This window comes from Triturus cristatus, chromosome 2_2 (assembly GCF_964204655.1).
Source record: "Triturus cristatus chromosome 2_2, aTriCri1.1, whole genome shotgun sequence".
Classification (NCBI taxonomy): Eukaryota; Metazoa; Chordata; class Amphibia; order Caudata; family Salamandridae; genus Triturus; species Triturus cristatus.
Genome location: NC_140582.1, coordinates 35105550 through 35177638, shown reverse-complemented (window position 1 = coordinate 35177638; position 72089 = coordinate 35105550).

Sequence of the window (72089 nt, the reverse complement as noted above, 5' to 3'; positions counted from 1 at the left end):
TAAACGTACAAAGGTATGCTGTTCCTATAGAGGCTGTCAAAGATTGTAGAAAAGTATAAGTCAGGAGGAGGTTCCTCCTTCAGGAAAGAGACCCTCACACATCCGGCAGACTAGCTGTCATATATCATCAGCAGGTGGCCCAGATGTCAGGTATCATCATCAGGTCTGCTCCGAATCGGGGCGGCGCTGCAATCCCCCATCGGCGACCTCAGAGGCGCCTTTTAGTGGAGATCTTTATTCCATTCATTGCCGGTTGGTGAGTGCAAGTGGGGGCCCTATTGTGATGTGCGTGTGAGACTAAGTGTGTTAAAAATAAGTAGTGGAGATCCTAAATAACAAATTTTAATAAGGAAGGTCCCACTCTTAATTAAAAACAATAACATGCGTAATCTTCCAGTGAGGGTGTCTGAATTACGCTCTAGTGAATAGTGGTCAACATGTTTCTTGCATCGGTCAAGTTGGCCGCAATTCTTCAGGACCAGAAAGTTCACACACTTATTGGTAGTGGTAGCAACTAATACTTACCACTATTACAGCACCATAATAAGTAGTTACTTTGAAATATAGAATTGTTACGCCCTGGTATACCGGGCCTCTGGTGTCAGCGAAAAGGCGCTGGAAAGACACTGAATAGTGCAGTGTTGGCAGTCAGCGATTCCGAATGCCTAGATCCTAATCTCCGTCCGCGCCAGCTCGGTGGACAGGTCGAATCCAGCTCCTGGTCATCCTCGACCTTTCCTGGTCCTCGTGGCTGAAGAGTCAAGCTTCACCTTCTTCACCTGAAATCACCCGACATCGGTGGGCATCCGCCTATTGCCTTCCTGGTCACTGGCAAGTGATCCAGACTCTGTCCCCTCTGCTTTCAGGTTCTTCTCGACTTTGATCCAGGCTTGGATCTCTTTGGACACTTCGCATCTTCCCGGCAGCAGCACTTCTTTGCCAGCTCCCATTGAAATCGGCGCGACCCGACACCATTTGACACCTATGCACCCGACTTCCCTGGGTGAGGTAACATAAGTACTCCGGTGCTCCTGTGGGTGTTGGCCCTAGAACTTCCTAAGTCCCAAAGGGTTTGGTCCTGACTCGTTTCTAAGTGTCCCTAATCTTTAAAAATCTAACCGAGACTTTCCCATAGAAGCTAACGGCAGCTCGCGGCTGTGTTCTCACACTGCACACAGCCCCCATGGGTCCCCTGTGTCACTACCTTGGGTGGTTTCTTAGGGTCCCAGTGATTCTACAGGCTCTAGGCCTTGTGTCTAGTTAAGTCGTGGTTCTTATACCACTATTTTAGTATATGGTTTGGCCCGCCCCTAGGGCCTGACGTGTATTTGTGCTACTGTGAGATTTGAAGTGTAACTTATGTGTTTTGACCTCTCGTCTCATAAAGAGACTAGGAGGGTGTGTTTAGAAATACATACATATATTTTATATATATACCTGGTGTGGTTGTCTTTCATTTAGGCACTCAAGAGTTTATAGACTGGTAAAACAAGCTGCTTTACATTCCTCCAAGACTTATCCTGAAGGCTGCTCTCCATAGCTACCACTAGGATAGCTTTCAATAAAGGTTGTCTTTAACCTATAACCAATAAGGGGTTGTTTGGACTGGTACAGGGTGCCCACTATAACTAGTGGACAGCATATACCAGGCCAACTTCTCACATTGGTGTGCAGCGTGTGGGATTCCAGCTTGCTATTGTTTTACCAGATAATCTCAATTGAGTGACTAACTTAAAACCACTAAGGGCACCCTAGGTACATATAATACAATCTTTAGAATACAGTAAGTTCTACTGAACTTAGAGTTGTGTGTTAAGGGCTTAGCACATCCTTTCTACAACTCAAGAGAGTTTAGTAGGCCACACTAGAGTAGGTAGTGCAATACACCACACCTCACTAGTAATGTCTTCAAGGCCAGGAACCAGGGGGTCCCTGCCAGAAGCCAATGGGCTTCTAGTTTCCAAGTATGATAACCTCCCATTCATGGAACTGAGAGCATTATGCAATGCTAGGAAACTGAGGACAGGCAAAAGCCCAACCATCCAGCATCTCATAGAGGTACTCAGGCTGGATGATCTCAGAAGACCTATAGGGTCTGAAGGGGTGGGCAGAGTGGGTGGGACAGCACATGAGGAAGGGCCTAGGGGTGAAATTCCCCATGACCTGACTTCTAATGCTGACCAGGAAGATGACAATGATCTTGACCTGGAAAATCCAGCTCCCCTGGAAGATGAGGGGAAGGGTCACACTGGCCCCCTCTTTGTCCCTCCTGGAAGAGTTGGTGGTGGGTCTAGAAGGTCTACATCTCCCTCAGTGGAGTCTAACCATTCTGGTTCATCTATAGGGACCTCTGTTTCTTCTCATAGGAGGGAAACCTCTCAGGAGAGGAGGGAGAGACTGCTTAAGTATGAGGAAGCTCAGCTCGAAATCAGAAGAAAGCAGGTAGCCCTAGATAAAGAGGCCCTAGAGCTCTACAGAGCTAGAAAAAAGTTGGGACTAGAGTCTGATGGTGGCAGCAACATCCCTAGAGATAGGGAGAGGTCTCATGATGATAGAAACCTGAATAAGATTGTCCCTCCCTACCAGAGTGGGGATGACATCCACAAATGGATAACTGCACTGGAAAGGGCCTGTAAAGTTCAAAGGGTCCCCCAGAAGCAGTGGGCAGCAATATTATGGCTCTCCTTTGCAGACAAAGGTAGAGATAAGATCCTCACTGATAGAGAGGAGGAGGCAGATGATTATAGCAGTCTGAAAAGTGCATTAATTGAAGGGTTTGGCCTAACCACTGAACAATACAGGTTAAACTTCAGGGATACCCAAAAGGCACAACATCAAGACTGGGTAGACTTGATAGATTGTGCTACTAAGGCTCTGGAGGGTTGGTTACTTGGCAGCAAAGTGCATGACTTTCAAGGATTGTACAATTTGATTATGAGGGAGTAGTCCCTTAATCACTGTCAAAATCAGCTGTTACACCAGTACCTGGTGGACTCAGATCTGACCTCTCCCCAAGAACTGGGAAAGAGGGCAGACAAGTGGGTCAGAATCAGGGTGAGGCAAAAGGTTCAGAACCAAGGTGGTGAACCCAAGAAGCAAGATCCTAAAAACTCTGACAAGGGTGGGGAGAAGGGTAAAAACCCGAAGTATTCACCAGGTCCCCAAAAATCTTTTTTAGGTGGGGATTCACAGTCTACCAATGGAAAAGGCCAAAAGAAACCATGGTGCAAAATCTGTAAGCAGAATACTCACTGGACAAGTGACTGCACCAAGTCCAAAGAATCAACTCCAGCCAGCATTGCCCCTAAGGCAATTGTTCCCCCTAGTACAGCTACTATTGGTGGTGGTGATGTTCAGAAAAGGGTGTAGTAGGGTTGACCCTGGGTTCTGAGATGGACTCTGGCCTAATCAGAGTTCCAACTCAGGCTGTTCTAGTCCAGTTCAGACATGGCAATATGCAAATCAGTCTGACCCTGTGCCTCATGGGAACAGTCCAGCCCGAACTGCCAAGCCATGCCTTCCCTGACTCAGACGTGAGTCCCTTGCTCACTTTGCCACTGGATTCAAGCAAGCCTGGCTGAAGACGGCTGAAATGCCAGAAACCGGTCCTAGGAAGCTTGTTTCCGGTTCAGGGAAGGCATGGCTTGGCAGTTCGGGCTGGACTGTTCCCATGAGGCACAGGGTCAGACTGATTTGCATATGGCCATGTCTGAACTGGGGTGGCAGAGTGGGCTAAAGAACGGTGATGGATCAAACCCAGATCTGTTGACTGGGTGTGAGTGTTTGATTTGTTCTGATGCTCCGTCCATCACCACCCCCTTTTGTACCGCTTTGTTCGCCATACGTTGGCAGGGTATGCTCAGACGTGAGTCCCTTGCTCACTTTGCCACTGGATTCAAGCAAGCCTGGCTGAAGACGGCTGAAATGCCAAAAACCAGTCCTAGGAAGCTTGTTTCCGGTTCAGGGAAGGCATGGCTTGGCAGTTCGGCCTGGACTGTTCCCATGAGGCACAGGGTCAGACTGATTTGCATATGGCCATGTCTGAACTGGGGTGGCAGAGTGGGCTAAAGAACGGTGATGGATAAACCCAGATCTGTTGACTGGGCGTGAGTGTTTGATTGGTTCTGATGCTCCGTCCATCACCACCCCCTTTTGTACCGCTTTGTTCGCCATACGTTGGCAGGGTATGCTCAGACGTGAGTCCCTTGCTCACTTTGCCACTGGATTCAAGCAAGCCTGGCTGAAGACGGCTGAAATGCCAGAAACCGGTCCTAGGAAGCTTGTTTCCGGTTCAGGGAAGGCATGGCTTGGCAGTTCGGGCTGGACTGTTCCCATGAGGCACAGGGTCAGACTGATTTGCATATGGCCATGTCTGAACTGGGGTGGCAGAGTGGGCTAAAGAACGGTGATGGATCAAACCCAGATCTGTTGACTGGGTGTGAGTGTTTGATAGGTTCTGATGCTCCGTCCATCACCACCCCCTTTTGTACCGCTTTGTTCGCCATACGTTGGCAGGGTATGCTCAGACGTGAGTCCCTTTCTCACTTTGCCCCTGGATTCAAGCAAGCCTGGCTGAAGACGGCTGAAATGCCAGAAACCGGTCCTAGGAAGCTTGTTTCCGGTTCAGGGAAGGCATGGCTTGGCATTTCGGGCTGGACTGTTCCCATGAGGCACAGGGTCAGACTGATTTGCATATGGCCATGTCTGAACTGGGGTGGCAGAGTGGGCTAAAGAACGGTGATGGATCAAACCCAGATCTGTTGACTGGGTGTGAGTGTTTGATTGGTTCTGATGCTCCGTCCATCACCACCCCCTTTTGTACCGCTAGTCTGTGATGGAGGCATGAATATGTCCTCCTATGTGAGTCCCAGTAACTTGGGCAAATACAGACAACAGCCTTTAATAAATGAAAAAGAGGCTTTGGAATTCAGGGACTCAGGAGCAAGTGTCACAATGGTGACAAAAGATCTTGTGGATCATGGGTAGATGTAACAAGTGACCAATGCTAGCAATGTCAGAACAGACCATTCTCTGGCAGTTGTTAACTTCTCCTGGGGAGGGGTAACTGGCCTTAAGAAGGTTGTGGCAAGTGCAGACCTACCAGTACAATGCTTGCTTGGCAATGATCTAGAAACTTCAGCTTGGGCTGAAGTGGAGCTCAGGACACATGCAGAATTGTTAGGGATCCCTTCTCATGTCTTTGCTGTGACTAGGTCACAGGCCAAAATGTCTAAAACTGAACAGGCCCTGGATTCTGGAAGAATGGACCAGGTGCCTCCCAAGAGGAGGAGCAGTAGGGTTAAGGCAGAGCCTTCCCACCTGACTCAGAATACAGATCAGCCTCCTGAGGGAGATGATCTTGAGCCTGAAGAAGGAACTGTGCTAGAGGAGCTTGAACCTGACCAGGTTGAGTTCTTGAGGACAGGGGGCCCTTCCAGGTCTGATCTGAGTCAGGAGCAGAACACCTGTCCCTCTCTTGAACCCCTCAGAAAGCAGCTGGTGGGAATGCTAGTGGGACCCATAAAATGTATTGGGGTGATGGACTCCTTTACTCAGAGAGTAGAGACCCCAAGCCTGGTGCATCCAGGAGGTTGGTTATACCTCTGAGGTTTAGGGGCTTCCTATTGACACTAGCCCATGATATGCCCCTAGCAGGACACCTGGGCCAGAACAAGACCTGGAACATAATTGTCCCTCACTTTCACTGGCCCCAGATGTCTAAAGACACAAAGGAGTTTTGTCGCTCCTGTGTGACCTGCCAAGCCAGTGGCAAGGCAGGTGGAACCACAAAGACCCCCATGATACCACTACCTGTGGTGGGGGTTCCCTTTGAAAGGGTTGGGATTGACATTGTTGGTCACATGGATCCTCAAACTGCATCTGGCACAGATTTATCCTGATGGTGGTAGACCATGCCACTAGGTACCCAGAGGCAATTCCACTTAGGACCACTACAGCACCTGTGGTGGCAAGAGCTCTCTTGGGTGTATTCTCAAGAGTAGGCTTCCCTAAGGAGGTAGTATCTGACAGAGATGCAAACTTGATGTCAAGCTACTTACCTGCTATGTGGAAGGAGTGTGGAGTGAATTACAAATTCACCACACCCTATCACCCACAATGCAATGGTTTAGTTGAAAGATTCAACAAAACCTTAAAGGGCATGATCAAAGGTCTCCCAGAAAAGCTTAGGTGCAGGTGGGACATCCTTTTGCCCTGCCTTTTGTTTTCCTACAGGGAGGTGCCACAAAAGGGGGTTGGTTACAGCCCTTTCAAACTTTTGTTTGGCCATCCTGTTAGGGGTCCTTTATGTCTGGTGAAGGAGGGATGGGAGTTACCTCTCAAACCCCCTAAACAGGACATAGTGGACTATGTACTTGGTCTCCGCTCCAGGATGGCTGAATACATGAAAAAGGCTACTAAAAGTCTTGAGGCTAGCCAGGAATTACAAAAGGCCTGGCATGACCAAAAGGCTGTGCTGACTGTTTACCAGCCAGGCCAGAAAGTGTGGGTGTTGGAGCCTGTGGCCCCAGCAGCTCTCCAGGACAAAAGGAGTGGCCCCCATACCATTGTTGAACAGAAAGGGGAGGTCACCTACTTGGTAGATCTTGGAACCCCTAGGAATCCCCACAGGGTACTTCAACATGGGCTTGTTCATGGCTACTGATCAAGGACAGGAGGAAGAGAGTAACCCATTCCCTGACCTGCTTTCTCAGAACCCTGATGATGTATCAGTTGATGGTGTATCCTTGGCAGGCAGCCTCACTGTCCAGCAGTAAACTGACTGCAGAAAGCTTCTCAGTCAGTACATACATATGTTTTCTCTGACTCCAAGTGAGACTACCTGGTGCACTCCTGAAGTGGACACTGGGGGCAGTCTGCCTGTGAAGAATAAGATCTACAGGCAACCTGACCATGTCAGGGACTGTATAAGGACAGAAGTCCAAAAGATGTTGGATTTGGGAGTCATTGAACCCTCAGATAGCCCTTGGGCTAGTCCAGTAGTCCTGGTACCTAAACCTCACACCAAAGATGGCAAGAGAGAGATGAGGTTTTCTGTGGATTACAGGGGTCTCAATGCAGTCACTAGGACTGATACCCATCCCATCCCTAGGGTAGATGAGCTAATAGATACTTTGGCCTCAGCCAAGTTTCTAGGCACATTTGACCCGACAGCTGGCTACTGGCAGATCAGACTAGCTGATGATGCAAAGACAAAGACAGCATTTTCTACCCCTGGTGGGCACTAACAATGTGTGGTAATGCCCATTGGTTTGAAGAATGCACCTACCACTTTCCAAAGGTTGGTGAATCAGGTCCTTACAGGCCTGGAAGGCTATAGTGCAGCATATCTAGCTGTCTTTAGCTCCACCTGGGAGGATCACCTGGTCCACCTAAGGAATGTTTTGGAGGCCCTGCAAAAAGCAGGCCTAACTATCAAGGCTACTAAGTGCCAGCTAGGGCAGAGTCAGGCTGTGTACCTGGGCCACCTTGTATGTGGAGGCCAGGTTCCACCATTGCAGAGCAAAATCCAGACCATAATGGACTGGGTTGCTCCCACTACCCAGACTCAGGTGAGAGCCTTATTAGGCCTGCCTGGGTACTACAGAAGATTTGTCAAGGGATATGGATCAACAGTGACACCCCTGAATGACTTTCCCTCTAAGAAGATGCCCAAAAAGGTTCAGTGGACGGTTAGCAGTCAAAAGGCATCTGATGACCTGAAGCAGGCCATGTGCACTGCTCCCATTCTGCAAGGTCCTGACTACTCCAAAAAATGCATTGTCCAAACAGATGCATCTGAGTTGGGGGTAGGGGCTGTAATGTAACAGTTGAATGATGAAGGTCAGGATCAACCAGTAGCTTTCATAAGTAGAAGGTTGACCCCCAGAGAGAAACGTTGGTCAGCCATTGAGAGGGAGGCCTTTGCTGTGGTTTGGGCTCTAAAGAAGTTGAGGCCATACTTGTTTGGTACTCACTTTATTGTTCAGAAAGACCATAAGCCCCTCTTATGGCTAAAAGAGATGAAGGGTGAAAACCCCAAACTTCTCAGGTGGTCCATTTCCCTACAGGGGATGGACTATACAGTGGAATATAGACATGGGAGTAACCATGCCAATGCAGATGGACTCTCCAGATATTTCCACTTAGAACATGAAAACTCAACTGGTCAAGGTTAGTTTAATGTCCCTGCGTTTGGGGGGGGGGGGGGAGTTGTGTAGGAGAGTAGGATCTGCTTCACATGTTTACCCACATTTTTTGTTGGTGCTTCACTGTTTTTCGACTTTAGTCTGGCTGGGACCCTGCTATTCAGGGCCCAATCCGAGCTGCTTCCTCTCCAATTTGATTGCATGTACATTAGGTACACTCCAGATTGGATTCTGGGGTACCCTTGTGAGTCCATAGTATATGGTATACTATCTACCCAGGGCATAGGTACCCCAGCGGCCTACCAAGGGCTGAAGCATGTATTGTGCCACCCCTGGAAAGCCATGCAAAATGGCACCACAGGTCTGCTACTGCAGCCTGGGTAAGGTGGTGCATGCACCCCTTACTGAGGTATAGGTTCACTATACCTCACCTATCACTGCAAATAGTAACCTATCAGTCACCCCATGGCAGGCCTTATCAATCCTGACGGCAGGGTGCTTGGTTATATGTGAGAGGGTGCCCAGGCATGAGTTGAGCCCCTCTGCAATGTTTGGAATCTCTTCTCACGGGTTGTCAGTGGTGCAGCTTGACCATATACTCTTAAGTGCATTATATCTAAAACGGTTAATGCTAACTTTGGACTGACAGCACGGAAACATGTCATGTTTGGTGTCAAACACCTTGGAATCATACCCCCATATCAGTTCTTGATGTGAGGATATGATCCCACTCTTCTAGAGGGAGAGACATGACAGTCCTTGTATACGCGGTAGAAATCTAATAGAGCCCTGGCCTCACAATAGGGATGCTGCAGCCACACACACGAGTCTGCCCTCCTGCTGCTGACCAAAACTCTGGCAGGGGAGGCCTGGACAACAGGTTTCCTGTCCAGCGAGGTGTAACCACCTCCCAGACAGGCTTATGTGTACTGGGGCTGGGTGGGAGCACTCTCTGAGTGCTTTGAACTCATGCACTGGGGGCACATTTGGTGTCCCTGTGCATTAACCAGCTCAAACCGGCTCAGGGGCTTCCAGCCCCTGCTCTTGCATGAAACTGGACAAAGGAAATGGGTGTAGCCGCCCCTCTTTCCAAACCCTCCCATAGGTGGGTCCCCAGAGTTAGTCCAACCCCTTCCTTAGGTATAAGTAAGGAACCCCTGTAACCATACCTTTAGATATCCCTGGACGAAACTCTGAATCTGAATCCTGGAACTTTGACGCTCTCCTAAGGACTAGAGGACTAAAGAAATCTCCTTTGGGGTCATGGAGTGACTCCCTTGCTTGGCAGGCACCAATGAAGCAATTTGCCGGTCTGCATCTCCGAAGCTCCATCCGGACTCAAAAGTATTTGCAGCCCAGGAAGAGGATTTCCAGACGTCTCAGAGGCCGACCTGAGTCCCCAGCAAAGCTGAGACATGCAGCCCTCGTGAGTAGCGTGGAACCGGAACTCCAGGTCACCGTGCACTTTTGCAAGTGCATTGACTTCTCGACGTCTCTTGAAGTTGTGCTTGGACTTACTTGTATCCCCTACCTTGAGCAGAAGATCTACTGAAGATTGTTGGCCTAATCACCCCGAGTGACCCGTGGGCTACCATCTCGAGGTCCCTTTGCGATCCCAGGCCCGTTGACTGGTGGGTGTCTGAGGGGGTAACTTTGAATTTATTTGGGCTTTCCTGGTTGCTCCAGACGTGCCCTGACTCCTAACCAAGTGGTGAGTCCCTCAGACCTTGGTGGTCTGCACGGAAGCATCTTTCTCCTTTCTGCATGGGTTGCTGTTGCCAAGGCTTGTCGTTTCCAATCCAGGCATCAATGCTGCAGCACTCGACATCCTTCATGGGAGAGCTCGAATCCAGCTCCTGGTTGTCCTCGACGCCTCCTGGTCCTCGTGGCTGAAGAGTCAGGCTTCACCTTCTTCACCTGAAATCACCAGACATCGGTGGGCATCTGCCTATCGCCTTCCTGGTCAATGGCAAGTGACCCAGACTCTGTCCCCTCTGCTTTCAGGTTCTTTTCAACTTTGATCCAGGCTTGGATCTCTTCGGACACGTCGCATCTTCCCAGCAGCAGCCCTTCTTTGCCAGCTCCCATTGAAATCGACGACGCGACCTGACATCATTTGACACCTATGCACCCAGCTTCCCTGGGTGAAGTAACACGAGTACTCCGGTGCTCCCGTGGTTGTCGGCCCTAGTAATTCCTAAGTCCTAAAGGGTTTGGTCCTGACTTGTTTGTAAGTGTCCCTAATCTTTAAAAATCTAACCGTGACTTTCCCCATAGAAGCTAACGGGAGCTCGCGGCTGTGTTCTCACACTGCACACGGCCCCCGTGGGTCCCCTGTGTCACTACCTTGGGTGGTTCCTTGGGGTCCGAGCGATTATATAGGCTCTAGGTCTTGTATCTAGTTAAGTTGTGGTTCTTATATCACTATTTTAGTGTATGGTTTGGCTCGCCCCTAGTGCCAGACGTGTATTTGAGCTTACTACTGTGATATTTGAAATGTAACTTATGTGTTTTTTTTACCTCTAGTCTAATAAAGAGACTAGGAGGGTGTGTTTAGAAATAAATACATATGTTTTATATATATACCTGGTGTGGTTGTCTTTCATTTAGGCACTCAAGAGTTTATAGACTGGTAAAACAAGCTGCTTTACATTCCTTCAAGACTTAGCCTGAAGGCTGCTCTCCATAGCTACCACTAGGATAGCTTTCAATAAAGGCTGTCTTTAACCCCTTCGCTGCTAGGCCTTTTCCCCTCCTGTGCTAAGCCTTTTTTGGGCTATTTGGGGTAGTGCGCGCTTAGGCCCCTGTAACTTTTTGACCACATTAGGTATCCACGCCAAATTTGCGTCCTTTTCTTCCAACATCTTGGGGATTCTAAAGGTAGCCAGGGTTTGTGGATTCTCCTAGAGGGTTCCCAGAAATTAGTCAAAATACAGCAAAATTTTGTTTTTTTTGTGAAAAATGGGAAAAACGGGCTGCAATTGAAAGCTTCTGGGTTTTTCTCTGCAAATGGTATCAAAAAAGGGTTTGTGGGGCTGAAATCACCATTTCTCCAGCTTTTAGGGAATGACAGAATTTTGTTAGAAAACCAACATTTTTTACACAGTTTTGGCATTTTTCTGGGACATACCCTATTTTTGATATTTTTTGTGCTTTCAACCTCCTTCCAGTTAATGGTAGAAATGGGTACAAAAACAATAATGGATCCTGGACAGCTATACATTTTTTAAAAGTAGACAAAATTCTGAATTCAGCAAGGGGTCATTTGTGTAGATCCATCAAGGTTTCTTTATAGAAACTTACAGGTAAATATAGGAAAAATTAAAAATTTGTTGAAAAAAGCAGCCTTTTGAGTCAACGTTTTCACCTGTAACTTCTTCGAATTATGACATCTCTTTGAAAGCAATGTACCGTTACATCCGGTGGACCTTCCTGGTAGTGGGAACATATAGGACTTGTAGGTTCACCAAGAGCCCAACGAACCCAGAGTAGAAAACTGAGCAGCATTTTGTAATGTTTTTTTTTTTTTGTTCCGGGTATATAGCAATTATTGTGGGAAAATGTATACATGGAAAAATCGGTATGAAAGACACCTATGTATTTCTGAAATGGGAACAAATTACAGAGTTTAGAAACAGTGCATATTTGCACATTTTCGAAATTGGGAATACTCATATTTGCATGACAATTATTGGTCATTTTTCAAAATGACTTTTTTTTTACACAATGTCTTTCATTTGGAAGGGAGAAATGCATCAAAAATCAATAGGTAATAACAGTTGCTTTACAAATCTGAACTACCCTAAGTCTCCCGATAAAAATGGTACCTCACTTGTGGGGGTAGGCATAGTGCCCACGACAGGAAGTGGCTCAAAACCTAAGGTGAACGCACCACATTTTCACACTGAAAATTTACACTTTTTTTGCGAAGAGTCTAGCTGTAGTTTTTGAACCCTAGCCCTGCCGGCACCTAGGGAAACCTAGCAAACCTATACATTTTTGAAAACTAGACACCCAGGGAAATCCAGGATGGGGTGACTTGACTGCCTCCCACCATGGTCTGTTACCCAGAATCCCTTGCAAACGTAAAAAATTGACAAAAAAAACACATTTTCCCCACATTTCTGTGATGGAAAGTTCTGGAATCTGCGTGGATCCACAAATTTCCACCCACCCCGCGTTTCCCAAAGTCCTACGAGAAAAATGGTACCTCACTTGTGCGGGTCGGCCTAGTGCCCGCGACAGGAAACGGCGCAAAACGCAACGTGGTTTTGCAGTGAAAAATGACCCTTTTTTTGGCAAAGTGACTAGCTGTAGATTTTGAACCCTAGCCCTGCCGGCACCTAGGGAAACCTAGCAAACCTATACATTTTTGAAAACTAGACACCCAGGGGAATCCAGGATGGGGTGACTTGACTGCCTCCCACCATGGTCTGTTACCCAGAATCCCTTGCAAACGTAAAAAATTGACAAAAAAAACAAATTTTCCTCACATTTCTGTGATGGAAAGTTCTGGAATCTGCGTGGATCCACAAATTTCCACTCACCCCGCGTTCCCCAAAGTCCTACGAGAAAAATGGTACCTCACTTGTGCGGGTCGGCCTAGTGCCCGCGACAGGAAACGGCGCAAAACTCAACGTGGTCACACCTCAATTTTGCAGTGAAAAATGATCCTTTTTTTGGCAAAGTGACTAGCTGTAGATTTTGAACCCTAGCCCTGCCGGCACCTAGGGAAACCTAGCAAGCCTATACATTTTTGAAAACTAGACACCCAGGGGAATCCAGGATGGGGTGACTTGACTGCCTCCCACCATGGTCTGTTACCCAGAATCCCTTGCAAACGTAAAAAATTGACAAAAAAAACACATTTTCCCCACATTTCTGTGATGGAAAGTTCTGGAATCTGCGTGGATCCACAAATTTCTACCCACCCCGCGTTCCCCAAAGTCCTACGAGAAAAATGGTACCTCACTTGTGCGGGTCGGCCTAGTGCCCGCGACAGGAAACGGCGCAAAACGCAACGTGGTTTTGCAGTGAAAAATGACCCTTTTTTTGGCAAAGTGACTAGCTGTAGATTTTGAACCCTAGCCCTGCCGGCACCTAGGGAAACCTAGCAAACCTATACATTTTTGAAAACTAGACACCCAGGGGAATCCAGGATGGGGTGACTTGACTGCCTCCCACCATGGTCTGTTACCCAGAATCCCTTGCAAACGTAAAACATTGACAAAAAAAACACATTTTCCCCACATTTCTGTGATGGAAAGTTCTGGAATCTGCGTGGATCCCCAAATTTCCACCCACCCCGCGTTCCCCAAAGTCCTACGAGAAAAATGGTACCTCACTTGTGCGGGTCGGCCTAGTGCCCGCGACAGGAAACGGCGCAAAACGCAACGTGGTGACACCTCAATTTTGCAGTGAAAAATTACCCTTTTTTTGGCAAAGTGACTAGCTGTAGTTTTTGAACCCTAGCCCTGCCGGCACCTAGGGAAACCTACCAAACCCACACATTTCTGAAAACTAGAAACCCGGCGGCTTCCAGGGAGGTATGGCTTGCGTGGATCCCCCAACGTTTCCTTACCCAGAATCCCCTGCAAACCTCATTATTTGCTGAAAAAATCACTTTTTTCACACATTTTGGGGTGGGAAAGTTGTGGCATCACCGGGCTCACACAAATTTACCACCACCCAGCGTTCCCCCAGGTCTCCCGGTAAAAATGGTGCCTCACTTGTGTGGGAGGCCCAAGTACCCGCGGCAGGCAAGGGCCCAAAACGTAGTGAGGCGACATCAAAATGGCCTATGGCAAAACCACCTGGTTTTGCAAGGGGGGTCACTTTGGTTTTTGGCCCGGTGCTCGGCGGCCATCTAGGGAAACCTACCAAACCCACGCATTTCTGAAAACTAAACACCCGGCGGCTTCTAGGGAGGTATGGCTTGCGTGGATCCCCCAACGTTTCCTTACCCAGAATCCCCTGCAAACCTCAATTTTTGCTGAAAAAATCACTTTTTTCACACATTTTGGGGTGGGAAAGTAGTGGCATCACCGGGCTCACACAAATTTACCACCACCCAGCGTTCCCCCAGGTCTCCCGGTAAAAATGGTGCCTCACTTGTGTGGGAGGCCCAAGTACCCACGGCAGGCAAGGGCCCAAAACGTAGTGATGGGACATTTGGGATAGGCAATGTTGATGTCGCCTCACTACGTTTTGGGCCCTTGCCTGCCGCGGGTACTTGGGCCTCCCACACAAGTGAGGCACCATTTTTACCGGGAGACCTGGGGGAACGCTGGGTGGTGGTAAATTTGTGTGAGCCCGGTGATGCCACTACTTTCCCACCCCAAAATGTGTGAAAAAAGTGATTTTTTCAGCAAAAATTGAGGTTTGCAGGGGATTCCGGGTAAGGAAACGTTGGGGGATCCACGCAAGCCATACCTCCCTGGAAGCCGCCAGGTTTCTAGTTTTCAGAAATGCATGGGTTTGGTAGGTTTCCCTAGATGGCCGCCGAGCACCGGGCCAAAAACCAAAGTGACCCCCCTTGCAAAACCAGGTGGTTTTGCCATAGGCCACTTTGATGTCGCCTCACTACGTTTTGGGCCCTTGCCTGCCGCGGGTACCTGGGCCTCCCACACAAGTGAGGCACCATTTTTACCGGGAGACCAGGGGGAACGCTGGGTGGTGGTAAATTTGTGTGAGCCCGGTGATGCCACTACTTTCCCACCCCAAAATGTGTGAAAAAAGTGATTTTTTCAGCAAAAATTGAGGTTTGCAGGGGATTCTGGGTAAGGAAACGTTGGGGGATCCACGCAAGCCATACCTCACTGGAAGCCGCCGGGTGTCTAGTTTTCAGAAATGCGTGGGTTTGGTAGGTTTCCCTAGATGGCCGCCGCGCACCGGGCCAAAAACCAAAGTGACCCCCCTTGCAAAACCAGGTGGTTTTGCCATAGGCCACTTTGATGTCGCCTCACTACGTTTTGGGCCCTTGTTGTGTCCAAATAATTATTCCAAGGGCCACACTTACCATTGGCCCGCAATATTATGCAAGAAGGAGCAGTTGGCAACGTGGAAGGTTCAAACGTTTATTAGCCACCACAGAACTCTATATAGAGGAGCCTCGTCGATCCTCACCCATCAGGTGCGCCGAGGAAGACTGCTGGCTCCTTGATAGTAACACACTTTTATACATTTATCAGTACAGCATACAAAACCTTATATGTGGAAAAGTACCAGTTAGTCCTGGCGCCCCTAATGAGCTCATGCCTATTTCTAGTTTCGGCTACACATACAAAGGGTTACTATCTTTACAGAGAAGGTCGAAAGGGTGACTCCCTTCACGTCCCAGGTCTAGAGGAATTTGCCTGATACTCCCTTTTAGCAGATGTGACCTTGCTTCTCAGCAACTCAGCCTGTCTCCTAATTAAATGCAAGGAAAGGGGAAAGCAGAGGGTGTGCGGAAAAGACCACGTGACTCCCAAGTGAGAGAGAGAGCCGCAATCCAAGATGGAGGCGGTTCGGTTTCTCGGCCCTTTTGGTCGTACTAAACATAATCGGGGATTTCGAACCGTTTAATACACCATAACTAGTCAAACTATCATTAGATATACTGCGCTAATCATATCGTAATATCTTGAATACCTCAGAACGGCCCTTTTAGCGCAGCATAGCTAACAACGGGGTTAGTCTTCGAAAATACCCTCATCAATCTGCATTAAGTCATGCGTCTCCTTCTGAGCCCGCTGAGTATCTATTCTGGTTTGGACGGGCTCGGGCCTAGGGATGGATCGGCGAAATTGAGCGGCACAGTATGCACAGCAAGCAGGCCCGCACTGTAGACAAAGACAGCAGGTGAAAATGAACCCCACTATTCCTAAAAGCATCATAAATAACTTCCATCCCCAGGTGGTCACCAAATCCCAAAACCACCCGGACAAAGACCAAGTACCAGTCTCGGTGTGAATTTCTGAAGCTAGCCGATGCAGTTTCTGAATGGCTAAATGGACAGAAGGGGCGGAGTCAGGTATATATACACAACAGGAGCTGCCGATGACTCTACAAGCTCCTCCGCGATCAGCTAGGATAACATCTAAAACAAGACGATTTTGGAGGGTCACAAGCCGAGTCGCCTGGAGCTCCACAGTGATATTAGTTAATATTCCTGCAGTAGTATTAACCACCCCTTCTACCACTCTAGATAGCCTCCTAACTTCTTTACTATTGAGGATGGGTCCCCATATGGGTAACGCCCCTTTTATGATGTCAACGAAGTGTTGGGCTGGAGTATCAGCCTGGTCAGTGGCATCATTACTGGCGGCTTCGGCCTTTAGGCACAGCCGATTTAAGGAATGAGACTTATGATAATCAGAAGGAGCTATGTAGACCGGTGGGTAAAGAAAAGATAAGTAACATCGACCTGCCCATCCTCTGGGTAGCCAAGTGTATGCATTTTCACCGCACACAAAATAAACATTGGGAGGGGTGAGTGTTGGGGGACTACTGAAAGTCTGTAGTTTATAAGTGTAATTACATCTACTATATCCTACGGATAAATGTCCAGTACCCTGCACACAGAAGGAGGAAGACATATTCAATACCGGGACCGGAATGATCTTCTCATCTGAGACATTTCGTTCCTGGAAATACTTGAAATACTCAGTAAAATTAAAAGTCATGAAATCCAACACTTCATCCCTCAACCAGGTATCATTCTCATGATCAGTGTATACGTTCATACAGGCGGTAGGATCAAGGGTACCATCCGTCCCCTCAGCATTAGGAGTAAAACCTTGGTGTGTCTCTATATAGGCTAAAATCAAGGCATAATCCTTCTCTGAGAATCGACGTTCATCTATAGTGTAGTGTTCATATAGCATGGATAACATTTTGAACCAGGCTTCGCAACTACCTAAATAAGACAAGGGCATTGATATGAACAAATCTTGCTTATGCATCACTGACGGGAGAAGACCACAGACCCAACAATCGGTAACATTTGTGGAACTATGAGTCTGGTGTAGCATCTCAATGAAGGCATTATGTACATATGTCTGTCGGTGTCTCTCCTTATGGGGGGCAAAAGTCTGGAAATGATGTTCCTTAGGAGCAGGGGTAGACACTATCAAGGTGTGTACAGGATGGCAAAACTCTAGATATATAAACAAACCTAAGCATAGTACAAATGATACAATCAATATAGAAATTAAAACAATTTTAACACGCAAGCTCCATGAGGAGAACATTGGCAAATGCGGGGGAATGGTACGGGGTACTATGGGCCGCCCTTCTTCAGGGACAAAACGAGCAAAAGGGTACATTTTCTCACTAAAAGTCCAATATAATCTCGGGAAAAGGGCTACGAGCAGTCCGACCTGCCGGAGGGTGCTTCTTTCCTGTGTCCGTATAGAGCCTCACAGGCAGACTCCTATTGTTCAGAAAAAACAAAAGGGAAAAGATAAAAACTTCTCGCGTTGGGGTTGCACTTGACGCAACCCTTGTTGAAAGGAAACTCCACCTGGGCCCTCACCAACCGACCAATGTCTCTACCTTCGTTCTGAACAGAGCTTTACTGAAAGTTCCATGCTCTCAACGAGTTCAGTCCAGTGTTCTACCAATCCTCAGGTCTTTGCCGAGGCCTCCAACTTCACTCGCCAAGGCTAGACCTGGGATTCTCTATTTCCGGGGCCGCAGGTGATATCGATCCCGACCAGGGGTTTCAGGATTCACAAACAAAACGGGCACAGTGGGGTCAGACGAGGAGCTGGGCTCCCGACCAGATGCCTCGCTTTGAGCAATTGAGTGGCCGCAAAAAGGGTCTTCCAGGCTCACAGCACTCTCCCCTCGCCCGTCAACCTCTCTGCGGGTGTCCAGGGAAAGTCGTTCTCTAGTGCTGGGTTCGCCCTGAGTTGGCAGGCCTTCCTCCTGGTCAAGCTGCTCCCTTGGCAATGGGAGAGGAACTCGCTTAAGATGGGAGATATGGATCCAGCGCTGCTTCCCCTCGAATTTCACCGCCGTTCGCGTTGCCAGGAGCACCTGGTACGGTCGGGACCAGCGCGGATCCAAACTCGATTTTCGTTGGTAGTTTCGAACCAAGACCCACTGTCCAGGTTCCACGCTGTGTCCAGGTCCCTCCGGCAGGGGCTGCAGTACGGCAGATATCTGTTGATGAATGGAATGGAGATCTTTAGTCAAAGCATACAAATAATCAGTCAACATAGGATGGTCGATGTCCCTGAAGGATTTGGGCCGGGGTACTCCCCACACGTTGGCAGGTCTGCCAAAAATTACTTCATAAGGGGAGATACCGCTCCGGGAATGGGGAGTAGTTCTTACGGACAACAGGGCCAGAGGCAGGAGATCAGGCCATTTTAATCCTGTCGTGTCTTGAAGTTTGGCCAGTTTCAATTTCAAAATCCCATTATATTTCTCAACCAGACCCGCTGACTGGGGATGTCGGGCTGCGTGAAACTTCTGCTGAATGGACAGACCCTTGCATACATACTTAACTAAGTTAGCATTAAAATGTGTCCCGTTGTCACTCCAAATCACCCGTGGCAACCCATATCGAGGGAAAAACTCTTTTACCAGAGCTTTCGCGGTTGCCAGGGCAGTATTTTCCTTTGTGGGATACGCCTCCACCCATTTACTAAAAGTACAAATCACCACCAGCACGTATTTCAGATTGTTAACTCGCTCTAGCTGTATGTAATCCATTTGAAGTACTTCAAAAGGCAGGGTGGGCGGCGCAAAATTACCCGCCAAGACGGGAATGCTAACCCCAGGATTATGCTGGAGACAAATCATGCAATGCTGAACCAAGTTCCTAGCTGTCTTATGGATATTAACATTATACCAGACAGGATCCAATGTGGCACAGATGCCCTGAACCCCTACATGTGAAGGTCCGTGCGCCATAGTTACTACTGCATTTACAAATGCGTTTGGCAGCAACCATCTACACCTTTCTGACAAGTCAGTCCAACATCCATTCTCATCAAGCCTCCCCACCTGTTCTTGCCAGTATGTCAGTTCTTCCGGGGTCACCTCTTTTTGTAGCTCTTTCACACTGTCTATGGTGTTGTTAAAAACCCCTGCTTCTATCATTCTTGTCACTACAAACATGGAAGTGGTGTCAGACTGGGCTGTTTCTTTGGCGACTCTGTCCGCAAAGGAATTTCCCCTCCCTACATCATCAACTATAACCTTGTGTGCACTGCATTTCACTATGGCCAGGGTTTTAGGCAATGTTAATGCAGCCAGCAATCGGTCAACTAATGGTCCATTCTTTATCTTTTCGCCATGAGATGTCAAGAATCCTCTTTCCGCCCATAACCTCCCGAAGCTATGTGCTACACCGAACGCATACTGGCTATCGGTGTAGACATTTAGCCTCAAACCTTTCTCCAACTCGCAGGCCCTGAACAATGCAACCAATTCGGCCGACTGGGCCGACCGGTATGGTATCTTTGCTGCCTCGACTACCGTTTGCAGGGTAGTGATCGCATAAGCCGCAGCTGTCGTACCATCCGGTAATCTAAAACAAGACCCATCAACATACAATTCTCCTTGGGCATCAGATAGTGGGGTGTCAGTTAGATCTATCCGGCCCTTGGTTTCTTCTTCAGTTCGAAAAATACAATCATGTATGTCTTGTCCACCATCCCCCGAAGGGAGGGGCAACAACGTGGCAGGGTTCAAGTTAACACATCGTTTGATCGTTATATGAGGTGCAAACAGGGTCAATTCGTGCTCTGTAAGACGCGCACTAGTTAAGTGCTGCGTCTGTGTCCTGTTTAATAATACGTCCACAGCATGAGGCACCATCACTGTCAGATCCGTATTCAGGACTAGCCCTTCCGATTGTCTGATCGCTACAGCCACTGCAGCCCTCAGACAACTGGGAAGTGCTCTGGCGACGTTGTCCAAAACCGCCGAGAAATATGCACAAGGCCTTTGCTTACCACCAAAGTCTTGTGTCAACACTGAAAGAGAACAACCGTCCACCTCATGCACGTAGAGCACAAAAGGTTTCCGGTAGTCAGGGGTGCCAAGCACAGGAGCAGAGCAAAGAGCAGTTTTCAGAGCAGAAAAGGCAGTCTAGCATTCATCGGTCCAAGGTAAAGGCTCATGCACATCCTTCGTAGTTAGATACAAGAAAGGTTTAGTCAAGAGAGAATAGTTAGCAATCCATTGGCGACAGTAGGAGGTTATACCAAGCAAAGCGCGGACATCACGTTGCGTGCGAGGAACAGGCATGTTAGTTATGGTTGCGATGCGCTCAGAAGTCAACCGTCTTCCCTCCTTCGACAGGAGATGACCGAGATAGGTCACCTCCGGTCGACAATATTGAAATTTAGAGAGCGACACCTTGTTACCATGAGTGGCCAAATGTCGTAGCAAAGTAACCGTGGCATCGCGGCAACCATGTTCTGTATCAGAGGCCACAAGAAGGTCGTCAACATACTGCAATAGAACATTACCTGGTGGTAATTGTAAAGAATCCAATACTCTTTTTAGGGCTTGGCTGTAGATACTAGGGCTTTCGGTATACCCCTGGGGGGCGCGACAGAATCTAAAGCTGCGGCCCCCCAATGAGAAACCGAACAAATGTCTGCTATCCGGATGTATGGGAATACTAAAGAAGGCATTCTTCAAATCAATCACCGAGAAAAATGTTGCAGTGGGAGGAATCATGGTCAAAATGGAATTAATGTCTGGTACCATATTGGGGTACCACAATCTTGTTAATCTCTCGCAAATCAATCACAAATCGGTAGGTATCAGCATAATCAGGGGACTGGGGTACGGGGGCTCGTTTAAGAATCGGAAGAATGGGACTGTTACAGACATTGGAAGCCGTTTCCTCCACCACCCCGGTTCTAATCAAATCAGAAATAATGGCCAGTAAAGTGCGTTCTCCTGCAGGGGCTATTTTGTACTGTGGGATCCTCGGCAATTTGGCATTCTGTTTCAGGGTGATGGACACCGGGGGAATTTGTAGGAATCCTACGTCAGTGTCCCCCAGGGCCCAAAGATCCCTCGGGAGTTGTGCAAGCTCAGGAGGTAGTGAGTCCGTTTTCAAAAAACATTGAATGGAGGGGATAGAGGTATTCCGAATGGTCAGATAAACTCCATCGGGGGAGCAATAGATGCTGGCATGCAATCTTTTTAATATATCCATACCCAGGAGATTTTCCCCACACTGGGAGGTGAGGAGGAAAGGCGATTCTATCGTAACCGGTCCCAGAGTAAGGGAAAGTGGCTTAGAAATGGGGCTCACCACCGGAGTTCCAGAGAACCCCACGGACACATTAGTCTGGCCAGACAGAACGGCCCCCGGGACCAGGGCACGTGAAACAGAACTGTTCATAGCCCCTGTGTCAACCAAAAACTTACCTGATGCATCCAACAATCGTGCATGGACATAAGGTCCAGCTTGATCTATCGGGATTGACACATGCCCCTTACTCTGCCCTTGGCTGTCCTATGCTTGAGTATACCCGGTGTCTTCGTCCGTTACACGTCCATCATTGTAGTACTGTTTACCCTGGCTTTGGTCGAAATAATTCTGACTGTTCTCACCTCGGGCTGCCTGTTCTTGTCTCGTGTATCCACCTCGATGCCCACTCATCCTTCCCGTTCCACGACCCCTTGAAGCAGTATTCTGTTCATACAGCAACGGACACTGTGCTCTCCAATGCCCCTCCTCTTTGCAAAAAGCACATTGATTTATGCCCAGATCTGTTCGCCCAGCTGTTTGCGTCGGTCCCGCCCCTCTTGGAGCGAAATTCTGCAACCCTCGTCCTCTTCCTCTACCCCTCTCCACTTGCTGCAGTAACACTCGTGTTTTCAACTCTTTCGATTTTCTTTCTGTCTTATCCTTACTCTCATTCTCCCGATGCTCATAATACTGAGCCATGCTTAGTATCGTGGAGGGCGTGGTGGTCGTCCAGGTACTCTCAGCTGCCTGTAACCGGGCCGATCCCTCAGGTAGCAAATTGGTTACAAATCTATTAACAAATAAACGTACACCCCCCTCCGTTGCCAAGTCCTGTCCGCTGAAGTCAATGAACACTCCCTCAAACCTTGTGAAAAAATCAGAGACACTCTCGTCCTTCTTTTGCTTACAGGCCGTCAGCTTATCCCAATCTACTTTCCTGGGTGGGATCAGCGAATGCATATAAGTTATTATTCTCTCAGGCAAAATCAGTATCTCAGGTCGGGGCTTGTTCCCTGGTTTACGATCTCTATCCCAGGTTCTCAGTTGATCCCATGTCCCACCAAATTCCATAACATGGTCCTGGTCATGTACCTGGCGCCAAATTTCCACCGGTACCAATAAGGCAAAGAATAATTCAATATCTGCCAACGTAATTACTGCTGACGAGGCGGCCTCGGTCAGTTCCTTGTAATATGCGGTGGGGTTCTTCCTAGGATCTGGCAACTGGCTTTTTAGGGATAGTACCTCACTCCGCTTCCAGGGGGTATAGACCCATTGTTCCTGGAACCGGGCGTCTACCCCCGGACGGGTAACGACGCCGTGGGCATCTACTACTGCGGCAACTTCTGGATGGAAGATAGGGTGAACTTCTCGCATAGGGAACTGGGAGAATCCGGCGGGAGTGGCAGACTTCAAACGAGTTCTATAAGAGACCAAAGTCTGTACCTTCCCATACACCTCCTCCGGTGTCAACTGAGATTTATGGACCTGATCAAGAATATCATATAATATAGCCGGAGCCTTCCCTTCCTGGTGTACCTGTTCCCACACAGAAATAAGACGGTTGGCCATATGCTCCAGAGCATGCTGTTGCATCACCGGTTCATAGTCTCTCATAGTACTCCAAATATCGGCAAGCGTATAAATGGGATGTCGCATCCACTGGGATGCTTGTGTAGCAATAGTTTCCCTTTCTTCCGTTCCCAAGGCCGAACGAGTGAACAACTTCCTACCCTCAGTTAGACTGGCCGGACGTATCGGAGTAGTCACAGCTGTTACTGGCGTGGTACTGGCGGAGGAGGAGGGCAGAACAGAAGGGGAAGGCATTGACCCCGGCGACAGCTGAGGGGTCCCGGCTGCAGCTGCCGTCAATAAATTAGGCAGTATGGCCATAACTTCAGACACAGATGTCGGTAACCGGGAGAGGTTCGGCAGGGAGGGAGGGGTAGTAGTGGCCGGGGGAGCCGAAGCCGAGGCCCCCAGGGACATATTTGGAGCCGGGGCCGAGGCCCCTGATACCTCCGGATATATCCTCTGCGGTACATAAGGGGGTGGTGGCCTGGTGTCCAATAAATCCTCTATCTCATCTTCTGCATTCGGGCGGGTCACATAGCTCTTATCCACCTTTAATCGAAATTCGCGATTCATGCAATCCAATCCCCTTTCTACTCTGTCTCGGTCATAGGCCATAGCTTTCTGAGTAACATTCTGTCCTGCCTTGGCTCTGGCTACTTTCTCTTCCCTCATTCGCCGTTGTTTGGCCTCTTTCTGCCATGCAGTTAGAGCGTCAAACATGGCCTGCCTACTTCGCCTAGAAAACAGCTGTTCCTGTAGGAACGCAATTTTCTTCTCATCAAATGAACCCGTTTTGGGCCAGCGTAACTCCTCATTGCCCTTGGTATACTTATGTCACAGAGTGTAAAACAACAACGGAGAGATCCCATGTTTGACATACATAAAATGGCTAGGACTGCCCTCCGGCGGGGCAGGTTGGCTCTCAGCTAGTCTGGAGTCACTTGTTCGACAGCAGCAGCCAAAACAATTCAATTTACTAAAACAAGACATTTTTGTTAGTTTTCAGACATATATACACAAATAACAATCAACACGAATAATACACAACAGACAATCAATATCAGAGAACCAAGCCCGTCGACTCTGGTTCACAGTCCAAACACCAAACTGCACGCGGGATTCCGGCCACCCTCCTGGCTCACCACTAAGACCAGCCCCCAACGAGGACTTGCCCCGTCAGGAGTATGCCCTGTGGCTACCCAGTCTAGGTCGCGGGTTCTTCCACGCACAATCTGTTTTATAATCCTTCGGCGCGCCGTTTTTACTCAAATCAAATACAACCTGTATGTACTTCGAGTCAAACCACGGTAATGCTAACCTCGATCAAGCAAGACACCACCCTCCGGTGCGTGCCTTCAAATCAATGCACCGCTGTCCAGCGCGAGCTTCAAACAAATGCAGTCCGTGTTCAAAATCAAAAATGCATCGTTCTCAACGAATGCTCTCAAATCAATCAAATAGCACACCGTCTTCAACGCGTGCCTTAACCAATAATGCACCGTTTACAACGCGTGCGTCAAAATCAAATCAATACTCACCGGGTGCACCCAGATACGAATGTTCGTTCTCCGCTGCCAACTCCTCCCGACCAAATCGATTCAGTTTCTGGGTTAAGCCCGTAGGACCCCGGTGAAGGGTAACTAGCAGCAGGGGACGTACTGAAAAGTCGTGCAGGGTGGGAGAAATCCTCAGGCTCCTCTCCCGCCAACCGGTCAGGACGCCCCCAACCCCACCACCCGAATACGGGGGGGGAAAGACCCTTTCACGGGGTCCCTTCGTGGTCGCCAACTGTTGTGTCCAAATAATTATTCCAAGGGCCACACTTACCATTGGCCCGCAATATTATGCAAGAAGGAGCAGTTGGCAACGTGGAAGGTTCAAACGTTTATTAGCCACCACAGAACTCTATATAGAGGAGCCTCGTCGATCCTCACCCATCAGGTGTGGCGAGGAAGACTGCTGGCTCCTTGACAGTAACACACTTTTATACATTTATCAGTACAGCATACAAAACCTTATATGTGGAAAAGTACCAGTTAGTCCTGGCGCCCCTAATGAGCTCATGCCTATTTCTAGTTTCGGCTACACATACAAAGGGTTACTATCTTTACAGAGAAGGTCGAAAGGGTGACTCCCTTCACGTCCCAGGTCTAGAGGAATTTGCCTGATACTCCCTTTTAGCAGATGTGACCTTGCTTCTCAGCAACTCAGCCTGTCTCCTAATTAAATGCAAGGAAAGAGGAAAGCAGAGGGTGTGCGGAAAAGACCACGTGACTCCCAAGTGAGAGAGAGAGCCGCAATCCAAGATGGAGGCGGTTCGGTTTCTCGGCCCTTTTGGTCGTACTAAACATAATCGGGGATTTCGAACCGTTTAATACACCATAACTAGTCAAACTATCATTAGATATACTGCGCTAATCATATCGTAATATCTTGAATATCTCACCCTTGCCTGCCGCGGGTACTTGGGCCTCCCACACAAGTGAGGCACCATTTTTACCGGGAGACCTGGGGGAACGCTGGGTGGTGGTAAATTTGTGTGAGCCCGGTGATGCCACTACTTTCCCACCCCAAAATGTGTGAAAAAAGTGATTTTTTCAGCAAAAAATGAGGTTTGCTGGGGATTCTGGGTAAGGAAACGTTGGGGGATCCATGCAAGCCATACCTCCCTGGAAGCCGCCGGGTGTCTAGTTTTCAGAAATGCGTGGGTTTGGTAGGTTTCCCTAGATGGCCGCCGAGCACCGGGCCAAAAACCAAAGTGACCTCCTTGCAAAACCAGATTATCTATTGTTCCTACAGCGTGAGAATTTTGGAATAATATTGCAAAGAAAATGTGGCAGACATTTTGAGGTTTGCAGGACATTGGGGATAAAAAATTTTTTGTAATTCACAATAGAGACATCACCATGAACTCCCATGGGTTTCCGACAATATCTAAAGTTGGTGGGTTATTCTTGCATGGAAAGTGTAACTTGGCAGAGAAACTAAAGACAAAGATTCCTGCACAACCATCTATTCCTCAAACACACACACATACTGGTTGGATTTGGCACGAGGGCGAGTCATGGTTCAGTGTATTAAATTTTATTAACAAGAGATTTCACAAAAATGAAATGCACTGTCAATTAAATTCACAAAAAACCAAACCAATGACTCGCAGCTCGTGAGCTGTAAAGCCACGTCAAGGCACCAACCACTTTACAGGCCATTCACACACCTTTCATACGTGATACAAACAAGACCATTCGCACCACCAGGCACAAAAGCAACACATTACAAAATTCACCAAAAAGGGACAAGGTACACCCTGCTTCAGAAAGACAAATATTACTGCACAGCCATCTAATCCGCAAGCACACACACATACTGGTTGGATTTGGCACGAGGGTGAGTGATGGTTCAGTAGATACAATTGTATTAGCAAGTGATTTCACAGAAATGAAATGCACTGGTAATAATTGAAAGGGCGAGAAACTGAACCATTGACTCACAGCTCGTGAGCTGTAAAGCCACGACAAGGCACCAACCTCTTTACAGGCCATTCATACACCTTTCATACGTGTGAGACATACAAAACCATTCACACCGCCAGCCGCGGGCCCATCACATAACAAAACTCACACCAGCACACAGTGCCATTCAAGGGCCCATCACTTTCACACGCCCACAATCCAGACACAGCAACTACACAGGCTGATGGATTGCGTGGAGTGGCACTCAGCTAGCAGTGTGTGTAGTGACCAGCAGAAAGTCAATACTCACACACAGCCAGCAGAGCACCAGTCCACACACACCGCTAGCCAAACACCAGTCCACGCACACCGCTAGCCAAGCACCAGTCCACGGACACCACCAGCCAAGCACCAGTCCGCACACACCACCAGTCCACGCACACCGCCAGCCAAGTACCAGTCCACGCACACCGCCTGCCAAGCACCATTCCACGCACACTGCCAGCCAAGCTCCAGTCCACGCACACCACCAGCCAAGCACCAGTCCGCACACACCACCAGTCCAGGCACACCGCCAGCCAAGTACCAGTCCACGCACACCGCCTGCCAAGCACCATTCCACGCACACTGCCAGCCAAGCTCGAGTCCAAGCACACCACCAGCCACGCACCAGTCCACGCACACCGCCAGTCCATGCACACCACCAGCCAAGCACCGTTCCACGCACACCACCAACCAAGTGCCAGTCCACACACACCAACAGCCAAGCGCAAGCCTACACACACCGCCATCACATTTAGGATTTTTTTTTAAAAAAAAAATATAAAAACACAAACAAATTGCAAATAGATACAAATCTTCTAACAGAAAATCAGCAACTAAATACATTGCACTAACACCAACCTTGAAACATAATCAAATTATCCAAAGAATACAGACCAGGCAGTTCACTTTACCACTCAAGAATCCTCCCAAAAATTATTTCGTGTGTGGTACGCTCTAAAACAAGCAGAGAGACACAGTGCAGGATGAGAAGGACAGTCGGGGCAGTATATACGACTCTCCTTCCGCAAACCTTTTCGCCAACAGACTCTACATCTCCTACTGGGAAAATCTTTTGCGGGTGTGGGAGGAATGTGATCTGGAAAGTGGCGTTCTTTCAATCTAGCAACATCCTCCACCAGTCCAACTCTAGGAACACTTGCCTGTTCCACTACAACAAGGCTGCCTATTACAGACTCCTGAAACTTAGCAAAAGTCATCTTTGACTCAGGGCAAGAATCCTGGAACACAACAAAAGCATTAAACATTGCCATGTGGAAAAGATGGATAGCCAACTTCTTGTACCAAATGTAAGCCTTACGAAGAGCAGTGTAAGGTTCCAACCTCTGATCTACTCTGTCAACACCACCCATGTGCCTATTATAGTCTAAAATGCACACAGGTTTGCGCGCTTCAGCGACCTGACCCCAAACAGTCACAGGTGCAGTGCTTTCATCATGGATGGTAGTCAGCATGTAGACATCTCTCCTGTCTGTAAACTTCACAGCAAGAAGCTCCTGGCAACGCAACGCACTGCACTGTCCCCGCACAAGCTTTTGACAAACAAGTTCTTTCGGGAAACCTTTACGGTTAGAGCGGATTGTGCCACAAGCAAGAGTGTCCACTTTGGCCAATTCCCTGAACAACCGCACACCAGTGTAGAAGTTGTCTACATATAAATGGTGGCCTTTGTTAAAAAATCCTCTTCCAAGTTCCCAAACAATTTTCTCAGTCACTCCAAAAGTGGACGGACAACCAGGGAGGTTAAACCTAGATTCCTTACTGGTGTACACCCTGAAATTAGAGACATATCCAGTCCTACTGTCACACAGCATATACAGCTTTATTCCATAGCGTGCCCTCTTACTAGGAATGTATTGCCTAAAAACCAAGCGGTCCTTGAACAACACCAAAGACTCATCCACTGCAATTTGTTTCCCAGGAGCATAGATCTCAGGAAATCGATCAACAAAGTGATCAAGGACAGGCCTAATCTTAAAAAGACGGTCACAGTCAGGGTGATCTCGTGGCAACGCTAAACCATTATCAACAAAATGCATCATCCGAAGCAGTAGCAAATACCTGTCACGACTCATGACCGCCGGAAAAATAGACGTTGCCATCAAGGGACTGCTAGACCAATATGAAGACATTGATGGCTTCCTTAGCAAGCCCGTCAAAAAAGTTAAACCCAAGAACTTCTTCATCTCTTCAACATTTGTGGGAGTCCACCGGGTAGCTCTAGAGTGTGGCTTAAGACTGGCACAGTTGTCCCTCAAAAACTGTTCGGCATACAAATTAGTCTGCTCAACAATCTCTGCAAAAAACACATCATCCATAAACAACTGAAAAAAATTGACCGGCAAAAAGTTTTCAGTATTCACTCTAGACCCTGGAACACCAGTAAACTCTGGCAATGCCGGCTGCACCATGCCAGGGGCAACCCAGAGGTCATCACTTTCAAAGGGAAGCCTAGCAGCCCCAGCCTGCAGCCCAGACGCCTCTTGCCGCACTACACCAACGGGAAGCCTTGCAGCCCCAGCCTGCAACCCAGATGCCTCTTGCCGCACTATCGGCACATCAGTCTCCTCCTCTAACACAGGCACTTCATCCGCACTAAGAGTATCTTCATCATCCGATGACTCCATACGGAGAGACAACTCACTGCCAGAATCGTCCCCTGCCTCCTCTCCCTCAGATGCAGAGTCAGTCTCTGAACCAATATCAGAGGAAGACTCAAACAGCAAACCAACAACCTGCTGAGCAGTCATCCTGCGGCTAGCCATTATACTTACTAAGATAGAAGACTGCACAAACAAGTCAACAACAACCAACAATGTGCAAACCAAGTAAGTAAAGAAATGTGTACCTTTATCACAAAGATCAATGTACTCAAAAACTATACAATCCAATTACAAGAGACAGCTGCACTCACCAGAAACCAACTCTGCAGTGACACAGCAAAAACCAACGATATCAAACTAGAAAGAAGAAAAAAAAAACAAATTACTCACAAGACAACAAAATACACATCGAGCACCAATGCAAAAAGTTTTTGACACTCAAAAAACAAACATACTGCTATTATCCACCATTTGCAAAACAAATTCATGCAGAGAAATCAAACACATTTACATTGTACAAAAAAGAGTCTCTTACCAAACTACACAAACAGCAGAACCGCCAGAAACACGGCAAACTGAAAAGAGCAAAAGCCTTCACCTAGAACAAAAAAGTAAAAAAAAAAACATTACTATTGCAATTCACAAAAAAAAAAACAATAAACATAACAACATTCTATGTTACTACCCAAATGGTCAATCGTTATGTTCCAGGTGGGGCAGAAAACAGCAGGAAAAAAAAAGGCTACTCTGTCCCGGGGCGGGTGGGCCAAATACATATTATAAAAATTGCCCCCTGGAAGTGACACTTGCCAAAGGGGTCACTTCCATTTTTATTTACACCAATTCCCTGGTGTCTAGTGGGCTTTTCTGCCCCCCCCCCCTGGGGCCAGAGACGGATCGAAAGTGGACCGATCTGCCCCCAGGGGGGGCAGAAAAGTCTGTGCAAAAATTATTCCCCAAGGGAAGCGACCCTTGCCCAAGGGGTCGCTTCCCATAACAAAATTGTGAAATTCACTGGTGTCTAGTGGGCTTTTTTGCCCCCCCTGGGGGCAGAAACGGACCGGAAGTGGACCGATCTGCCCCCAGGGGAGGCAGAAAAGTCTGTGCACAAATTCTCCCAAATTCAGCCCCAGGGAAGCGACCCTTGCCCAAGGGGTCGCTTCCCATATCAATATATCGAAATTCCCTGGTGTCTAGTGGGCTTTTCTGCCCCCCCCTGGGGGCAGAAACGGACCGGAAGTGGACCGATCTGCCCCCAGGGGGGGCAGAAGAGTCTTTGCAAAAATTCTCCCCCAGGGAAGCGACCCTTGCCCAAGGGGTCGCTTCCCATATCACCATTACGACATCCCTGGTGTCTAGTGGGCGGGCAGAAACGGACCGGAAGTGGACCGATCTGCCCCCAGGGGGGCAGAAGAGTCTTTGCAAAAATTCTCCCCCAGGGAAGCGACCCTTGCCCAAGGGGTCGCTTCCCATATCAATATATCGAAATTCCCTGGTGTCTAGTGGGCTTTTCTGCCCCCCCCTGGGGGCAGAAACGGACCGAAAGTGGACCGATCTGCCCCAGGGGGGGCAGAAAAGTCTGTCCAAAAATTGTCCCCCAGGGAAGCGACCCTTGCCCAAGGGGTCGCTTCCCAAATGGCCAAAAACAACATCCCTGGGGTCTAGTGGGGGCATTCCTGTCCCACGATCGCGACGCTGTGCGCGATCGTGGGACAGGAATGCCCAGCATTGAGACATCAGGGGAGAGGAAATACTCTTTCCTCTCCCCCGATGCCTCAAGGCCCTGGAATTCCGCCCCCCCGCCACACCGCAGCAAAACACCTACCTGATCCGATGGACGCGCTGGAAGAAATGAATTCCAGCGCGTCCAACGCTTCCTGATGACGCCAGCGCGCGCTGTGAGCGCTGACGTAATCAGGAAGCGTGGGGGGGCTCGGGGGTGGCAGCGGAAACTCTTCTGCTGCCATCCCCATCTGTGAGGGCACGATCGATGCCCCAGGGGGGGAGCGCCAGCGCTTCCCCCAGGGGCTGTGCTCATGACGGAGCGGTTCCGTCATGAGCACAGCTCAACCGATGCTCATGACGGAACCGCTCCGTCATGAGCATCGAAGGGGTTAACCTATAACCAATAAGGGGTTGTTTGGAATGGTACAGGGTGCCCACTATAACTAGTGGACAGCATATACCAGGCCAACCTCTCACAAAAGGTATCTAATTTGTGATGTAGGGCTGGTAATGTGGTTGGTGAGTGTCAAAAAAATGGCATCTGCAGAAAGTGCTATCTGGTGTTCCATTTTGTCAGATGTGACCCCTGTAATTTGCAGGTTTCTAAGTATTACCCTAGCTAGGGGTTCCATATAAAGAGCGAAGAGAAGTAGGGACAAAGGGTAGCCTTGTCACTTTCTCATCTGTATCGCAGTAGTGAGGTTCTGGACTTTTAAGAGTCCAGAGGTGTCAGGGAAACAACACCCGAAGACCCCTGAGTTCCTCCTGTCTCGGTGCACAAATAACAGAGACACGGGCTTCTCGATGGCGGCGTCAAAGACCAAGGTTTATTTACTGCAGGGACACAGAAATCATAGGAACCACACAGAGGCAGAATCTACGAGACTGTTCAAATTGCATTAAGTGGGTCGCTTCTTAAATACAAGAAAAATGTCTCGGGGCAACATTACACGAATATTTCTCATGCCCAACCCGGTATCCCAAACAAATAAATAAATATCAAACAATGATTAGTTGTGGGTTTTCGGTATTCAATCAGGTCCTCTCGACAGTTTTTCATTCTTCGCCCGATCCTCCCCATCATAAAAATCGTAACCTCCCCATTGTAAAAGCCCAGAAGAAAAGGAGCAGTGCCAGGTGCAAAGGATTGAAATGTAGGATAAGAGGTGTTTATGGATCATAAACGGGCAGGGCAATCGTCTTCGGCCTTTCAGTCAGGACAACGGACACGAGAACCAGTATAGCAGGACTGGCCTCAGGCAAGGGAGGCAGCTTGATTCTGCCTAGTCATGCAGCGTCAGCCTTTCTCGGGCTCGAGCTTACGTGTCCTTAACAAGGTGACTCTGCCGGGGTCATCGTCCGTTCATTGACTATGTGAGGGCAAGAAACAAGATGGATGCCGTAACTAAAATGGATGCCGTGACTTTTAGAGAGAATGCCCTAGTTTCCAGTGAATTCGTGCTAGTTGCGCAGCGAAAACACTGTCACGTATACAATGGATCATTTGCGGTTCATTGGTACCAAAATCGTGTCAGTACTATGATACCGAATTCACGGGTTCGGATCGCTACAGAACCTCAGTAGGGCCTGAAGTTGTGCCATTGACTCGGACCTGTGCATCAGGATGGTTATAGCCAGTGAATACACATCTCTGGAATTTGGAGCACTTTCAACTTCTATCAAGAATCTCCTGCAGAAAGGGTCATTGGACTCTATTAAATGCCTTCTTAACATTCATTGATAATAGAGAGACTGGTATTTTGTGCGGGAGGTTTTGCCCATGATGTGTAGTATGTGTTTTGTGTTGTTAGGACATCCTCATTCAGGATGAACCATGTGGGATCCGGATCGACAAGGTCTTGAATATAAGTGCCTACATTTCAAACTATAATGCCTGCGAAGATCTTCACCTCAATGTTGAGCTGTGAAATGAGGTGGTGCGAAGAACAGGTAGAGGGTTCCTTGCCCGGTTTGGGTAATGCCCTGATCGGGCTATCTGCATTGAGGGGGTGAGTGTTGCAGTGTCTGCGAATGAGTTGTGCAGATTGGTCAGTAAGGAAGCCAATTGTGCACTGAATTTCTTGTAAAAGGCTGCTGTAAACCCATCATGGCCTGGAGCTTTCCCAATGTGTATGTTGTAGATGCTTGTTAAGACATCCTCTACCTTCATGTCCCCTTCTAGGGTTTCAGATTGTTGTGTCCTGAGGGATGCGAGTGGAATCGCATTCAGGTATGTCTGCGTAGCCCCGGTGCAAGACGGATCAGAGGTGTAGGGCGTTAAGTAGTATATTTGAAATGCCTTTGTTATCCCTCAGGAGTGTATGCCATGTCCCCTTTGTGGGTGGTGTTTTGGGCCATGTTATCTTGCTGCTGCTTTGCCCTGAGTTTTCAGCCTGCATTTTGCCTGCTTTGCCACTCCCCTAGTGTAATATCTACGTTTGATGCACAATAATGAGTACACCCTAGCATCCTGATCTAGTGCTATGAGTTGTTGCCTTGCTATTATAATTTGGCACCAGGTCTTATGGCAGCCTAATCCATTGCATTGGGTCCCGATATTGTGCACCTTCTCCTCCAGTTTCCTGTGCTTTGCCCTACTGTCTGTGTTAATTTTGGTTGTGATGGCTATAAGTTCCCCAGGATGACCTCCTTGAGGGCATCTGAAAGTGTAGCAATTTGTGAGACTGACCCTTCGTTCTCTAGCCAGTGGGTAGAGATTCGGCTAGGGAGAGACAATGCAAGCTTTGGCCACCCCAAGAGATTGCCAATCAGTCGCCAATGTCTCTTTTGGGGAGGGGGTTTGTTTAGGTCCCGTAAGGTGAGTACTACAAGAGTATGGTCGGGTATGGAGATGACCTCTATACCAACCTGCTACATCCAAGGTATGAGCTTTGTTGTCCCTAAGTAGTAGTCTAATGTGGCATATGTCTGATGTGATGCTGAGAAAAATGTAAAGTCTCTAGGGGTTGCCATATATCCAGCAGCCCAAGATTTTCAGCCATCCGCAAGTCACCCCTGAGAAGGCTCCATTTTTCCCCGTTCGATATCCTAACTAGTCAAGATCGGTGTCCATCTCCATGTTAAAGTCCCCCCCTCCATAAGTATCTTTACATCTGGGGTTGTCAGAATCTGGGATATTGCCTTGCAGAGAAAGTATTTTTGGTTATGGTTAGGAGCGTATTCATTTTAGAGTGTGAATGTGTGTGAGTGTTGCAGTATTCATACCACCAGTAGTCTACCGGGGATGTCAGTAATGGTGGAGAGAACCTTCCCATAATATTTTATTGACAAATAGTATGGTCAGCCCTCCCCTCTTAGCTGGGCCAGAGGACAGGATTTGCTGTGTAAACCAACGTGTGCTGAGTCAGTTGCAATTTCTTTTAAGTAGCTGGGTTTCTTGTAGCAGACAAATGGGATAGTCCTTATGTGTACGCAACATGAAGCCAGGCTTCACTGGCCAATTGAGGCAGTTGGAATTCAGGCTAATGATTAGCAGTGGTAAGGGAGGGAAGGGTAGTTAAGCATCCCTGTTGGTGATTATGAATGCTTTTGTATCTCTCTAGGGGCAAGTGTTCTCTGGTAAACGTGATACAGAGGCAATTTTGTGGTATAGTAGTGGGATTCCCAACTTCTCTTGTTAATGCAACAACTAAAATTAACAAACCTTCACACGCCCCTCAACCAGAGTAATTCATGTGGAGCATGGATCAATAACATGCCAATAGGGTCCATAGGCCATCTCACCACTCACCAGTGTGCTGCCTGGTCTTCCTCCAGTACTGCCCCTGCTGTATGGCTGCATGTTATCTGCCCCGTTCCCCCTTCAGTGGTGAATACCAGGCTATTAGCATACTCTCATAGTCTGGTCTCTGGATCGTCAGTTTGTAGCTTGCTCAGGATTGCCTGTAGTTCTCTTTGCATTTTGTCCTCTGAGGGGTTCCCCTCTGATCTTTTCCGTGTCACTCCAGTCCATCCCTGCTCATTGTGGGGAGCATTCTGCCTTGGGAGTGGTGTGAGAAGGTGGCCTGGTATATTCTGTCCACTAATTAAAGTGGACACCTTGTACGAGTTCACACGACCCTTATGATGTATGAGGTCAAAGATAACATTTATGAAAGCTATCCTAGTGGTAGCTATGGAGAGCAGCCTTCAGGCTTAATCTTGAAGGAATGTAAAACAGCTTGTTTTACCAGAATATCACCAACTGAATGACTAAATGAAGGAGAACCACACAGCAGTTATATAAAAATATGTATTTATTAATATAACACTCTCCACTAGCCTCTACACGAGGATAGAACACAAAGCACACAATACTGTGTCAATAAAACAGTTGTAAGTAGCACAATACACAGCGGGCTCCAGGGGGAGACCGAACCTTATACTAAAATAGTGGTGTAACAGTCAAGACTGAGATCAAGACAAGGTCTAGATTACATAGAATCGCTGGGACCCCAAGGAACCACCCAAGGTGAGTAGACAGGGAACCCACGGAGGCTGGGTGCAGTGTGGGAACACGACTGCGGGCTCCGTACAATTCTATGGGAATGTCGTGGTTACACTTTTAAAGTTAAAGGTCCCTTCTAGGGGGACTTCGAGCAAACCCTTTAGAACTTGAGAGTTTGAAGAGCCACCCAACCTGTGGATACCATAGTACCAGAGTTACCTATCCCAGGGGAGCCGGGTGCATAGGTCTGAAGTGGCGTCAGAAACTTTTGTCGTTCTCAATGGAAGGCTGTGAAGAAGGACTGCTTCTGTGAAGGTGAAAAAGGTCTGGTAGAATCCAAGCCTGGATTCTAGATGGAAGAAACCTGAAAGCAGAGGGGACAGAGTCTGGGTCACTTTAGAGTGACCAGGGGCTCAGGAGACAAATGCCCACTGATGTAGGGTGCTTCAAGTGCGGAGAAGGCATGCTTGACTCTTCAGGCACGAGGACCAGGAGATGTCGGGGATGACCAGGGGCTGGAGGTGAGCTGTCCCACAAAGGATGTCGAGTGCTGAAGGGTCGGTGTCCGGCGGGAGCACCAACAACCCTTGTCAAAAGCAACCCACGTAGGAAGGTTACGGTGCGGACCAGCAAGGTCCAGGAAATTCACCAAGCAATGGGGAGTCAGGGCACATCTTGAGCAACCAGGAGAGCCCACGAAAAATCAAGATGACCCTCAGGAGGACCCACAGGCCAAATGACTAGGAGTCGTGAGGGGGACCTCGAGCACGATTACAAAGCAACAGCCCACGGAGCACACGGTGCAAGGAGGCCGGAGTTCTATGGTGCAAATACAGCTCAGGGTCAGGACTATACAGAGTCCAATGCACAAGCTCGGGAATCACCAACAAGCATATGCACTTGCAAATGGATGCGGTGCTTAGGGGTTTGGGTTACGCAGCCCCCACAAGGGATACTGGCTGCAAACTCGGTGAGAGGGCAGATCAACCTCAGGGATCTTCAGGAACTCACCACCTGTGCTGCTGAAATCTTCAGAGTCCGCAGGAGCAGCAGACCGCTCAGTTGTGCTTTAGGTGTCTGCAAAGCAGGGGATTGACTCCTTCACTCCTAGGAAGATTCTTCTGTTGTCTTAAGTGCACCACAGGTCCTGCACAGAGCCTGTATGGAGGAAAGGCACAAACTAAGCTTCCGACGGAAAGAGGAACGAAGTCAAGCCCAGTCGAGGTCCAACAAAGTCCAAGTGTCCAGACGGTCGAAGGTCAGTGGTTTCTTCTTTGTAGAATCTTGTCCACCTAAAATCCAATGTCTACAGCCAGGTAACCCATTTTATACCCACGAGAGAGGGTTGGACAGATTCAGGGGACCCTCCTAGCGGAGGGGCAGGATAGAGGGGTGGCTACACCCATGTCCTTTGTCCAGTTTTGTACTAGAGCAGGAGCCAATGGCTCCCAGAACTGGTTTGAGCTGGACTATGCACTGGGACACCACATGTGGCCCAAGTGCAGACATTCAGGCACTTTCAGATTGCACCCACCCAGCCCCAATACACTAAATCCTGTTTGGGAGGTGGTCACACCTCCCTGTGACAGGATGGATGCCTATTGTGCTGCCTTCCTCTTCTCGAGCTTGGATCAGCAGAAGGAGGGCAGATATGTGTCTCTGGTCGGCAGCATCTGTTTTGTGCTGTCCGGGTCGAGAAGTCTAGCACCGGTAAGACCAATGACCCCACGAAGCTCGCTTCAGAAGGGTGGAATCTTACCTCCCACACCAGTTACTGGTTTGGAGGTTTGATTCCAAGGTGTTTGATACCAAACTCGATATGTTTCTATGCAGCCATTTCTGAGATAGCATTTACCGCGAGGTTAAAATGCAGCTGTACCAATATGTCCGGCTGAGTCACAGACTACCCGGTAGAATGGTCTCTAAAGGCTGCAGAGAGGCCCTGCTCATGTAGGGGCACCCTCTCACATAAAACCCAGCACCCTGCCTTCAGTGTTGTTAAGGCCTGCTATAGGGGTGACTTATAAGTTTTAATTGTAGTGACTATTAGATATAGTGCACCTATATCTAATGTAAGTGATGCAAGCACCATCTTACACAGGCTGCAGTAGCAGACCTCAAGTTCCATTGTGCATGGTCTCCCATGAGTGGCATAATACATGCTTCAGCCCATGGGAGGCCTCTGGGGTACCTATGCCCTGGGTACATGTGTACCATATACTAGGGACTGATAAGGGTACCCCAGTATCCAATCTCAAGTGTACAAAAGTACATGTATGTTAATTTAAGGAAGAAAGCAGATAGACTGGGGTCCTGAATAGCAGGATCCCAGTCAGACTAGTCAAAAACAGTGAGATATCAAGCAAAAAGTGGGGGTAAACATAAGAAGCAGACACTACTTTCAACAGGCAGTGACCCTGACGCCATTTGTCTCCCCTTGGTCCCCGGTATGCCATGGAGTACCTCAGGGCTCAGCTATCAGCCCTATACTCTTTAATGCTCATTTAGGGCCCCTGATCCCTTTAATAAAATCTTATGGGATCGAGGTGGTCAACTATGCGGATGATATTCAGCTAATGTTCTCCATGGAAGGAGAGCACGCAGTCCCTTTGAGCTCTTTTCAGGCATGTATGAGGAATTCTCGGACTGGCTGAGAGTCAACTCACTGCAGCTGAACGCCGGGAAAACGGAGTTACTGCATTGCTGTGCAGCTAAAATGCCTAAACATCACTTGGGCGAGTTCCGGCTTTGGCCAGAGGACGCCCCAATAGCGGCAGCAAAAACAGTCCGTAACCTGGGGGTCATGATGGACGAAGACCTCCAGTTGCAATCTCAGGCGAATAAAACTATCGGTACCTGCATTGCTTTACTGAGAGCTCTTCGTCAAATTCTTCCGCTTCTCCCTAATGAGGCAAGGCCCCTGGTGGTCCAGAGTGTGATCCTGAGTAGACTGGACTATTGTAACTCACTGTACCTGGGTGCTCCCCTTTACATTGTACGGGGTTTGCAAACAATACAGTCTACTGCAGCCAAACTGGCCCTTAGGAGACAGCGTGATTCATCTGTAACGCTGGCATTAAGGGACCTCCATTGGCTTCCTGTCAATAAAAGGATCAAGTTTAAGTCACTGGTCACGGTTTATAAAGCCCTTCATAACACTGGTCCGCTACCACTGTGTGAAAGATTCTCTTGGTATGAACCAAAAAGACTCCTCCGGTCCACCAGCCAAAGTCTGGCAGCTGTTGCCAGAGTAAAACTTACCAAGATGGGAGGTAGGGCCTTCAGCACGGCGGCAGCCCGCCTACGGAAACAGATCCCCCAAGAGCTGCGTCAAGCTAAAACGCTGTTGAGCTTTAGGAAAGATCTTAAGACATGGCTTTTTGGCCAAGAATAGATGGCATCAATCTTGACCACCGGCTTTTCGTTTCTTATTGTCCCAGGTTATCATAGTCTCTCAGCGCCAGGATACCCGCAGGGTGGCAGACAGCGCTATACAAAAGATTATACAATACAATACAAGTGGTGCCTGCTAAGGTTGTCGGATCTGTTGGCTGTGGGAACTCAAGATTTGCGGCAACCTCTGTAAAGGAGCAGACTGCATGGTCCTCTCTGTTCCAGGTAAAAAGCAGTCAGAAGGGGTGCACCTCACAGAACTTCACTGATTTATTTTGAAGGACGGTGTTGATTGCCTTTAGTTGACGATGACCTTGGTAGGTAGAGCAAAACTGTAGCAACCTCAAACTGAATGGCATCCACTCGATGGGCTGCTTGTATAACAGCTTCCTTCTGGAGAAAATAATGAAGGCAGGTCAAAAGGTTTGGTGGGGCACAAACAGGGCCCATGTCCATATTGACTCTGTGGCTTCTGTCCAGTTGTATATCAGCTATTATGAACTTGTGCAGGGCCTGGTGGATGGGTCATTTCACATCCATCTCAATGTCCCCTTTCTCTGCGGATGCAGATGTTGGATCATCAGGATCTATGTTCCAAGTTCTCCAGGTGTGCCTCTAGCATGACATTTTGATCCCGTAGGTTAACCAGTTCTAGTCTGTAAGAGTCCAGTTCCTCCTCTCTTGCATCACTGGCATTCTCCAAGGTGGAGATTCTTTGTCCAAGGTTCGCCTATTGTGTTGCATATTCTTTAAGTCGTTTGAAACTTCTGCCTGGTGCAGTGTAATATCCTGGTCAAAGAGGTCCTCCATTAAGACTCTGGTTGAAGGTTCCCCTCTTGTTGATGATGTTCTGTGCATTGAGGGCTCTCTGTTCCACCCCTCCCAGGGCTCCGCTTGTGGTGTATGTTGGCTTTTTAGGTGCGTCTAAGGCAAGCCCACGTGAACCCATCCATGTCTGGATCTCAGCCAGCGTCAGCCAAGCCGCTAGTGAGGCCTGCCATGTCGCGTCCCCTTGCACATACTCTAGGGCCCAATTGTTGGTTCTATGCACTACTTCTTGTGTTCATGTTGGTAAGTTTATCGTTGATAATCCAGAACTGGGATCTAAATGTCCTGGGTGTGGCTTCTCTCTTGAACCCTCAATATCACGCAGTCCCTCCCTAGATAAAGGCTGCACAGTTTTGCCTAACACTAAGCCTGGTGTTTTAGTGATCCCCACACCTGGCTCCTCCTTTTCGGCCTGCCTTATAAATTGTAATTCCTTACCTAAACATGTGCTGGCCATCTTTAAGCTACTAACAGATAACCACTGGGATTTGATGTTTCTGGCCGAAACCTGGCTTAAAGACTGTTCCGCTGCCAATATTGCACTGGCAATTCCCCCTGATTTCTCCATTAAGCACATTCACAGAGTTGACAAAAATGGGGTTGGGGTGAATATTATACACTCTCCCTCCTATGCCTGCTCGTTTCAAATTTGAAAAACACCAATAATATTGAGGGTTTGTCCTTCTCTGTTGTTTTAGATACAATGTTTGCATTATCTGGGGCACGTATCTATGCCCTCCGGAAGCCTCTGCCACCTCTTTACAGCTTTGTACTGATGCTCTTGGCCAACTTTCCCCTCTCCATGCCAATTACCTGGTAGAAGGCGATTTCCGCCTTCATCTGGAGGACCCTAATAATAAACGGCCCGGCATTTTCTGGCATCTATGGAAGGATTTAACCGTAAACAATTAATTGAGGTCCCTGCACAGAAACCAGGCCATTCTTTGGATCTTATCTTCGCTAATACGGAGACAATCCGGGTACAGCTGACGTTAAAACTGACTTGGTCTGACCACATTCTGGTCTCTTTTAACATGGTCTCAACTGCTGCTTGCGGAGCAGAAGGGCTGGTTAAGAAATGTTCAAGACCGTGGCATAAAAGTTCAGACTCCCAACAAATGGAGTCACTACAGTCAGCCCCCTTTCATGGGACAGAGGGTTTAGTGCAGGATATCTCAGGCTTTAATAACTGGCTGACTGAGGCCATTGACTCCATTGCACTACTTAACTCTCACACCTCAAAGAGGTTAAAACCTTCTGCGCCTTGGTTTTCAGATGCCCTTAAATCAGAAAATTCATTTTGCAAAAGGTAAGAAAGGCAATGGAGATACAAGTATGATCAGGACACAAAAGAAACCTGCCAGGCTCTCTGAAAAAATATCACACATTGATTCAGAAGGGACAAAAATCGTTATTTCCTCGTCCATCTCCGAGGTAATAAAGAAACCCCAAGAGCTGTTCAAAAGTGATAAATCTTTTCTATCTCTCATTGCAAAAAGAACCATCCTCTCTCCCTCCATGGAGCTATACAAGGACCTTTCTGACTTCTATTTCAAGAAAATTAAAACCATTTATGAACTATTCCCAGTGCAGAACCCATTCATCAAGGAGAGTCAACCAACTCCTATCCTGGCCCCTCACTTTCTAGCTTTGCCCTGGAACCTTAGAGGAATCTGCTGTGAAACTCGCTTGCTGCAAGTCTGGCTCCCCTCTAGATCCCTGCCCCGTGCCATCCTAAAACTGTCTGTTCTTGTGGTGAATCCGATGTTGAACAAACTGCTAAATGACTGCTTAGACCAGGAGTTGGTTCCTTCCAGCTGGAAACAAGCCCTGCTGCTCCCCCTGCTGAAGAAGCCATCGGCTGACCCTCTAGTTCTCAGCCATTTTAGACCCATTTCACTTAGTCTTATGTGGCTGAACTACTTGACAAAAGGGTAAACAAGCAGCTATCACATTTTATTTACCCTAATCATCTGTTGTATGAATCCCAATTGGACTTTCATGCAGACTATAGATCACTGAGTCTGCACTACTTGAAATCTTAAAATAAATCAAAGAAAATTTGGATTTATATGCTCCTGTTATGGTGATGCTATTGACCTTTCCTCTGCTCTCGATAGTCTCTCATGAGATCTTACTTGATAGACCAGAAAAGATCAGCATTAGAGAACAAGCCCTGTGATGGCTGAAATCCTTCCTTACTGACTGTTTCCAGGCTGTCTTTCTCCCACCTTTTACCTCCACTTCAAAACATTTAGAGTGTGATATGCCACAGGGCTCTGCCCGAGCACCACCCTCCTTCAATATATATCTAGAACCGCTGGTGAAACTAGTCAAATCTGGGGAGTGAGAGTCGTGTCATATCCAGATGACACCCAACTCCTCCTGGCCTATAAGAAATACTTGCTTTCAACCCAGTGTTCTTTTAAAAGTCTGTCTCAAAGCAGTTGTAGACCGGATGAAAACAAGCTGTTTAAAACTTAACTTATTTTCTTTGGCATCAAAACCTGTCCTGAGCCCAGCATCTGGCAGCCATATGAAAGTGCCCTCCCTTCTAGCCCCAGCAGTAAGCAATCTGGGGGTAACATTTGACACTAAACTGACTTCTGAGCCCCGAATCAAGGCATTATCCTCCACCTATTTCTATACCCTTCAGTACTTGAGAAGAATACTTCATTTGATCCCCTTTTAGTTTTGTAAAACGTTAGTCCATGTCTTGATCACATCCAGGTTTGCCTTCGCCAGCAGTCTGTATCTGGGATTGCCAGCTTTCCTGAACCAGCGTCTTTAAATCATTCAGAACGCTGCTGCCCATCTAATTCTCAATATTCCTCCGCCAAGGCAGCAGTGTCAGGTCACCTACAGTGTCTTCATTGGCCACAAGTGAATAAAAGGATTCAGTTTAAGTCACTTATTTTTGCATTCAAGGCCTATGTTCACAAAGGTCCTCTTCAGCTCATGTATGACTTTAAGCCTTATGCCTAGGTAAGATCGCGGAGATCCAAGCAACTTCTCTCACGCATGCACAAGGCCATAAGAGGTGGAAGATCATTTGTTTTCCTGGTCTCAAAGTTGTGGTATGCTCTTCATCTTGGTTTAAAAAGTGGCTCGACTGAAGCTGTTTTCAGAAGGAGCCTTAAAATCCTACTCTTTGACTCCTGTCTTGATGTCATCTAGTATCTCTACAGTTAGATCTCATGTAGGTGTTCTTTCTGCCAGCGCTGGGACACCTCTTCAGAGGTAGTTGTGTGCTCTACAAATTATTGTAATGTATTGCTGTGAGAGACCCTTGGTGAGCATTTCTCCAAGGGTCGAGCCTTTGCAGGATTTCTGGGCTGCAATATCCGTGGGGGGTCAGGCCCAGGAGGGTCACTGAGAGTGTCACCTGGGTGCAACTTGTCTTTTGGTGACAGAAGCTCCTCTCACCTCCAACTTATTACAACCCAGAAGGTTTGACCTCTTCTACACTGGGCTGTCAACGGTGTAGGCACTCTCAAGGTTGAAAGCTGGGAACTGATGCGGCCGAATTGCAGGCTCATTGTTTTACCACCTGCTAACAGGTGTCAGATTCTCCACTGGTTTCTATAGCCAGTCCCACGATTCAGGATGGGGGCCTGTCCTTCACACCAGGCTCATGGGTTTCCCAACAGCTGTGTAGTCACCGGCTCCTTGCCTCTCCCGCTCCAATCGAGGAGCAGATGTAAGGGTAGGCCCCGTCAGGTCACTGTTCTTTCTCCCCTGGAGCCGGACTCTAATGAGTGTGGGCACTTGCCTGAATGTGTGACATGTTTCAGGCTAGTCTTGTTACATTACAACTGTCCTCAACATAAAAGGAGTTTAAAATAGTAACAAGCTCAGGACTTCGACCAAGGTCCTTTCGTTTTTATTCGTAAGCACTCAGTTCACTTTCACTTGATTTATTCTGCTCTCCTGCCTGTGGGAGCACCTCCTTTGCCAGCATCCGGGGCTAGACTCAGCCCACATCAGGGGGCATGAACACCTCATTGTGCCACTGTAGTGTGGGTGTCTCCTAGGAGCAGGGGGTCAGAAGCAGGGGATGGGCCTATTGGAGCACTGCTCTGTCTCCCCTGCAGCTGGCTCTTCTAAGTGTAGGCATCAGTCCAAGTGTCTCAGCCACGAGGGTAAGTGTAGCAGGCCCCGTCGGTGCCCGCAATGTCAAGACCGAGTTCCTTATGCACCATTTCTCTTCTTCGTTGGAGCACCTCCTGGGCTCCACGCAGGGCAGTGAGATGTCACAGCTATCAGGAGGCAAGGCAACTACATGGCTCCACCCCAGTGCCAGTGCCGCCCAGCACTGAAGTCAGGACTGTCAATCCGCTGGTTATGATGCAGTCGGAGGTGCACCACGAGGGTGCCAGCTTATGCCCCTAGGACTACTGGGAGGGAGGTATCACATCCCTTCCCACCGAGACTCCAGTAGTCAGGTAGGGGAAGTATCCGCGATAAAACAACATGCCAGGAATGGACAAGTAACGCTCCTACTCAGCCGCCATCTTGGCGACACACCTCTTAGGATTGTTTTTGAGCAGGAAGCATGGTCCCTTCTTCACAAAAGCAATCCTACCCATAACACAGGCACCCTTGCACCATGATGCAAGGGTGTCTGCATTGACACTAGGCAGCATAAAGTGCTCCAGTGCAGGTAGGGAGCTGAAGAGCACCATATCTTAGTAGAGGTGGCACTGTTCAGTTCACTCCCTGTTAGGCAACGCACCACAACAACTTAGCTTCCTGCCCTGCATTGCATGAACTTTTAGTATATATGACTCTAAGGAAATATTTACAAGAATTGCGGCTAAGCAAACTTGGCGTTGCTTAGCAGTAATTTTCTTTACGCCATGTATCGTCAAAAAACATCACCATGTAAGCAACATATTTGCAATACGTCGGTACATGGTGATAGGGTCAGATAGATCGGCGATTGTTTCTGTAAACACTAGCGTCACAGTGATAAAAATCTTGACGCTAAAATGCTAAAAGTCCCGGCCGGCCAATTAGCTGCCAGAAAACTCCCGTTAGGCAGCCGCATGTCACTTTTTTTGTTGTGCAGGAAAAAAAAAATCCAGCAAAATACGAAAAAGATCTACTACCTGAAAGCAAAATGGAGCTGCATGGACCCAGTTCAGCAGCAGACAACAACCCCCCTAATTCCCTTAACAGCCAGGATGACCAGCCAGAGTCCTTGGGGTAGAGGAAGAGGAAAAAAAGATTCAGTCAGGAGGAAAACGAGAGCCTGATTGTGGAGGTGATGGAAAATCAACACCAGCTGTTCGTCAGCTCCAGGGCATCATTGGGGACCAAAACTGCCCTTTGGCAGTCCATTGTCAGCAAGGTCAACGCAGTAGCAGAAGTCAAGAGAACAGTGACCGACTGCAAGAAGTGCTGGCATGAAGCCAAGCACAAGACTAAGCAGAAACTGGCCAGCAATCGACAGGCAGCACCACAAGAGGAGATTGATGCCTTGCAGGAACAGGTGTCCACAGTCATTAGTGAGGAGTCAGTTGTAGGAGCAGAGGGCCAGAACGGTATTGAATATGTTAGATTTGTGACTCTGGGCACTTTACCACTGCTGATCAGTGCTAAAGTGCATATGCTCTCCCTGTGTAAATATGACATGTGAATTGGTATATCCATGATTGGCTTACTTGGTTTACCGGTTAGTCCCTAGTAGCCTGTGTGTGCCCAGGGCTGGTAACCCAAATACTGCTAGTAAGCCTGCAGCACTGGTTTGCGCCACCCACAGAAGCAGCTTGTAAAGTGTACCTCAGACCTGCTACTGCAGTGTCTGTGTGCAGTCCAGAACTGCCATCTTGGCTGTGAAGTGCACCCACTTCCCAGCCCCTGAACCTTCCCTTGGCATCATGTAAGCCACCCCTATGGTAGGGTGCATTGTATGTGTAAGGTAGGACATGCCTTGGTGTGTGTAGCATGTCCTGGTAGTGAATTACACCTAATTTCGTTTTTCACTACTGTAAGGCTACCTGTTCTCCATAGGCCAGAATGGGCAGTTTGACTATTACATTCAATAGTCCTAACTGACCCAAAGAAGATGGTAGAAAAACGTATTTAGTATGCCTGAGCTCAGAATATTAAAATACATCTTTTAGTTAAGTTTATTTTTATATTCTGTGTTTGAAAATACCACTTTTGGAAAGTAGGTATTTTCTTGCCTAAGCCTTCCAGTGTGCTTTGCTGTTATGTGTATTGGCTGTCTGGTTTTGGAGTGACAGGGCTGGGGAATTCCAGGAGACAGGGTGAGGTGTCCCAGTGGTGAATAGAGATATCTGCATCTAGATGGGTGGGAGGAGTTGCACCTGGGAGCTGAATAGGGCTGTGCCTTCCCTCCACAATGCTGGCTCCACCTCCTGTGGTGCGTCTGATGGCAGACCCCCTCTTTCTGAAAGGAAGGATGCAGCCTGGTAAACAAAGTGCTCCAGGACTGGGCAGAACTGGTTCTGGCTGTGTTCAGTGACTTGTAGCTTCTGAGAACAAAGACTTTGGGGGTATAAATATCTGTGCTGAAACAACTACAAATTATATTGCTCCTGGACAACAAGAAGAACCTCTGTCCGTGTAACTGAAGGAATCTGCTGGAGAGGACTGTCCTTGTGCTTGTGTGCTGTTTCTTGGACTGGCCTGCAGTGGTTACTACTGGAATTGGAAGAAGAGGAAAAGGACTTTGAAGGAACTTTTATTTTGCTACAGCAATCACCCAAGGGCTAGAAGAGAGCTAGCCTCCTGCAGAATTCTCAGGCTCATCAGACTCCACCACCAGCCTCCTGATTACTCCCAGCGAGGATTTCTATCTGCAGGTGAGGCTCCTGTGAGTTCTAGGGCCTCTAGTTCTACTACAGAGAAGAGAGAGCTGAAAATCATCGATAATGTCCATTTGCGAGCCGCCGCAGCTGAAGAGCGTAAGGAAAATCATTGAGCTGCTGCCGCTGAGTGCTCGCTACGGAGATCATCGCATCACACGTTTGAGGGCTGCCAAATGCTCGCTAACCCGAAGATTATTGCATCGCATGTTTGCGGGCCTCCAAGTGCTCGCTAACCAAAGATCATCGCATCGAGTTCATTGCTTCACGACATCGCAGCGTGGACGCCGAGCGTCCGCCATTTTCATCGCATCGCATCAGGATCGTCGCTCCCTCGCGGAGCGCCATTTCTTTTCATCGCAACAAGATCGCACACGCAACAGGCTCTGCGCATCATCATCCCTTCGCGGCAAGGATTTCAACGCATCACCGGCTTAGCGTGGAGAAGTTTGTCGCTTTGTCCTGCACACAGATCAGCGCATCATCCTCCCTTTCGGCAAGGATTCAACGCATCGCTGGTCACGCGTGAGGAAAATCATCGCTACAACTCCTTAGCGACATTTTGGTTGCTTTGCTACAGAATCCAGGTATTTTGTGAGTAAAAGAGTCGCAGAGACCACTGCCTTGAGCTGAACTCCTCTTCGCACACTTTGAACTATTTTTGCAGCATTTACAGAGTAACCCTATTTTCTAGTATTGTGTCTTTTTACTGTTATTGGTCTTGTGTTAAGTCTATATATAAAGATACTTATTTTTTATAACTACTTGTGTGGTGTCCCTTTGTAGTGTTCTTCACTGTGTTACAGTGTATGGTCATAAATGCTTCACACACTGCCTCTGAGATAAGCCTAGCTGCTCGTGCTACGTTACCACAGGGTTGAGCAGGGGTTATCAAAGGGTGTAGCCCGCTTACACTGACTTAGGAAGAAGGGTCCCTACTTGGACAGTGGCCAGCCACTGCCAACTAGAGACCCCCATTTCTAACATTGGTGGCAGCGGTGGGATCTGGACTTGCATTTATGATTGCATACAGTAATTATAGTGTACACTACTAGGGAGTGCAGACCATAACGTAACCACATACGTTTTTGAAGTTTTTTGATTCTATTTTTGATTGATATTGCCAGTTATTGCTACAATGGGTCTTGCTGAAATGAGACCTACCTTTTACATAGATGACCTGTTGACCTACAGTCTAGAGGAGCTAAGGGGGTTCTGTGAGGAGAGAGGTTTAGCAGTGAGTAGGAAGGAGACTCAGCTATCCTTGCAGACATCCCTGAGGCTTTGGCAAGAAGACAGATGGAGATTCTTGGAGTCCCAGTACACCTACCAAGAGGGTAGTTGGTCTGAGGGTGGCTCTGGAGAGTCGGGAGAGGAGGAAGAAAGGGTTATGGAATATCTCATAGGTAGAGAGTCCGTTGCTATGTCTAGTGCATATGGTAGTGACCGATTCTCTTCATGGTCCCCAGAGGAGTTGGTGGACAGGTGGGAGTCCCTTGCTGGTTCTTGTGCCCAGGGTAGTGCCCAATCCCCGTCAAGGTCCCCAGAGGAGTTGGACAGACAGGGGGAGAGGGAGCAACAGCTGGAATTAGAGAGGCTCCAAATGGAGATTGCCCAGCTGGAGGCACACCTAGCGCAGATAGCAGTAAAGGAGAAGTTAGCTCTGGAGGGTAGGTTATCCCCTGAGCGCAGTGTTAATTGTCTGGATTCACCAGTGAGGGTGGGGTCCAGTGGTGGCAGCAAAATTGAGTTATGTAATGATGACAGTGTAGTACACTCACCCAGAGATGTGGCACCTGACTCAAAGGAGGGGGTTGATCTACACCAGGGGATTCAAGGATATGAGGTAGTTCCATTGGTGTGCAGTGTCCCTGAGGTGGATAGGGGAACTAGCACAGGGGCCCATAGTCCTAGTAAGGGGAGGGATGCCCTATGGACTCTAGATGTGAGGTGCAGGGTGAGGGGTTCCCCTGTGGCTGAAGTCCTGGTGTATGAGTGTAAGGACCACCCAGAAGAGTGTGGGTTGAGTGATAGAGAAAGTCATGCAGAGTGATGCAGCTAGGTCTCCTTGTTGTAAGGGGGTTGTAGGGCCTCACATCCTGTCTTGTGGGAGCAGGAGTGAGACTGGGATAGGTCCCGAAGTGCCCCCACCTCAGTCTCCAGTCCTGCATGGTTCCATGAGGGAACACCGGGTAGGGATTCTAGTCTGTCCAGATGGACCGTCAGTTGTGGGGAGTCTCCCCGTGTTAGGTGAGCTGGGAGTGCCTGTAGTCAGGCCTCCATCAGTTCTTGTGTCTGGCAGTGCCACTCCTAGGAGGAGGGTGCAGAAGTCCAGCTTGAGTGGTGAGAGGGGGAAAGAGCCCCCAGTGGGAGAACCAGTGGGTCAAGGGCCAGTCAGGAGGGCTGAGCCCCAGAGGAGTGACCATGGTGACACCACTTCTGTCCTGAGAGATCTTCACGCACTGTCAGGTGGACAGGGACCGGGAGATCTGCACCAGGCAGACTGTCACGCAACACAGGAGTCCTGTGTTACCCTTGGGGAGGGTGGTTGTACTCCCCAGGAAGTCCTGGTTCGCCAGGCAATTGCTCAACCGCAGGGGATGGTCCCTGGGTTGGGAGGCCAGGTACAGGCGATTCCTGACCTCGAGGGAAGGACATCGATGGGTGGTGTCCTGCCCGTGGGGTTGATGTTGTGTGCACCCCTTGAAGTCCTGGTTGGCCAGGAAGGTGAGGCTCCTGTGAGTTCCAGGGCCTCTAGTTCTACTACAGAGAAGAGAGTGCTGAAAATCGTCGCTAACGTCCGTTTGCGAGCCGCCGCAGCTGAAGACCGTAAGGAAAATCATCGCGCTGCTGCCGCTGAGTGCTCGCTACCAGAGATCATCGCATCACACGTTTGCAGGCTGCCAAATGCTTGCTAACCCGAAGATTATCGCATGGCATGTTTGCGGGCCTCCAAGTGCTCGCTAACCAAAGATCATCGCTTTGAGTTCATCGCTTCACGACATCACAGCGTGGACGCCGAGCGTCCACCATTTTCATCGCCCGATGCGACATCAACATTGCCTATCCCAAATGTCGCATAACTAAGTTTTGGGCCCTTGCCTGTCGCGGGTACTTGGGCCTCCCACACAAGTGAGGCACCATTTTTACCTGGAGACCCAGGGGAACGCTGGGAGGTGGGAAATTTGAGTGAGCCCGGTGATGCCACAACTTTCCCACACATAAAGTGTGAAAAAAGTGATTTTGTCAGCTAAAATTGAGGTTTGCAGGTGATTCTGGGTAAGGAAACGTTGGGGGATCCACGCAAGCCATACCTCCCTGGAAGCCCCCGGGTGTCTAGATTTCAGAAATGTATGGGTTTGGTAGGTTTCCTTAGATGGCCGCAGTGCACCGGGCCCAAAACCCAAGAGACCCCCCTTGCAAAACCAGGTGGTTTTGAGATAGGCAATGTTGATGTCGCATCACTAGGTTTTGGGCCCTTGCCTGTCGCGGGTACTTGGGCCTCCCACACAAGTGAGGCACCATTTTTACCGGGAGACCCAGGGGAACGCTAGGAGGTGGGAAATTTGAGTGAGCCCCGTGATGCCACAACTTTCCCACACAAAAAAGTGTGAAAAAAGTGATTTTTTCAGCTAAAATTGAGATTTGCAGGGGATTCTGGGTAAGGAAACGTTGGGGGATCCACGCAAGCCATAACTCCCTGGAAGCCCCCGGGTGTCTAGTTTTCAGAAATGTATGGGTTTGGTAGGTTTCCCTAGATGGCCGCCGTGCACCGGGCCAAAAACCCAAGTGACACCCCCTTGCAAAATCAGGTGGTTTTGAGATAGGCAATTTTGATGTTACCTCACTACATTTTGAGCCGTTTCCTGTCGCGGGCACTAGGCCGAGCCACACAAGTGAGGTACCGTTTTTCTTTTAAGACTTTGGGGAACGCGGGGTGGGTGGAAATTTGTGGATCCACGCAGATTCCGGAACTTTCCACGACAGAAATGTGGGGAAAATATGGGTTTTTTTACAGTTTTTTAGGTTTGCAAGGGATTCTGGGTAACAGACCCTGGTGGAAGGCAGTCAAGTCACCCCTTCCTGGATTCCCCTGGGTGTCTAGTTTTCAAAAATGTATAGGTTTGCTAGGTTTCCCAAGGTGCCCGCAGAGCTAGGTTTCAAAAACTACAGCTAGACATTTTTCCAAAAAAGGGTCATTTTTCACTGCGAAATTGAGGTGTGACCACGTTGCGTTTTGCGCCGTTTCCTGTCGCAGGCACTAGGCCGACCCACACAAGTGAGGTACCGTTTTTCTCGTAAGACTTTGGGGAACGTGGGGTGGGTGGAAATTTGTGGATCCACCCAGATTCCGGAACTTTCCACAACAGAAATGTGGGGAAAATGTGTTTTGTTTGACAATTTTTTAGGTTTGCAAGGGATTCTGGGTAACAGACCCTGGTGGGAGGCAGTCAAGTCACCCCTTCCTGGATTCCCCTGGGTGTCTAGTTTTCAAAAATGTATCGGTTTGCTAGGTTTCCCAAGGTGCCCGCAGAGCTAGGGTTCAAAAACTACAGCTAGACATTTTGCCAAAAAAGGGTCATTTTTCACTGCGAAATTGAGGTGTGACCATGTTGTGTTTTGCGCCGTTTCCTGTCGCAGGCACTAGGCCGACCCACACAAGTGAGGTACCATTTTTCTCGTAAGACTTTGGGGAACGCGGGGTGGGTGGAAATTTGTGGATCCATGCAGATTCCGGAACTTTCCACGACAGAAATGTGGGGAAAATGTGTTTTTTTTGACAATTGTTTAGGTTTGCAAGGGATTCTGGGTAACAGACCCTGGTGGGAGGCAGTCAAGTCACCCCATCCTGGATTTCCCTGGGTGTCTAGTTTTCAAAAATGTATAGGTTTGCTAGGTTTCCCAAGGTGCCCGCAGAGCTAGGGTTCAAAAACTACAGCTAGTCATTTTGCCAAAAAAGGGTAATTTTTCACTGCGAAATTGAGGTGTGCCCACGTTGCGTTTTGCGCCGTTTCCTGTCGCAGGCACTAGGCTGACCCACACAAGTGAGGTACCGTTTTTCTCGTAAGACTTTGGGGAAGCGGGGTGCATGGAAATTTGTGGATCCACGCAGATTCCGGAACTTTCCACGACAGAAATGTGGGGAAAATGTTTTTTTTTTGACAATTGTTTAGGTTTGCAAGGGATTCTTGGTAACAGACCCTGGTGGGAGGCAGTCAAGTCACCCATCCTGGATTTCCCTGGGTGTCTAGTTTTCAAAAATGTATAGGTTTGCTAGGTTTCCCAAGGTGCCCGCAGAGCTAGGGTTCAAAAACTACAGCTAGTCATTTTGCCAAAAAAGGGTCATTTTTCACTGCGAAATTGAGGTGTGACCACGTTGCGTTTTGCACCATTTCCTGTCGCAGGCACTAGACTGACCCACACAAGTGAGGTACCATTTTTCTCGTAAGACTTTGGGGAACGCGGGGTGGGTGGAAATCTTTGGATCCACGCAGATTCCGGAACTTTCCACGACAGAAATGTGGGGAAAATGTGTTTTTTTTGACAATTTGTTAGGTTTGCAAGGGATTCTGGGTAACAGACCCTGGTGGGAGGCAGTCAAGTCACCCCATCCTGGATTCCCCTGGGTGTCTAGTTTTCAAAAATGTATAGGTTTGCTAGGTTTCCCAAGGTGCCCGCAGAGCTAGGGTTCAAAAACTAGAGCTAGGCACTTTGCAAAAAAAGGGTAAATTTTCACTGCGATATTGAGTTGTGAGCACGTTGCGTTTTGCGCCGTTTCCTGTCGTGGGCACTAGGCCTACCCACACAAGTGAGGTACAATTTTTATCAGGAGACTTAGGGTAATTCAGGTTTGTAAAGGAACTGTTATTATCTATTGACTTTCGATGCATTTCTGCCTTCCAAATGAAAGGTATTGTGTAAAAAAGAAGTCATTCTAAAAAATGACTGATAATTCTCATGCTAGTATGAGTTTTCCCAATTTCAGAAATGTGCAAATATCTACTGTTTCTAAACTCTATATTTTGTTCCTATTTCAGGAATACATAGGTGTCTTTCATACCGATTTTTCCATGTACACATTTTTACAGAATAATTACAAGATACCCGGTACATAATAAAAAATCATTGCAACTTGCTGCTCAGTGTTTGGCACTGGGTTCATCGGGTTCTTGGTGAACCTACAAGTCCTATATATCCCCACAACCAGTAATGTCCAGCGGATGCAACTGTATATTGCTTTCAAAGAGCTGTCATAATTAGAAGAAGTTACAGGTGAAAACGTTGACACAAAAGGCTGTTTTTTTCAACTAATTTTCAATTTATCCTATATTTTACTGTTTGTTTCTATAAAAAAACCTTGATGGATCTACACAAATGACCCCTTGCTGAATTTAGAATTTTATCTTCTTTTTGAAAATGTATAGCTTTCCAGGATCCATTTTTGCTTTTGTACCCATTTCTGCCATTAACTGGAAGGAGGTCAAAAGCACAAAAAATAGCAAAAATCGGCTATGTCCCAGAAAAATGCCAAAACTGTGTAAAAAATGTTGGGTTTCTGACAAAAGTCAGGTATCCCCGAAAAGCTGGGAAAATGTTGATTTTAACCCCACAAACCCTTTTTTGATAACATTTACAGGGAAAATCCCAGATGCTTTCATTTGCAGCCCGTTTTTCTAATTTTTCCGACAAAACACAAAATTTTGCTGTATTTTGGCTCATTTCTGTGACCCCTCTAGGAGAATCCACAAACCCTGAGTACCTTTAGAATCCCCATGATGTTGGAAGAAAAGGACGCAAATTTGGCGTGGATACCTTATGTGGTCAAAAAGTTACAGGGGCCTAAGCGCGCACTACCCCAAATAGCCAAAAAAAGGCTTGGCATAGGAGGGGGAAAAGGCCTGGCAGCGAAGGGGTTAAGTATAGTGTAAGGACCCAGCATTGTAGGAATGGGTACCAGAAACTATCAACATGCCTGTTCTGGTTGCTATAATCCTTGACCCCATTGTTCCCCATACGTTCATTGTAAGTGAAGGGTGAGAATGGACCTCATTCACAAGTTTGCAATAATGCATGCCATTTGGTCACATGTTGCCTTGCGATAGTACCTCAAAATGCAGTAATCCACATTAAAGTATCACATTGGGATGTTTTGTTGGCAGTTTTTCATTGCCACATGGTCCTGGAGGTCCAAGACACATATTGACATGCATGGAAACTGGGTCACTCGACATTAGAAAGTCGACATTGAAAATGTGCAAAGTAAATGATATCTGAAAACATCCTTCTAGAAACAAATGCATCAAATTAACACGACCCCAACAGTATGTATCATCTATGTGCCCATACCTGTGATGTTCAACAAAGCTCTGCTGTGCAACAATTCACCAAGCTCAAAAGACTGCCTCAAAGTCCTATGTCCTTCTGCTTGTATTAAGTGATCCTTGTCACTGCCGTGGAAAACACAAGGGGAGGGCAAGCAAATCTTAACTCTGGCCCAGTCCTAAGTCTGTAGACACATGGTGTCATGAACACTTAAATTATTGCAGCATCATGTCCAATCAAAATCTGCTCTAGGGAGTATATGTATTGATATCACACCATCAAGAGAAGAAAGGCATTCCCTGGTGTGCTGCATGATATGTATCACCGTCTAACACATTGCAACATCTTTCGGTTGCAGCAAGCCACCAAATAAGCAAGACAAGTAGCTACATGAAAAAGTAAATCGTCAACATGGTCACATAACTGTGTGTCAATTAGTTTTTTGTCCTGGCCTCATTCTCAAACACACAGAGGGATCACTGGACACACACATCTGTTCAGCGGACATAACTAAGCTGACTCACAGCATGCTCCAAACCTACAACAAAAATAATGCTACACAAAGGATGTCAGTGATATACATATTAAAAATTGTCGATTAGAGTGACTATGCATTAGTGGAACGACAAAAAGGTAAAGTGTGCTCAAGTCCAAATTGCAAACATTATGCTTAACCTTGATGAAAAATCATGCACCTGTATTAAATAGAAAAAAGAAATGGACCCCTGTGTTTGCCACTGTGCCTGTGAATATATACTGTTACTACGCATGCGAATACATCGCATGCCATTACAACGCAATTGTTAAAAAGACTGCGTGGTTACCACGCATACAATGACATCACAAGTCATTACTACGATTTGCTGTAGGGGGTGCTCTGGACTTAAAAATAGTATTATTTACTATTCCTACTCCAGTTTGTGCAACAGCAGGGAAGGTGTCGATTCTAGATCCAACACCAATGCACCCCCTACAGCAAGTTGTATTAATGACTTGCAATGTAATTGTATGCGTGGTAACAACGCGGTTGTTGTAACGACCGCGTTGTAATGGTACTACGTTGTGGAGACAGCGTTGTAAATGCTGTTTCCCGTGCCTCTCAGTATTGAAGCTACCTTGCATCAATACAGGCACCATTTCAAAAAAGTGCCAGGGTGTCTGGATAGAAGCAATGATAGTTCATGAACAAGAAGGTGCTCCTTCTTGGACATACACATCCATTCATGGTGACCTGTGTCAATGTGTGTTGGTCACCTTGAAACACATATTGTAATCTCATATTAGGGGAATACATGCACATCTCCTTCTCTCTTCAATGTGGACATCACTGTATCCCTCATCTCAAGGGCATGAGTGTCCTCCTCATCATTCCACACTACAAAATATGTGGCAGTGCCAACAACAATTGGGAGTGCAGTTGAATGTCCACCCCAAAATCTAGTGAACAAGAGTCATACGCAAAGTTGACAATCTGAGGGTGCCTTATCCACAATGAAGTGTTAAGCCACATGAAGTAGACTAATCCTGCATTGTAAATAGGCTGAAACAACCAGCACCACAGGAAGGTCTGAATTGATGATGTAACAGGTGCAGTAGGGGCTTATAAATATGACCCTTACTGTTGGCATACAGGGCAACTGTCCAAATCAATAAACAACCTAAATGTAACAGTCATGGACTTTCTACATTGACATTGTGAAAAAGTGCCCTCTTTCTGCATGTTTGCCACCACTTTTTTGCTGGATTGCTGATGTGCTTTGACTGAGTGTGCCCTGGAATCCTGCTAATCAGGTACCCAGGGCCTATGTTCGTTCCCTAAATCTGCATTAAAGCCTGAACCCAATTGGCATCTCTGGTACCCAGGGCACTGTGACCAGAGAAAATCTCTAAGGGCTGCAGCACTTATTGTGCCACCCTTAGAGGTCCTGTACCCTTTACACACACACACACTGCCTTTGCAGGCTGCATGTTTTGGTGCAGAACAAAGTGAGGAGTCGTCATGGCACACATCTCTGTGGGCCGTGCCTACAATCCACTTTCCTGGCATATATCAGTCACCCCTCTAGCTGGGTGCTCTATACCCGAGATGAGGGTGCAGGTGCACAAGCCCTGTACCCCTACAGTGTCTAAGTCCATTCTTAGAAATTGTAAGTGCAGTGCTGCCATTAAGAGTATATGGTGCAGGGAGTTTGTCATTACGAACTCCACAGCACCATAATGGCTACACTGAAAACTGAGAAGTTTGGTATCAAACTTCTGAGCACATTAAACCCACACTGATGCCAGTGTGGGATTTAATGAAAAATGCACACTTAGAGATGCCCCCTGAAAACTAACCTACCACTAGTGTCCAGGCTGAGTGGCTCCTTTCAGTTGCCACCACCAGACATGTTTCTGGACCCTGGGTTGACAGCCTGCTGCTCTCTGGGGCCTGAAACAATGCGCATAATGGGACGAGGTGCCAACCCTCCTCCCCCAGGATGGGCAGGGTTCACAAAGGGGAAGCTTCAAAGGAGTGCCACCTTCATGAGCTTCCCCAGGCCACTTGCTGCTCTCAGCAACTGGTCCCCATTGGTTCTGACCCCCACTTTGGGCAGGAGAACCGGTGGGAAAAACAAGTGAGGGAGAGAGGTATGCCCACCTCTGCCAACTCCACCCCTCAGGTGGGGGAGGCGAGGTGAAGCACAACTCAGTCCATGCAATCTTGAAGATGGGGGGACTCAGCCAACCATGAACAGGCTCATGCCTCTGCTCCCACTGGAGGGTGGCATAATAGGGGGTGTACCTACCCCAGGGAAGGGACCCATTGGTCCCTGCCTTTTACCTACCTGTAACACCCCTAAATCTAGTATTTAGGGGCACTCTGAACCTTGCTTCCTCAGACAAGAAGAAACTACAAGAAGAAGAAGAAGAAGAAGAAGAAGGACGGAACAGCTGTGCAGCAGCGAACAAGAGGAAGACACCCACTGACTTTGCCCCAGCCCTACTGGCCTGTCTCCTCCTCGAAGCTGCTCCTGCCAAATCCTGGTGTGTCCTGCAGCTAGCAACCTCGAAAATCCCGGATGACCTGCCTGGCTTCAACTACAAAGACTTTGTCTCCCGTGAACACCGGATTTGTTCATCTGCAACCTCTGGCTCCGGCCGGACACCACAAATCTGCCCCACTCTGCACACGCCATCCACGGCCGAACTTGAGTGAGCAAACACCATGAGTAGGTCACCCCAGTGATCCTGACCCAAGATCCGGGATCTGGATCAGGATCCGGTGACCCCTGACCTGCCTTAAGCCTCCAGCCGACGCCTGCAGCCTAAATCCAGAAGGTCCCCCGAACCGCGACCAGCAGCTGGTAAGAAGATTCATCCCCAAAAGGTACCCCTACACCCGACACCCCACAGCGTTGTGTGCCTAAACCGATGGTGCCTAACCAACCCCTAACTTCCCAACTTACCTCTCGAAGTGGTGGTCGCACCCAGAAGATCTTCGTCTCCAAGCGTTCAGGGCCTTTGCAAACCAGACGGCAAAACAGTACCCTGCACCCGGCTGCCTTAGTGCTGATGAGGGTGCACCTTTGGTACTACTTTGTTTCCCCATTTGCCCTGAGCTAAAGTGCAGGAGCTTTGCTCCCACAACCAAGTGGCCTGCGTGCCAGCAGCCACCAACCGGAGGCCCCCTATCGCCCACTGGATAACATTGGGCCTCCGCACTCTGCACCCGGCCGCCCTAGTGCCGCTGAGGGTGTAACTAGAGTGCATACTTGACCCTGAGGGACCCCTGAGTCTAACCCCAGAACCTCAACTCCCACTACCAAATATTTACCACAAAATCAATAACACTATTTTCCTCCATAGGGAACCATTGACTGTTTTTCTTGGAAAAGTTTGGAGTTTGAAAACCTTAGGAAATTCTTTAAAATTGCACTAACTAACAAAAACGAATTTACTTACCTTTTTGCAGGAAATGTCCCAGAGTATTATCCAGGTATACTACTCTGAGTAAGAAAAGTAATCTCAAAAGTAACTTACCTTTTATTTGACTGTAAAGCCCATTCAAGTATATGCACTGTATTTACAAAGTATTGCATTTCTCTGAAACCATACTGTAAGTCAAAACAAAGTGCATATACTATTACAAATCCAAACTGTATTACAACTGTATATTTACTGCAAAGTACTTATCACTTACCTGTGCCAGGCTTGCTTGGGTCTAAATAATAAAATAACTAAAAGAATATTTGTATACAAAAACAATTGGTCTGAAGTTCAGTCTTTGAGTGTGTGAATTCATTTGCTGACTGAGTGTGTACAACAAATGCTCAACACTGTCCTCTGATACTGCCTTACTGCTTGACCACAATACCTCAAATAGTGAGTGAGGTGCCATCTAACTTTACCTCTACCTACCCTTGGGGATCCACTGGACTCTGTGCACACTTTAACTCACTTTGATATAGTATATACAGAGCTGGCTTCCTACAGACATACAAAGCTGCATGTAACAGGTGTACCATGTAACACAGGAGAATGGAATGTGTATTGCACTCTGACTGTCAAATGCTAAAATCCTTGCTATAATTGGACACACACATACAACAGTATCAACCTTTTGCTTTGCAGACGATGAAATATCACCTCCTGCTCAACAGCCTGTCCCAATCTTCAATGATGAAGATGAAGAAGATCTCATAACCATCAACCAGAACACCCTCCAAGAGCTGCTCGACTCCATAGGCAGCCCATCTCTGGAAGCGGGAAGATCCAGAAGCTTCGTGGCATTTCGACATTCCCCACAAAACACCCAGCAGGCACCACCTACCACCACAGCCACAAACCTGGACACACAGATACAATTTCAACGTAGTGCGGTAGGAGTCCAGGGTGAGATGGCAGACAAGGTGCGGGTGGGGTTGGAGAGCCTGGCGGCCAAACTCGATGGGATTCATGGATGCCTCAGTCCCATTAGGGTCCACCTAGATGCCATCAGAGGCACACACAGTCTGCTCCGTGCCCTCTGGCAGTCCATGGGTGACATTGCTGGTGTCATGACTCAGAGACAACAACAACTGGCCGCTAAAGTGGCACCAGCTATGTAGCCAAAGAGTTGGTGACAATGCGCCAGATCCTGGAGAACATGGGGCGGAAGCAGGATTCCCACTTGCCTGCCATGGCTTCCTACCACTGTGATGTTGCTGGAGTCCTGCAAGCCTTGCAGCTCATCCTCGCTGCAGTGATGCCTCATCTGGTGGCACAGATGAATGCTGCTGCACCTATACCATCCACCTCCTCTGCCCCTGATGGGTCTGTGTCTCCCTGTGCTGCCACCAATCCACCATCACCTTCACAAGAGGCACCAGGCACAGCAGAGGAAGAAGATGTGGAGGGTATATCTATTCAAATGAAAACCCTGCGGCAGCATTCTTCTACGTCAAATGGCTAGTTTCTGCTCAGCCGTATGCTTACCATCATGCCTCTGAACAACACCTGTCACTGTCCTCAGATTGACAATACTATGTTCACCTTGGAAATTTAATGGACTGTCAATTTGGCCATTGATCCCAATGACACTGCAATCATCCTTCTGACGGAAGTTATCTGATTCCTCTGCATGTCTCGGGACATGTTCCCCCACAAGGACTCTGTTTGGCTCTCCACTGGCTATGTACCAATTTGTGGGTTGTTATCAAAAGAACTGGTCCAGTCTGTCAATTTAGATCATGCACTTGTAAATAAAAGCATTAAAATTACAAAGATGTGTGTTGACTGTGACTCTAAAAGTTGAGATGTGTCAACAATGCCTAAGCAGTATAGCCAGCTCAACTAATCAGGAGGGCCTTCCCAAATATGTGGCCTGCTAAGTCTGTGTCCCTGATAGGCAGTGTCAAGTCAAGTCAAAAATACTTTTATTGATTCTTTAAAAATCTTAAAAGGATGGCAAACCATCATAAAACACAAACACTAAACCATGAATGAACATTTTTTTTTTTAAAACACAAAAGAGAAAAGAAGGCCTTAAAAGCGTGACCTCAGTTAATAAGCTGACAAATAGAACGGTGCAATTAAAAGAAATTTTAATAAAAAGGTCAGCCAGCAGGTTATATGTTAGCTGCTTGGCTTGAATCAATTTTTTCCAGTTTTTTTGCTGCTATTTTCCAGAATTTTATGGTGCTACAGGAAAGAGGAATCGAAAGCCCTCCGAGACACCTGATGACCGCAGCTCTACATGTTCTGATCTGTTCATTCCGTAATATCTCCCGAAGAATGGATTTGCGTGTTTGCAGTAAAGAAGGGCATATACATAATAAATGTAGTAGTGACTCTTCCCCTTGACAAAAGAGGCGGCATTCCTTCTATGGCCATACGAATTTCCATTGAGGAGTTAAATCCTTTGAAGGAAATGATCCCAGTCGTAGCAACATCAGATAGTGCTTTTTGTGGTAGGAAAGGTGTTCAAATACTGTTGCGGCTTTAGCCTCTGATAGGTCTGTATCACAGCCCAGGCGTGATGTTTTTTTGCAAAAGTCATTTTATCAGTTAATAAGGAGATCCGCTTGATTGCGGTATTCACCACGTTTTTGAATCCAGAATACGTTACTGGTCTGGACCATACCTCCTCTAACTGTAATGTAGACAAAGATTCCTGCAGGATTGTCGTCGTCGAATTAGCTTGTCTTGCTTGACTTTCAAGCTCAACCCAACAACGGTGGGCTAGAGTGTTATCTTCTGCCTCCCTCATCCTCCAGTAGTACTTCACTAAGGCACCTTGTCTGGCCATAATCTGATTTTTTAGTCCGAATTTTAAACGGATTTGTTCTTGTGAGATATGTAACGGTATTGAGAACAGTCTTTTGAAGAATGTAGATTGTGCTGTATTTAAGGTTGTAGCATCTTTGGTATTCAGGATTTCTGAGCCATACGAGATGGAGGGTAGAAATTTTGTGGTAATCACTTGTAGCAGATGACCGGTGGAGCAACCTATGAGCTTTTTATTCAGGATTTTGAAGGCGAATAACAATTGTTTTGCTTTTGTGCATCCTTGTTCCACGTGTTGCTTAAAGTTGAGCTTGCTGTCTAGCAAGAAGCCTAGATATTTGTAGGAGGCAACGCGGGCCAATGGTTGTTCGCCCAATTTCCAAGAGAAGGTGTGCCTGTACAATGTTTTATTATGTTTTGAAAAACGAATGACTTTGGTCTTTTGATGGTTAATCGTGAGTTGGTTTAACCCCTTCCATGCTGCGCAGATTCCGCCGCTGTGCTGACGGAATCTTGCGCGGGCGTGGTCATGACGGAACGGTTCCGTCATGAGCACAGCTCAACCGTGGCTCATGACGGAACCGTTCCGTCATGAGCACCGAAGGGGTTAAGGTGGTATAGGCTCCTAGTCCCGTGATCAGTTTCTGCAGGCCAGCTGGTGTTTGTGCTAGCAACACGATGTCATCTGTGTATTGAAGGCACGGTGTCGGTTTTTTGCCCAGTTTTGGGGGGGTAAGCTGGAACTGACTGAAGGCACTTGTCAAGATCTGGTGTGTAAATGTTGAACAGACAAGGTGCTAAAACGCAACCTTGTTTTAGCCCATTTGATGTTGGAATCTTTCCAGTTACACTGGACCCGTCTCCTGTCTTGATTTGCACCCACGTGTGAGAATACAGATTGATAATGGCATCCAGGAGTCTGAGCGGGACCCCCCAGGCTTGCATTTTAACCCATAGAGAAGCTCTTGAAACTTTTTTGAAAGCCGCTTTGAGCTCTACGAAGCAGGCATGCAGGGGCCTTGATTTTACAAAGGCTTGATTGGCTAAAAGAGTGACCGCAGAGATGTTCGTTAGGGTGCCCATCCCCGCCCGAAATCCAGTTTGCGTAGGAGGTATTAGGTTTATTTGACTAACCCAAGCCCCTAATTCTACCAGTAGATTAGACGCGTAAATTTTCGCCTCTACGTCTATCAGCGCAATCAGTCTATGGTTGGAGGGGTCTGAACGGGAACCCGACTTATAGATTGGATTGAGGATGCTTCCTCTCCAGGACTCAGGGATCGAACTGTCAACTGTAACTTTGGAAAAAAGAGGAGTCAGAACTTGGGACCAGAATGCGGGGTCATGCCGAAACAGGGCATTTGGTAGTCCGTTCGGACCTGGGGCTCTCTCGGATTTTAAATTTTTTATAATTTTTAGCACTTGTGTTTCTGAGAACAACACTAAATCCTCAAGGGATTCGTAGTTCTTAATATCATTAACTTTATCTCAACCGCCAGCCTCCTTCCCTATTGATGATTCACAGTTTGGGGCCGATAGGGGTGCAGTTTCATTATATAGGAGTTTGATGTGAGCTCTCCATGTGGCCTCCAGTATATCCGAATGGTGATGTCGATTCCGGCCATTGGTTAGTTGGTTAATTTGTTCCCAAAAGAGCCTGGAATCCCCCAATTTGCAAGCGTAACGAAGTTTGGCCCAAATGTGTTCTTTATACTCTTTTTTGGTAAGTTTTATGTCCTTTTTTCACTGTTTTCTTGTTTTTGAAATTAGCAGCAGGAGTTCCTGGTGGCATTCTGGTCCCCAAGATCGTAGTTGTCTGAGGTATTTGTTTAATTGTTGTTTTTGTTTCCTCAGATTATTGTGGAACCAGGCAGCCCCTTTTACATTTCCTGCTTTGCAGGCATGGGTATTTTTTGAGAATTTCTTATTAATTTCATAAATAAAAGACTCCCAAGCTTTTATGGTCAATGTTTCAGGGTTGAATCTTTCCAAAAGACTGGTATAGGTACTTGTGATGTCCTTGATGTTATCATTATTCCAGCTGAGGCGTTTTAGATTATAGCATTGTGTTAGAGATGATAGCGCCTTTGCTTTCTCTGAGGTTGTGAAAGATTTTAATAAAGTAAAAGATTGTGGCTGGTGGTCACTTTCCGCCCTGTCTTTTAACTGGAAATTTGCAATGTACGGGAGGAGGTTGTGATCCGTAAAGGTATAATCAATAGTAGAGCGTGTTTTTTGTGTAACCCAGGTGTGTGCTGCAGGCCGATCGGTCGAGCCTTGACCATTGAGTATGCACATTGAAAGGTCTTTCAAGCGGACTGCGCATTTCTTACCAGAAGTATACTGTCAGTTAGGGGCTAGTGTGGACTCCATTTTACCCTTACACCTGGCGTGTTGTAGATTCATGTTAAAATCGCCCGGCAGGATGGTTTTAGCATCTGGGTAGGCGAGTTTTAATGTTTTTAATGAAGTGATTAATTGTTTAATTCTTGACTTCTTTAGTTTGGATGCGGGGTGAATGTAGATGTTGAGTATGAGCAGGGTGTAGGACTCCGGGACATCTATTTTGACGCACAACATCCAGGAGCAATCTAGATCTATAGTGGAAGCATGCCATGGAATTTCTGTTGAAATAAAAATGGAGAGACCCCCTTTTGCTCTTCCGTATTTTGTGGCTCTCTTGGCTGGGTTCAGAAATTCTTTAAAACCGGTTATTGGGGATGAGGTTGTCTGCCAGGATTCTTGAAAGAGAAGAATGTTGTATTGTGTAACAAAGTCCATAAAATCGGGGTCTTCTAACTTTGAGTGAAGGCCGTGCACGTTCCAGGAACCGATGTTACAACCTTGATGTAAATGTGGGGTTATTGGTGAGGTTATTCATGCCATTCTCAAGGATGTGCCTTCTGTGTTTAATTCCCAAGGGGTCAAAAGCTTGCCGGCTTCAGGGTAGTCAAAAGTAATAGTAATTTTCCTGGCCGGGTGCTCTTTGTCCCTCGTTTGACTTAGGTAGTCCGGACCTTTCGCCCCTTTTAGAAGGCTCGTGGTGTTAGAAGGTGGTTGTAATGGGCTGGGATAACGAGAGGGGATTATCTTTTTTAACTCAATTCCCCATTTGGCAAACGTATCCTTCTGCTGCCAAATAAGGTCGATGTGCATTTTGTTGGTAGAGGTGGCTATTGTAGCTTCTTGACCGGTAAGACTCAGGTTTTGATTAAATTCAATACTTACAATATCATTGATGTTTATGTGGCTTAGTGATGGAAGAGCTTGAAATAATTTAAGCAAGACATTTCTATTTAGTATGTCGTGCGTTCCCCTTGAAACATATTGTGGATTAAAGACCACTTTGTTATTAACTGGGGGATCGTACTCCAATTCATTATCTTCTTTAGAAAAATATCCAATATTTTTATATACTTAAGACAAGACCAAAAATGATAAATATCCACAATACAGTATTAAGAAATCTTTAGTTATCACAATAACCTTGAAAAACAGTTAATTGAAGTTGATAGCTCCCTCTGGGGCTATCACAGCATCGTGAACAAACAAATCCAAACAGTTCTGGCTGATCGCGGCGTCGCAGACCAGCTATGGTGTCAGGAAGACCCGCAAAACAGTACCTTTAGAAATGCAGATCATCGGCGACCTCTCATTGAGCTTCCGAAAGCACGGTGTCCGCACGTGTCGGCTCCGAAGGTCAGTGCAGAAGTCGTTGGGCCCTTGAAGTTACACGTGTTGCAGATCGAACTCATCTCGGTTGAAGTCAGGAGCGCTGGCGTCGGCAGGCATCGGGTGCTGTGGTGCAAAGTGCAGCAGTGCAAAGTGTGATGCCCTCAGGTCATGGTGCGAGCAGCGGGTCGTGGCATTTTCAGATGGCATCATGGGTGAGACCAGAGTCGCGGTGCGAAGTGATGCAGTGCTCGTCGCGGTGCTGGCAGGTCACAGTGCAAGCAGTGGCGTCGTCGTTGTTGAAGCGCTGTTGCTTGATGAACTGGAGTCGATCGTGCCGGTGTCGGTAGGCCAAGGCTGCGGTGCGGGATGAGGGCAGTGCACTGTGTAACTTTACGAGCTGTGCACTCGAACCACGGTACAAGCAGCAGCGTCGATTTCGGAATGGAGCGGCGGCGTCAAGGATACTAAGGCGGCGTCGTGAAAAGAGTCGATGAGGAGTGCGGTGCCCACAGGTCACAGTGCGAGCAGCGGGTCGGTGGCAGCATCAGTGGGTGACGGCGGTGAGACCAGGGTCACGGTGCGGCATTGTGGCAGTGCCCTCTGCGGTGCCATTAGGACACGGAGTCGGCAGCGGCATCGTAGACGGTGTCAGGTTGCTTTTCCTTCTGTTGCAGCAGAAAACACAGTTTCCAGTGCTTAGGGCAAAAGAACTTAAAGTCTTTGCTGTTCCTGAGACTTCTTGAACAGGGGGCAAACTCTACCTCAACCCCTTGGAGAAACTCACAAAAGTAGATTGCAGAAAGTTCAGTCCAGTCCTTTAACTGCCCAAGACAGAAGCAGCCACTGCAGGCCAACACAGCAAAGCACACAACAAAGTGGTAGTTCCACCTCACAGTTTTTCCAGCTCATCTTCTTGGAAGTCTTCTTGGTCCAAAAGAGTTCTAAAGTTCAGGGGGCTGGGCTCCACTTTTTATAGCCCCAAATCCTTTGTCCTCTCAGGCAGAGAGTGTCTGTCCCCAGCCAGAACCAGTTCTGCCTTCTCTGGTGTGGCTTCCTGGTAGGAAGTTGAAACGGCATTGTCAGAGGCAGACCAGGCCCATTCAGGTGCAAGGATGTCTCCTGCCACTACTCTAAATGCAGCCCAGGTCTATTCATCCCTTTCCTGATCCACCTAGACTATACGAGCCACTGCTGCTCCCCAGGCCCTGTCATCCAAAACCCAGACAGTCAATCCAAAAACCAAGCAGAGGCCTGCTGGATGGCTGAGCAAGAAAATACCTACTTTCTAAAAGTGGTATTTTCACAAACCCAGAATGTAAAAATCACCTTCACTAAAAGATGCATCTTTAGATTCTGAATTCAAACAAACTTAACTTTATTTTCCTACCTACTTCCCAGGGCCAGTTATGTTTATAAAATGTTATAAACAAATTCCTCATTCTGCCCTGTGGGGAACAGGTAGCCTTGCAATAGTGAAAAACGAAATTGGCAGTAATTCATTATCAGTGCATGCCACACACACCAGGGCATGTTCTATCTTTCACATACACTGCACCCTGCCCACAGGGGTAACTTGGGCCTACCTTAGGGCTGACTGATGTAAGAAAAGGGAAGGTTAGGGCCTGGCAAGAAGGTGCACTTGCCAAGTCGACATGGCAGTACCAGACTGCGCACAAGCTCTGCAATGGCAGGCCCGAGTTACATTTATGGACTGTTGTGTGGGTGGCACAATCCAGTGCTGCAGCCCACCAACAGCATTTGATTTACAGGCCCTGGCACACTCAGTGCACTTTACTAGGGACTGACACATAAATCAACTAGTCAAATCATGGAAACACCAATCCATAACACATTTTACCATAGGAGCACTTGTACTTTACCACTGATCAGCCGTGGGAAAAGTGCACAGAAACACTAAGCCAGCACAAACAGAGTTAAAACTGGGAGGTCAGAAAGCAAAAACTCAGGGGAAACACGCCAAAAGATGCCAAGTCTAACATGAGTGTAATGACATGACAACTCTATAGATAGAGCCCTCTCCACACTCAAGTAAGCTCCTGTAGCAATGTTGCTGTAAGAAGAGAAATGGGGTATATATTTTACTTTGTATAGCTTGGGCTGCGTCTACATGTTTGGGCTGTTGTGGTGTAACGGCCACCACAACACCCATTGCCCTCCACTTGTACTCTAATTATATAGTGAATTTGTGCCTAATGTACAAGGCAACGTTTATACAGGTTAAGTGGAGAAACCCTGCCATGTAAATAAGATAAAGCCCATCTTGCCAGCACAAATCCATGAAAAGTGAAGTTGGGCTGGGGATAGGGGTTAGTAAATTTGCCCCTAAGTACCAACCAACATACCTACATCATGGAACCAATGCTGTTGGACCTCAATGCCTTCATTGTCTAATGTATTTTTCTATTCTGCAAGTTCTTTTTAAGATGTCAACTTATTCAGCTGACCATCCCTATGCTATGTCCAAAGTTAACTTTGCTAGCCTACATATCATGCATGTTAGTAAATACAATCAAGCAGCAGTATGACAGTAGCCTTTCCCTAGAAGATGACGTCCCTCCATTCTTAGGTATTCAATAGAATTTTTGGGGGAATTAATATATTTTGTATCCAAATTCTAGCTCACCGGTTCATCGAATCACATTAAACATCAGTGACACCACATATCACCAATCACAACATTTTTATTTGATAAGAATATATTAACTAGCCTAAACCTATTACTAATAAACTATCCTAACCAACTTATGCTAAATAATATGAATAACTACCTTACCTTATTAACTTAGACATGAACTAACTAAACATACATCCTGAACACATATATTTATATATATATATATATATATCAAAACACAAGGTGCCTGGAGAGAAGGAAGCCCACAACAGGTAGGTTTAGCCAAAATTCTTTACTTGGAGGGAACAATAAGGAAATGAAGTTCGCCAGCACAGGGGTGTCGTCCAAGCCGCCTGACGCGTTTCGTGGTATTCACTTCTTCAGAGGCGATGGATTGGTTAAACGTGAGGCAAATCAAATTTCAGGCTTTTAATGTCAATTTCCTGCTCCGCCTCAGTGGGCGTGGTCACAGTTCGTGGCATGATGGTAATTGCAGTGCCTTGTGTTTCTACAGTGAGCTGACGTTGCCTCACATTAAAAATGTCAAATAAAGCCAACAGTGGGGGGTGCTGCGAACCAAATGTCCTCGTTGACGCTGAGTGTCTCCAAGTAATAGGCACCTGTCCCTTGAACAACGGCGTCGATTGGCGTCGCTGCAGGGGTGCAGAAACACCAGTGCTTCCTCCGCGGCTCAGGCGAGGCCGCTAAACATCAAAACACAAGGTGCCTGGAGAGAAGGAAGCCCACAACAGGTAGGTTTAGCCAAAATTCTTTACTTGGAGGGAACAATAAGGAAATGAAGTTCGCCAGCACAGGGGTGTCGTCCAAGCCGCCTGACGCGTTTCGTGGTATTCACTTCTTCAGAGGCGATGGATTGGTTGAACGTGAGGCAAATCAAATTTCAGGCTTTTAATGTCAATTTCCTGCTCCGCCTCAGTGGGCGTGGTCACAGTTCGTGGCATGATGGTAGTTGCAGTGCCTTGTGTTTCTACAGTGAGCTGACGTTGCCTCACATTAAAAATGTCAAATAAAGCCAACAGTGGGGGGTGCTGCAAACCAAATGTCCTCGTTGACGCTGAGTGTCTCCAAGTAATAGGCACCTGTCCCTTGAACAACGGCGTCGATTGGCGTCGCTGCAGGGGTGCAGAAACACCAGTGCTTCCTCCGCGGCTCAGGCGAGACCGCTAAACATCAAAACACAAGGTGCCTGGAGAGAAGGAAGCCCACAACAGGTAGGTTTAGCCAAAATTCTTTACTTGGAGGGAACAATAAGGAAATGAAGTTCGCCAGCACAGGGGTGTCGTCCAAGCCGCCTGACGCGTTTCGTGGTATTCACTTCTTCAGAGGCGATGGATTGGTTGAACGTGAGGCAAATCAAATTTCAGGCTTTTAATGTCAATTTCCTGCTCCGCCTCAGTGGGCGTGGTCACAGTTCGTGGCATGATGGTAGTTGCAGTGCCTTGTGTTTCTACAGTGAGCTGACGTTGCCTCACATTAAAAATGTCAAATAAAGCCAACAGTGGGGGGTGCTGCAAACCAAATGTCCTCGTTGACGCTGAGTGTCTCCAAGTAATAGGCACCTGTCCCTTGAACAACGGCGTCGATTGGCGTCGCTGCAGGGGTGCAGAAACACCAGTGCTTCCTCCGCGGCTCAGGCGAGACCGCTAAACATCAAAACACAAGGTGCCTGGAGAGAAGGAAGCCCACAACAGGTAGGTTTAGCCAAAATTCTTTACTTGGAGGGAACAATAAGGAAATGAAGTTCGCCAGCACAGGGGTGTCGTCCAAGCCGCCTGACGCGTTTCGTGGTATTCACTTCTTCAGAGGCGATGGATTGGTTGAACGTGAGGCACATCAAATTTCAGGCTTTTAATGTCAATTTCCTGCTCCGCCTCAGTGAGCGTGGTCACAGTTCGTGGCATGATGGTAGTTGCAGTGCCTTGTGTTTCTACAGTGAGCTGACGTTGCCTCACATTAAAAATGTCAAATAAAGCCAACAGTGGGGGGTGCTGCAAACCAAATGTCCTCGTTGACGCTGAGTGTCTCCAAGTAATAGGCACCTGTCCCTTGAACAACGGCGGCGATTGGCGTCGCTGCAGGGGTGCAGAAACACCAGTGCTTCCTCCGCGGCTCAGGCGAGACCGCTAAACATCAAAACACAAGGTGCCTGGAGAGAAGGAAGCCCACAACAGGTAGGTTTAGCCAAAATTCTTTACTTGGAGGGAACAATAAGGAAATGAAGTTCGCCAGCACAGGGGTGTGGTCCAAGCCGCCTGACGCGTTTCGTGGTATTCACTTCTTCAGAGGCGATGGATTGGTTGAACGTGAGGCAAATCAAATTTCAGGCTTTTAATGTCAATTTCCAGCTCCGCCTCAGTGGGCGTGGTCACAGTTCGTGGCATGATGGTAGTTGCAGTGCCTTGTGTTTCTACAGTGAGCTGACGTTGCCTCACATTAAAAATGTCAAATAAAGCCAACAGTGGGGGGTGCTGCAAACCAAATGTCCTCGTTGACGCTGAATGTCTCCAAGTAATAGGCACCTGTCCCTTGAACAACGGCGTCGATTGGCGTCGCTGCAGGGGTGCAGAAACACCAGTGCTTCCTCCGCGGCTCAGGCGAGACCGCTAAACATCAAAACACAAGGTGCCTGGAGAGAAGGAAGCCCACAACAGGTAGGTTTAGCCAAAATTCTTTACTTGGAGGGAACAATAAGGAAATGAAGTTCGCCAGCACAGGGGTGTCGTCCAAGCCGCCTGACGCGTTTCGTGGTATTCACTTCTTCAGAGGCGATGGATTGGTTGAACGTGAGGCAAATCAAATTTCAGGCTTTTAATGTCAATTTCCTGCTCCGCCTCAGTGGGCGTGGTCACAGTTCGTGGCATGATGGTAGTTGCAGTGCCTTGTGTTTCTACAGTGAGCTGACGTTGCCTCACATAAAAAATGTCAAATAAAGCCAACAGTGGGGGGTGCTGCAAACCAAATGTCCTCGTTGACGCTGAGTGTCTCCAAGTAATAGGCACCTGTCCCTTGAACAACGGCGTCCATTGGCGTCGCTGCAGGGGTGCAGAAACACCAGTGCTTCCTCCGCGGCTCAGGCGAGACCGCTAAACATCAAAACACAAGGTGCCTGGAGAGAAAGAAGCCCACAACAGGTAGGTTTAGCCAAAATTCTTTACTTGGAGGGAACAATAAGGAAATGAAGTTCGCCAGCACAGGGGTGTCGTCCAAGCCGCCTGACGCGTTTCGTGGTATTCACTTCTTCAGAGGCGATGGATTGGTTGAACGTGAGGCAAATCAAATTTCAGGCTTTTAATGTCAATTTCCTGCTCCGCCTCAGTGGGCGTGGTCACAGTTCGTGGCATGATGGTAGTTGCAGTGCCTTGTGTTTCTACAGTGAGCTGACGTTGCCTCACATTAAAAATGTCAAATAAAGCCAACAGTGGGGGGTGCTGCAGGATTGAGGATGAGTCCACTTGCAGGGTCCATACAGGACAAGATTTGTGTGCTATCCAGACCATATTTCCCACAATGCACAGTCTCATTCGAGCATCCGATTGGTGGGAGTGCAATATGAAAATGGCGAAGTAGGTTCAGCGCTTGCACACACCGTCTCCGTTAAAGCCTCTGAAGAGAAGCATATGGAGCTTCGAAACGCGTCAGGCAATTCCACTACGGAGCGGCTTCTACAAGCGGATCCTCGTCCATGCCTATCATAAACAAAGCTGCTGATCGAGTGCTGCTCACCTGGTGGACAACCTTTGGAGCAGAATGTAACACGCGGCCGTCCTGCCGCGGAGCTTGCACCACCCCGTAATGTTACGGGGGCCACCTGACATGGTAACCATCATGTCAGTAATGTGGGCCAGCAGCGGCAAACAGGATTGAGGACGAGTCCACTTGCAGGGTCCATACAGGACAAGATTTGTGTGCTATCCAGAACATATTTCCCACAATGCACAGTCTCATTCGAGCTTCCCATTGGTGGGAGTGCAATATGAAAATGGCGAAGTAGGTTCAGCGCTTGCACACACCGTCTCCGTTAAAGCCTCTGAAGAGAAGCATATGGAGCTTCGAAACGCGTCAGGCAATTCCACTACGGAGCGGCTTCTACAAGCGGATCCTCGTCCATGCCTATCATAAACAAAGCTGCTGATCGAGTGCTGCTCACCTGGTGGACAACCTTTGGAGCAGAATGTAACACGCGGCCGTCCTGCCGCGGAGCTTGCACCACCCCGTAATGTTACGGGGGCCACCTGACATGGTAACCATCATGTCAGTAATGTGGGCCAGCAGCGGCAAACAGGATTGAGGACGAGTCCACTTGCAGGGTCCATACAGGACAAGATTTGTGTGCTATCCAGACCATATTTCCCACAATGCACAGTCTCATTCGAGCTTCCCATTGGTGGGAGTGCAATATGAAAATGGCGAAGTAGGTTCAGCGCTTGCACACACCGTCTCCGTTAAAGCCTCTGAAGAGAAGCATATGGAGCTTTGAAACGCGTCAGGCAATTCCACTACGGAGCGGCTTCTACAAGCGGATCCTCGTCCATGCCTATCATAAACAAAGCTGCTGATCGAGTGCTGCTCACCTGGTGGACAACCTTTGGAGCAGAATATATATATATATATATGCAAAGTAAGTTACCCCACCGTGGGACCTGTGCGATCCTGGGTTTGTGCCTCCACCCGGTGGGGTAACTTACTTTGCATATATATATATATATATATATATATATATATATATTTGCACAACAATCCTCCTGGAGGGGAGGAAAAACGGGCCGCACTCCCAAGGTATCAGTTGCAAACTTTTTATTACTTTACATCAGGGCCGTAGCAGAGCTAGATCTACGCGTTTCGATGCCGCCTGGCACCTTGCTCACGATCAACTCGCTCTCGGACAAAAGTCTCATTTAAAAAGCAAACCACTTGCTATGACGTCACTTCCTGTTAGTTTCCAGGCTCAGTGGCTCATGGTCGTTGTAGTCTGTCAGCGATGTTTCTCTGAAACGAAGGGTGTCTTTGTGTTTCTTCTTTCGAATTGTGATGGCTCAGATGTCCTTTTCAGTTAAGAAGGGTTAATGAAGTTACTCATTTCATATGTGTTTGTGTTTCCCCAGATTAGATTCTTCTCTCGGCTTGATGGTGATATATTGTCCCTCCAGGAGGATTGTTGTGCAAATCAATAGCGGTAAGGTTCAACCGCGGGGCAACGCACCTACGACGAGCGCTGCGAGGAACCGGCAAAAAGGAACCTTTTGGGTGGAGATATATATATATATATATATATATATATGAACAAAGTTCGCCGCCAACAATAGCCTCACACGGACCAAAGGACGAAGAGCGGACCACCAAGAGTAATTGCAAATCCAATTTTATTTCGTGCCAAGCAAGTCGGCCATTACGCGTTTCGACCCCCACTCG